General features: G+C 47.3%; 1 protein-coding gene and 1 long non-coding RNA gene across 2 annotated transcripts; one reads left to right on the forward strand and one right to left on the reverse strand.

Moving 5' to 3' along the window:
• Window positions 1-2,193: 2,193 nt before the first annotated feature.
• Window positions 2,194-49,379, reverse strand: Acss1 (acyl-CoA synthetase short chain family member 1). Its single transcript, XM_005072550.4, has 14 exons — window positions 49,040-49,379; window positions 40,359-40,455; window positions 24,709-24,908; window positions 21,707-21,882; window positions 21,219-21,371; window positions 14,906-15,053; window positions 13,686-13,823; window positions 12,600-12,692; window positions 11,434-11,546; window positions 10,997-11,123; window positions 10,149-10,276; window positions 9,964-10,027; window positions 5,367-5,485; window positions 2,194-3,851 (listed from the first exon to the last, which is right to left on the reverse strand). The coding sequence occupies exons 1-14, from the start codon at window positions 49,350-49,352 to the stop codon at window positions 3,672-3,674; spliced, it is 2,049 nt and encodes a 682-aa protein (XP_005072607.1). The 5' UTR covers window positions 49,353-49,379; the 3' UTR covers window positions 2,194-3,671.
• A 196-nt stretch (window positions 49,380-49,575) lies between these two features.
• On the forward strand, window positions 49,576-54,607 carry LOC121140557. Its single transcript, XR_005877468.1, has 2 exons — window positions 49,576-50,197; window positions 53,872-54,607. It is a non-coding gene; the product is annotated as an uncharacterized LOC121140557 (long non-coding RNA).
• The last annotated feature ends 9,326 nt before the right edge of the window (window positions 54,608-63,933 follow it).

Consider the following 63,933-nt stretch of genomic DNA (forward strand, 5'->3'; position numbering starts at 1 on the left):
TAGGGAGAGAAGGCCGTGCACCTCATCTGGGCAACTCAACAGACCTGACCCTGCCCACCCCTCTACCGTGTGGTGGCACGTGTAAGGAAAAAAAAATGACCTCCCTCCCCTAGGCGCATGCCACCTGTGGCAGGTGAGAGAGCTGGCCTCTGGCCCTCGAGGGTGGGAGAACTGGCCCATCCCCCACCCCGGCGTGCACACCAGCTGTGGTACATGGGAGAACAGGCCGGACACCCCGCTTGGGTAGGCAGGACATTAAAGCTTATCCTGTTGGCAGGGGTACAGGCGAGCCAGGCCTATGGGTGTGACACCAGGAGAGCTGCTCCTGCCCCCTCCCTGGTATGCCATGAAATAGCAAAGGTAAGGTTAATATGCCCTCCCTCCCACCCCGTGTCACCTTGCCACAGGCCAGAGAGCAGACCTCCAGGACATGAGAATGGGGGCTGGCCCTGCCCCTCACCAAGTGCATCAATCCAGAGAGCAGGCCCTGCACCTCGCCCGGGCTAAACAGTAGAGCTAGCCCTGGTGGTGTGAGTGCAGGTGAGATCAGGAGACCCTGCTCCTTGCTGTCTGCTAATCGGGTGAGTTAGCTGGGGTGCTTCTGGAAGCTCTCCTGGGTGCTGATGATGAGAGCTAGCAGACTGACCAACCCAGGCTACCACCCAGACCCAGAACCAGGACTACAAGGTAGCCCGCTCTGTGTGTGTTATGATCAATCACATCTTCAAGAGAGAAATTGCAGGAACCCACGAACCTCTTTTGCACTGTGAGTTCAGCTGCTGTGGATACAGCAGGGATGGATGCCCCCCCAGAATTTCCTGTGATTTCCTTTCGTGTAAGTGTGGCAGTCAAGGCATAAGGGGTAGCCATTTCATTGCCATCCTTTTTGACATGTATCTGTCCGTTGGTGTATGTGTGTCTGCGTTCTGTGTGTGCACCACAGTGCACACGTGGAGGTCAGAGGGCAACCTGCAGGAGTCTGTTCTCTCCTTCTACTGTATGGGTCCTAGAGCTTGAACTCAGGTCATCAGCCTTGACAACAAGCACCTTTACCTACCGAGCCATCTCTTCGGCCTCATTTATTAAACAAAGCCACACTTACTAAAGACTAACAAGGGCGGCCAGTCATGCTTAGAAATTGTTTCCTGAGTGTGGTGGCTTTCATTTTAGCTACTTTAAGTGAAACATCCTTAGAAGACACAGCTTCTTCCTGAACCTGGCTTTAATTTGTCTTTATGGGTACGCAATTGTACACATGGTCTTCTGCACTTCTGAGAGACGCTGTTCAGACCAACCAACCCCAAAGTACCCATCTTTGCCAGCTCTCTGGTCTTTTCTCTGCACCGCAGTACCAAGGACTTGGATCCTTGTCAGAAATTTCAGGGAGACAAAAAACCCAAACACAAAAAGGGAAATCCTCAAGAAACAGGCAGGTAGAGGCCTCCACTAATCACTGGGTCTTTATTCTCCTTCTGACAGGCAGTATCTTTTGTTGTCAAGCAAGCGGTAGGTAATAGTCAACTTCAAGGTGTCTTTGTGTTTTTTCTCAGTGGCCCTGACAGTGTCACATGGCCATACTTGAGCTTGTCACTTAGGAGTTGACCACTTAACAAGGTCAGGGGTGGTTTCCCCGAAGAAATGATGACTTTTCTAGAAGCAGTATGATGATAGCTTGATTTGCTAAAATGTTTGCCTTGCAAACATGAGTTCTAGCCCCATAACCTGTGGTAAATAGGCAGGCATGGATAGAATAGGCAGGTGTCCACTTGTAAGCCTAGTACTGGGGAGGTGGAAACAGGTTCTCTCAGGTTCACTGGCCAGCGAGACTAGCCACTTGGTGAGTCCTGGGCCCAGTGAAAGACCTTGTCTCAAAAAGAAAAGTAGATAGTTTTCCCTGCTCTCATGTACACCCACACACACATGTATACACATTTGCATACACAAGGGCACCTGCACACACTTGAAAACACACACGCACATATGAACACACTTACCAACACTTTTTTGTGTGATATCTTTTAAGTGAATAGACCCCTTGTAGCTTTTACCCTAGGATTATGTTTGTGGGGGTAGGGTTGGGGGCATGGACATCTGAGGTGTGTGCTTGCTTAGCATTCATGGGGCCCTAGGTTCAATCCCTAATATTAGAAATAAGCAAAATAGAACAACACCCACCAAAAAACATCCCATAAAAAGAGTGAACAAAATAGAGCTTTATTTGACTATTTCTATAGATCATTCTGAGAGCTTGTATCAACAACCTGGAAATCTAGACCATTTCCTAAAGGGCAAAGTAACTATAGTCAACCAAGTCTAACACATGGCTCTTCATTGCCGATTGTAACAAAGGACTATTATTCAATATTCCTGTGTACTACAACCACTCTACCTCCTGGAAGTATCAGCATATTTACCCCATTACCCAAGAAGTCATCACAGGTTAAATCCACAGTAGGTGTGCAGTAACTAAGATACCCCTGAAACACCAATATAGTGAAGTTCTGTGGACCAGATGGAATAGCCTTCCTCCACCCCAGGGGCCCTGCTCACAGAGCCGCCACACTCTCAAGCCTCCCATGCTTAGCCACACATAGCTACAAAATAAGATTTTCATGGCATTACAATTTGTATCACCTACCAATGTCCAAAGGACTAAAGGCACATTGAGAGAGGGATTACTTGGGAACACCAAGTGTCATCATTGGACCACAGTGGTTCTTACTGCCCCAGCTACAAAAGAAAAGGCATGCAGAATCTTCAGGAGCCCAGAACATTAATGAGACACCTGAGTTTTCACTGACTCCCACGAACAACTTCACATATTTATTTGAAGCAATGGTGATCTCCTACTAAGAGGCACCTCGGGGAAAGACACTCTTTGCAGATAACAAACCCAAATGATTTTACAAGTGAAGGGGAGAACATTCACCCTGTCTCTTGGGAGTTAGAGGTGCTGGTGTGTAGCTCAGAGGTAGAGCACTTGCCTAATGTGCAGAAGGCCCTGAGTGTGATCCCTAACACAAAAACCCTAAGAATTGCCAAGTTTGTACTATAACACAAACCAAATGAACCAAATATGAAACAGACACAGGAAGTGAACGTGGCTACTCTGATTACCAGGATCAGGACAGTCATGTGTAAGACAGAGGCACAAACATCTCTGATTTGGACCTCAAGCGCACCAAATGCTAATAAAAAGTACACTCTGTTATCTTCATGCTTCCCTGGGGAGACAGAGGGAGATTTTTCCCAATTCCTCAGAGAAAGAGAGAGAGAGAATGTTAACATTCACATTACACTTGAGTGTTCTGTTATTCTCCCCAAATAGAAAAGTACAAAAAATAAAACATCTGTATTTTGTATCTAGACACATCTGGAGAAAGTGTGATAGCTTTAGAGCTAAGTGGTGAACAGTCCTCTGGCCGCCCTGTGCTGGCTCACCGCCAGTTACAACTTCATTCTGGAAACCAGATGTAGGACAAAGGCCTCACCCTCCAGAGGCAGCTCTCTGGGCCCCAGGAGGAAAAGGGGGCTTCGGCCCCACATAAGATAGTTGAGGAGTCACAGATGGATCATGTGCTCAGATGAAACAAACCACCTTCAAGGTTCCTTCCCCTGAGGACTGCCAGGGGTCAGCCACAGCCTTGTGTGAGCATAGACGCAGGCACACCTCACTTGGCAGCAGCCTGCTGGTCTTCATGCTTCTGGAAGGCACTCAAGATTTCTGTGATGACACTGGGATCCTCCAGGGTAGTGGTGTCCCCTAGATCCTGCCCCTTGCTGGTGATGATCTTCCTTAACAGCCTCCTCATCACTTTCCCAGATCTGGTTTTGGGGAGACGCTTCACCACCTGACAAAGATGGGTGGTGTTAGGGTCTGGACAGTGCTCTCTGTCCCCAGTGTCTCCCCGCACCCGACAGAGTAAGAGTTCTCTTGTGGAGGATAACACTTCTCACTGAAGACTGACTCCACAGCAGCTGTCTGACACATGAGCCAAGTAAGGTCTTGCAACCTGACACTGAAGGACAGGATCTAACCTGTGTGGAAGCTTTGCTAACCCCTCCAGGTCTGACTGCTGGGTTTTGTTTACCTCCACTGTACTTGAGTAGGTTCCTACTCATCCCAAGCCTGGGACTTAGTTGTGTAAAAGCCACTGAGCAGAAAATTTTGTCTTACAATCTGAAGCAAATGTTAATACTTTAAGAGCTGTGTGTGTGTGTGTGTGTGTGTCTGTCTGTCTGTCTGTCTGTCTGTCTGTCTATGTGTGTGTGTGTGTGTCTGTGTCTGTCTGTCTTTCTGTCTGTGCGTGTGTGTTGATGATAGTACTAGCTAGAGACTGAACCCAGGGCTCCATGTATATAAATTTTTAGCAATGACTCTGTCTTTGGAGATAGTTCGCGTCATGAGTACAGTGGATAGGTCAGCAGTGTGAGCAATATGAAGCTGGGCTCTTCCTGCCTCAGAGGATCCCAAGCCCAGGAATCACAATGGAGAGGTTCAGTCAAGGTAGGAAAAACCTGAAGAGACTGGGGTCACCCAGGCCTTCCTGCAGGAACTTGACTCCTTGCTGGGCTGGAGGACCTGGTGCTTTCCCTGACTCTCAAATCTTTAAAATCTGTAATTGGGCTGAGTATAGCCCAGTGGTAGAGCGCATGCTCAGCACTCACAAGTCTCTGGGTTCAATACTCTCATGATTCCGATCTTAAATGCCCTCCAAATACTATGTTGAAAGTGTAATCACCACTTTGTCCTGTTACTGGGAGATAGTGGAATTTTAGGAGGTGGGATCTAATGAAAAAACCTAGGTCATTGGGAGAATAGCCTTTGAAGGACACATTAGCTCCTCCCTCCCTCTCAGCTACCATGATTTAAGCAGCTCTGTTTGCCGTATGTTTCACACCAAAACAAGCAGTGTGTGTGCAAACAAAAACACAGTCCAACCAACCAACCATGAACTGTAACTGTGAACCAAAGTAAAACCTTCCCACCATTTAAGTTAATTATTCCAGGCATTTTGTCACAGAGATGGGAAATAAACACATGCCTAGCGCCACAAAAAGAAAAGAAAAATCTATCCTCCTTACCGTTCAGTCCTGTACCTGAAGCCAGCTTTCAAATACAGTGCAAAAGCATCTAGCCTTGCCTAGGACTGTGTCCTAAACAGGTGGGTGCTGTAAACTTCAAATGCTATGGCCCTTCCCATTCTCAGGAAAACACACAGGAAAACCCAAACCACTAATGACAGTTTTGATGTTGGTGGAAAAGGAGCCTCGTGGTTGTGAAACTTCACCATTACTTGACATTTGTGGGAAGCAGGGGAGATTTAAAGAGAGCAATGCTATCCCCCAAGGGGGAGTTGACTCACCAGGATCTGGTCAGGCACGGCATACTTGGCGATCTTGGTGGCCACTGCCAACTTGAGTTCATTTACTACCATGTTTGTATCGCTGGTGTCATCTTTCAGCACAATGAAAGCAAATGCAGCTGGAAAGAGAACGAGGGTCTCTAAGTCCTGACATGGTTACAAAGTAGCAACAGGCTTCAGCTACTGCAACCCTGAAGGAGCATTCCCACTGCACTCCAAGTGAAAGCACCCCCAAGAGCAGCTCTGTCCTTGTTCCCGCATGGGTAGTCATGCATGATTGAGAGCGTGACACAGCAGCAGTGCTGATGGCTGTGTGTGACCACAGACATGTGACTCGACATTCTGCTCCCTGGGCTGTGAAAGAATGCCTGGTGTGGGCTGTCTGGAGATCAGTGCAAGATTGTCTAGCGGTGCACTGGCGAACACAAGGGTCCATGCCCAACAACACTGTGGTTCCTTAGCACAGTGGCTTTTTAACATAGAAATGAGTTCCCTGAGGCTGGGGAAATGGCTCAGCCAGTAAAGTAGGAGCCACACGGGGATAATAACCTGAGTTCAGACCCCCAGCGCCTAGATAAAAAGGCTAGTTAGGCATGTGGTGCATGCCTATAATCCTAGCCCTGGAGAGGCAGAGAGGAGGATCCTGGGGCTTGCTGGGGAGCCAGTCTAGCCAATCAGTGAGATCCAGGTTCAGTGAGAGACCATGTCTCAAAAACTCAGTGGAAAAGAGCTAAGCAAGACATTTGAGTCTGGCCTCTGGCCTTCACATGAATGCACTATACAAACATGCATGAGTGTGAACTCTCTCTCTCTCTCTCTCTCTCTCTCTCTCTCTCTCTCTCTCTCTCTCTCTCTCTCTCTCATTGCATGGCCATAATTCAATTGCTTGTTGAATGTGTTGGGGCTATTGTGTTGGACAGTATCAACCTTCAAACTCTTATCACAGAAGAAAGTTCTACTGGGCTGCAAGGTGAATGCATGTGTCAGTACAAACACAAGATAACATTTTTCACTATCCTGGAGAGTTCTAGAGAGGATGTACTGTGGCTCCTGTTGCCACACAAGGATCTACTCTTGCTGTTTGCCCTGTGTCCTGCCACCATTTCTGATGACCTGTCCTCCCTACTGCCCTACACTGCCCCTCCTCTCATGAAGAGTTCATGTACTTCTGTGCAGCTCTCCAGTCACTTGTTTGTCTGCTCTGCACCGGATCCCGTCTTCCAAATGTATCCTTCCCTGAGCTTCTTTTACATACTACATACACTATGAACTTCCTCACAGACCATGCTTACTGCTCAGTGTCTGTCTCTCCTTTCTGTTCCCTGACCACCCCGTCAGGTGGATCCATGGTGGCCGAGGCTTCACCTACTTCACATTCACTGCTGTGTCTCCAGCATCTAAACCATGCCTGGAGTAGGGTGCGTGCTTGATAAAGATGTTGGTGAATGGCTGTTTCCTGCACAGGCTATGATCTGCATGTAGTGAACCAAACTGCTACCACAAAGGCTTCCCCATCTCCACCTGAAAAACTCATATTCGGCCCTCAAAGCCCAGCTTGGTTAACTTACACTCTGTGATACTTTGTCTGACTCTGTCCACAAGTTATAGTATTCAGTCTCTGAGAATGACTGACAGCTTCTCTGTCCCCACCCTATCAAGTTGTGAGCACTTCAGAGGGAAGAACTGCATTGTTTCATCTTGGCAGTTGATGTGGCACTGGAGACAGACCTGGATTATGGATTCCAGAGGCAGGGACAAGGGGTGGTGGAAGAGCAGACCAAGAGCCAGACAGAGGTGTGCAAGGTCCAAGCGGTCATAAACCAGCAGGACCAGAGGCTGGCCAAAGCCCACAGTGTTCAGGTCCTAGTCAAACTACAGCCAGAGGCTTCCATTGCTCAGACGGAGTGGGAACAAACATGCAAGTATTTTCAAGGAGCCTGACATTAACTAAGAGCTGTGAATGGGCTATCTGTGTATTCCACATCTGTTAGAAGCCAATACAACACCTAGCATCATGCTTACTATCTGTAAATTTCCCTTGCAGTCCTGTAAGCACGCAGGGGCTGACAATACCTATGCTGAGTGCTGCTGCCAGAACAGGAAGAGACCAGAAGGCCCAGACAGTGTCAAGCATCGAACACCACACTGGGAGTGCCCCTGAAGAACCCACATACAGGCAGAGTAGCCGAGGCAGAGCACAACCCAGCATAGCCCGCCTAATCTAAAGCTATCCCTCTGCAGCGCAGCTTTTTTTGACCTTGTTCATATTTTCTGGGGCTCATCAGGGGCTAATAAATACCCAAAGGCAAGGCAGAAGGTGCCTGGGGGCCACAGGCTGCTTTTAGCGGTTCTTTGCCCTCTTGAGTTCAGGAATGAAGTACTGACAGTGTCTTGAAACCCAAATTGAACCTTCACAGCTTCTAAATGCAGCACCAATGTGATGCAGATCACTGGACCTCCGAGATATAAAGTGCTGGCACCCCAAAAGTGGTCCAGGTCCCTAATCAGATGAGGTACCTTCACAGTCACCCGCGAGGAACTGTTCTCACTGCTAACCACTCCCCAACCTGATGCTATCTAGACTTTGCCTCTGCTGGAGACTCCCAAACAGCCCTCCCACATGCCTGTGTCCCCCTAACAAGGTCACAGACGCATCAGCACATTGGTTATATGGTAATGAAGGATGCTGTTTTTAAAGCACTTAATTGGTTTTTAAATTTTTCAACAAGTCAATTCAAAGAAAGTGTCTGATGGGGCTACTAGAGATATGGCTCAGGCATTAAGAACACCAGCCACTAGCCGGGCATTGGTGGTGCACGCCTTTAATCCCAGCACTTGAGATCTCTGTGAGTTCGAGGCCAGACTGATCTGCAGAGAGAGTTTCAGGACAGCCTCCAAAACAATACAGAGAAACCCTGTCTCGAAAAATCAAGAAAAAAAAAACACCAGCCACTCCACCAGAGGCCCAAGTTCCTATTCCCAGCATCCTCATGGCAGCTAATAACCATCTGTAAATCCAGTCCCAGGAGATCCAATGTCCCACTCACCCCTAGCCCCACCCGTGCAATCCCTATTCTCTGTGGACACTGCACACACACAGTGCACAGACATTCATGCAGGCAAAACATCCATAGACATAAAATAAAAATACAGAAAAGAAACGGTCCTGTCTGAGGGACTGCGGAGCAGTGGTAGACTGCAAACTTAGCATGTTTGAGGACTTGGGTTCTAGCCAGGACATTTTTTAAAAAGTTAACTTGTTTGAGTAAATACAGCAGCACAGAAGTGTAGACAAGAGGCAGGTGATAGCTGGAGAAAGCTGTAACCTGGAATGTCCCTAAGTGGAGAGAGAACACTCAATCCCACTGGGCAGGGAAGGCAAGGTCATCTGGTGCAGAAATGACCTCACACGGACTTAGGATATGACCAGGTCACTCTGAGTGCTGTGGACCTGCCATTGCAACACTCAAGTGTTTCCAGGCACTGCCACTTGGGAATTGGTTGACTCGGGGTGGAGACAGGGGATTAAAGCAACACATCATTGGTTTAAGATCATTCTGATACCTTACCCTGCCCTCCCTTGCCACGTCAAAATGCAGTGGAGTCACAGATGAAGCTTCCCCAGCGTCTCACACACAGCCTGCTACAGCGCAGTGCACAGGTAGGGTAGCTGCAGAGCTGGCACGAGTGCTGAAACCACGCAGGCGGGTGGGCAGCAGGACATGCATAGGGCTTAGAAAGTGCCCTGGAGAGATCTATAGCTAACCATTGGGCCAACCTCCCGGAGTATAATCGGAGGGAGGGAGGAACAATAATATGAACAAAGGAGTCAAGACCATGATGGGGGAAACTACAGAATCAGCTGACCCAAGCTAGTAAGAGATCACTGACTCCACACTGTCAACTGGGGAACCAGCACAGGACTGAATTAGGACCCCTGAATATAGGAGATAATGGTATGGCTTAGGCAGTATGAGGCCAATGGCAGTGGGACCAAGATCTAATTATAATGCATAAACTGCCTTTGAGGAGTCCATTCTCTATGGAGAAACACTTTGCTCAGACTAGACATGGGGTGGGGGTGGGGGCTTGGTCTTGCTTCAAGGAGATGAGGAGACAGACTTAGTTGACATCCTAGGGGAGGCCTTACCCTCTCTGAGGAGTGGATGGGAGGTAGGATGTGGGGAAGAAGGGGAGGGCATGAGGAGGGAGAGGGAACTGGGATTGGAATTGAGAGAGAGAGAGAGAGAGAGAGAGAGAGAGAGAGAGAGAGAGAGAGAGAGAGAGAGAGAGAGAGAAGAGTGAGCAAGCCCAGTAGATACTAGGAACAGAGAACAGAGGAGACTTCCTAGGTCAGCCAGGGGCCAAATAGGTCAAGGCTTCATGTGGCCTAGTGTCCTTAAGATCAGCAAATCTAGGCATTTCATACATTTCATAGCTCAGACCCTCAATGCTTACCTTGCTCAGTTTCCTCACCAGAAAGGCAACAGTATGGCCCATAAAGGCCTTTCACTGCATCCTCAGAGACCTATTGTTCCTTCTACTGGGGTATCCTGTTGGGCATGAATCTCCAGAGTAGAGAGAAGGGGGCACTTACCTTCTCCCTTGATGTCATGAGGATACCCAATGACAGCAGTTTCTGGAACAGCAGGGTGGTCAGCCTGTGCACAACAGAGGACAAAAGGCCCTGAGGTGACTTGGGTGTGCAATCCCAGCCTGACTCTGAGGTCAACAGAGGCATCATTATAGTTCCAGGCAAAGTAAAAGGCAAGCTGAGCTTACCATTGCATCCTCAATCTCTGCGGTCCCCAGGCGGTGACCACTGATGTTGATGACATCATCCATGCGCCCTGTGATCTGGTAATAGCCACCCTCAGTCCGGTGAGCTCCATCTCCAGTGAAGTAATAACCTACACCATAGTGGGGAATTCAGTACCAAGGACTCTGAACCAGCCCCAGCACAGTCCATGGTCCAGCCCCACCCTGGAAGCTAACTCTGAAGGTGGGCTGGGTTGTTCTGTGATCTCCCTCCAGCAACTAATGCAAAACCACCTCTCTAGGCGATGCCAGGCTGTACACTGAAGAGAGGGCAAGTGGCACTGAGACTACATCCCATGACTGATGTCAAGACTGCAAACATTCAGGGAGCAGAAAACAGACATTAGCACAGTTGGGATGGCCCCATCAATATGAACATCAGCTGTAACTTTGGGACTGGGAATTGCAAGTTTCAGTGAGGCAAAGATGATGGCAGTCAACCAACTTCCAACCCAGGACCCAAAAGAAATGTAAGAAGAACAGGAATACAAACTATGAGAACACCCAGCCTTTGCAACAGCTTCCTAGGCATGTTTCTTCACTCATTTTCCCAGTATATACCAATATGTCCATCCCACACAGGAGCAGGTGTTAGTGGATAAACCCATGTCCACCCTGACCCCTACAGAGGCTTGGCATACCCACCCCACCCCACTCAAGATAAGTAAAGTTCAGGAAGCAAGGGGGCTTCAGACTCTCTTCCATAGAGCTGTCACATTACACTCAGTTGCCATGAGTTTAACCAGTCCCCTTATCTATGGAAACATGATTCCAGGAATCTATGGAGACAGTATAGAGCCCTAGCTGCTCACCTGGGTATGCTCTGAAGTAGGCATCTATGAACCTCTGGTGATCACCATAGATGGTCCTTGCCATGCCTGGCCAAGCTTGGGAAATGCACAGGGCCCCAGAGACGTCACCACCCTCCACGACATTGCCCTACAGATGAAGAGAGACATTCATGAGAGACCTGGCTAGCTCTGAGAGTCCTGACTGTTTGGCCTGAGGCACTGAACAGAACTGTCCAGAGCTTTCCCTCTGGCAAAGTCTGATGAGGGCACTGGCTTGCAGCAGTCATCAGCAGTGCTGTTTAAGATGGGGCTACAGGGAGTGTGTGAGGACTTGGCCTTTACTCCGGGGGCCAAAGCCTGCATCTCAGCAACGGGCAGAAAGCCGGGGGTGTGGAAGGCTTGCCAGATGAGTAGCAAGGCCTATGTGCAGGGGACAACCTCAGCAGGACCCCACACACCTTTTCATCCAGGAGTGCTGGGACAATGCCAAAAAAGGGCCTCATGGCCATACCCGGGAGGATCTCTGCCCCATCTTCCGAGGGCCGTGGTGCGATGCAGATGCCACCAGTTTCTGCAGGAAGGATGAAGAAACACCAATTGACCTGAGAACCAGGGATGACCAGGTTCCAGAATGTGCCCATCTAGGCTAAGACTGCAATCTCCTCTGCTGTGGGCACAAGCAGAGCTCTTAGCTCTGCAATCAGCAGTTGGGTGTGGGTGCTACCCTCTGTTTAATAGGCCCTCACTGGGTCCGGCCTGTGTTTAAAATAGGGAAGGGGGAAAGGCCACCTACTTGCACAGGAAGATGAAAGAAATGAGCAGTTGAAGCCAGGACCTAGTTGACGCACCACAATGAATGGTGAAGTCTGTGTGGCCATTTCTCTGGCACCTGCATCTATCAGCGTGTATGGCAGCATCTCATGAGGCCCGCTGTGAAAAGTTGTCTCAAGTCTTCCAACACAGACAAGAGTTGTTCTTTGAACCTGCCTCACGCTGGCTACTTGAAACACAAGACTTCCAAAAGCTGTGTTACTGTATAGTGGTGGCCTCTTCCCCTGAAAACTTCCTTTTTCTGCTAAAATTTAAATTTAGACTCTGGATCCCTCCAACAAAAGGACTTGTCTTCCTCAGAAGTTTCAGAAAGGGGTGGCTCAGTGGCAGAAAACTATTGAGCATAGGAGAGACCCTGGGCTTGACTCCCAGCGCTGCACCAAAGTTAAAAAGGAAGGAAGCAAGCCAGGAAAGGGCCCTTGCCTACAAAGGACAGTGAACTCCGAGAACTTGCCAGTCCACTGGCCTCAGGCACTTGCCCTAGTGTGTCGCCTCATTTCCTCCTTACTCCAGTGCTCACACAGAGGCTATAAGAATCAAGCTTCTTTCTAATTTCAATAAAAGTATATATATGAAGAAGCATATCACACCAAGACTCAGGAAAGCGTCACACGTCCCCTAGCAGCCAGGCTGTACCTCTGAGCCTTCTGCTCTACAGCATGCTGAAGGGACATGGGCCTTGTGAGCGTCATCAGTCACTTGAGAGCATGAACCCTGGTGCTGCGTATGCATGACCCCTCCAGTCCCCAGCTAGTCCCCAGGCCTGCTCCAACCCCCACTTAAGAACACTCACCCGTCTGCCACCAAGTGTCCACCAGCGTGCATCTGCCATCACCCACGACATTGTGGAGCCACTCCCAGGCCTCGTGGTTGATAGGCTCTCCCACTGAACACACACAAGAGCAAGAATTATTTCCAAATTAAAAACTAGCAGTCTTCAAGAAGGCCTGAAGCCAAAAGGGATAAATTATTAGGAACAGCTCTGTGACCTTCCTGAAGGTTACATCAAAAAGCCTGGAAAGGCCTGTGCTCCCATGTCCAGGGTCAACAGAGTAATATACGTTATGATGAGGTATATTCACCACGTGAGGAACCAGAGTATCACCCACAGTGCAGGCTGAATCTGGCACAGAGTTTCTGAGGAGCAAGTGGTGCATTTGCTGTAATATTTAAGAGGGTATATCCCATACAACTACTTTGGACAATTTTCAGGGGCAGAATCTGTTAAAGCTAGAGATATGTTTACCCCAATACCTGAAATTTTGACTCCTGACATTCATTCCACAGAACTGAGAGTAGAACCTGACTCCAAAAAATGGACATGTACAAGGAGAGATACATGCCAGTCTTGCTCATCACAGCCAGAAAGAGACTGCCTTTAAGGGCAGAATGGATAAATTGTGGTGTATGTATACAGTGGAATACCATACAGCCATGAAAATAAGCAGACCATTACTACCTGAGACAACACTTTGTATGTCACCATCCATATGAAGTTCAGAACATAAGAATACATTCCAAGAGAACTTCTACAGTGGTCATAGTAAGGGGTTGCTGGAGGGAGTCTTCCAAATTCTCTTCTACTTTCTAGTGGTCATCTGTGTTATGTATGAAAGTCTGTATCAACCTGGCTCTTGGCATCTGTACATTTGACTGGATCTTAAGCCTCTGAAAAGAGGTACTGTGCCCTAGCATTTTGTGGCCTGACTTCTCAGTGTCTGTCAAGAAAGCTCCAGGATTAGCACACAACCCTTGATCGTCACTGTAGAGTAACTACTGCTGACACAATGGGGTGCCCCTCTTGCTGGTCACCTATCAGGACTCTCCGGTTCAGCACTATCTAGCAGAGCCCCACGCCCATTCTAAGCACTGTGCTCACCTGACCCCAACGTGCGCAGGGAGGAGCGGTCATATTTTTTCACCCAGTCATCCCCATACTTCAGTAGCAGCCGGACAGCTGTCGGGGCACCATAGAACTGGTTGATCTTTAGCCTCTGCACTGTCTCCCAGTAGCGACCTACAAAAGGGTTGTGATCAGTCAAAGATCCCACCAAGCACGGCCTATTTTACAGAGTTACTAAGGGCTGGGTTTATTGTATGATCATAGAAAGGGAGCAATAACCATCCCTGAAGAATGGGGTCCCAGAGAACCCCCTAATTACAAGGTGGCATGCAGAAGCTTCTACATCCAACCTTGGATGACAGCTCACGTGAGGTGTTCCACGTGAGCTAGCCAGGGATCAGCTTCAGACGTCATTGCTGCAAGTTTTAAAAAAAAATGACATGGAACTTTGATCAGTGGTGATTAAGTGGACCCCAAAGAAATGACTCATCTTCCCTTAGTAACAACATAGCCACTGGTATGTGTGCAGTCATGTGCCCAGAGAACACACACTTGATACTGAAACTCCATAGCTCACACTATTCTCTGAAGCTGCATTTAAGCAATGACCCTCCATCCCTGCTATCACCCCATTATGCTCCCTTGAGTGCAGCTGGGGGGACCAAGAGGCATCAAAGAAAAAGTTCATGCCCCAACTCTGCAGTGTGCTACGGCAAGGGCCAGCAGCAGAGCCTCTGCAATTTGACTACATTAAAGCAAATATTTGGGAATATTGTGTTGTGTAAGAGAAATACCAAAGACAGCAGGATAAGGTCATATCTTCAAAGTGCAAGCCATGTATGGTCCTGAAAGCTTGGGCTATGAGGCTAAGGAGGGAGGGAAAGATGGGCAGCTGGCTCAGGCTTCAAGATGTAGATAAGTGGGGTGGTCCAGATACAAGATGGAGAATATAAAAGTGATGGCTCTCAGCGGGTAGCTTCCAATAAAGGAGCAGTAAAAGTGAAAAGGGCAGTTTTGAGATAAGAGTACTCCCTGATCAGCCCTCTCTCATTTCCTCACACAACATTAGGCTCCAGTTCACCTAGCAGGGCTCATGGCCTCGCATCTCTAGTATCCACTTGAATTCTGGTCAATGGGACACAAGAAAAGTTCTCTTGCCAGATCCCAGCTTCCAGGCTTCTGTGACCTTTTCCTCCAACTTTGAGATCCCTCCCACACTACCTAGAGCAAGCCTCATCAGAATTCTTGGTCCTCACCGGCATCAGGGTAAACTGGGGTGCTCTCAAAAAGGACCGTGGTAGCTCCATTGCAGAGGGGTCCATACACCACATAGCTGTGTCCTGTGATCCAACCGATGTCAGCCACACAGCCGAAGACATCTCCTGGCTGGTAGTCAAACACGAGCTATGGATACAGAAAAGGACCCTGAAGAATTTGCCTTCCCCAAGTCACCCTTTTCCTACCCACCACTAAGACACAGTCATTTGCACAGTAATCTGTAACTGTGACACAATCACACAGTTGCCAGGAGTAAGGTGAGTGATGGCTGCAGAGGTTTCCCACACAGCCCAGCAGAAGACAGAACCACCAACCCAGACAGCAGCAGTATGACCATTGCAAGTACCAAACAGTACATGGTACATGAGCATAGGAAAAACTTGCTGAGCTACAGAAGGAAGTTGCTCAGGTGTTTATACGTGATGCCCCGTGTCCTGAAACAGGAATGAACACAGTGGTGCCATTTCATCTCATTGTACAATTAAGGGGTGGCAACTTGAAGTGGGAATGCATATTGGCAGTAGAGTACAGGCTTGTCATGCATGAAGCTCTAAGTTCAACCTGTAACATCAAGAGAAGAAAGGAAAAAAATCTGGCATAAAAACCACTGTTTTTTATAATATTTAAAAAATTTTTAAAAATCAAACACAAGCACCCATTTAGCACCATCAGCTTCCCCTTGCTGAAGGGAGACCCAGTGACAAATGACTAGCTGCTGTAGACAAACTATAAGGAAATGAAAGGGATAAGGGGAACCCACAGGATAAAGAAAACATCCAACTATTGCGATGAGCAGGAATACATATTTCTCGGGATGTGGCTTTTGGTGTGAACCTTTAAAGGAACATGGGGCAATGATGCATCACATTACAGAGGATAGGACTGTGACTGTTGAAGGGGCTTCTGCAGGACTAATAGTCTATTTCTTCACCAAGGTGATGTTCATTTTATAGTAACTCATTGGAACATGCATTGGATTTGGTTGGATTTATGTATATTCAAAAAAAAGTTTTGCTGGCATGGTGACACACAGCTTAAGACCATCCACTCGGAAGCAGACACATTTCTGAGTTTGAGGCTACTCTGGTCTACATAGAAAGTCCCAGGCCAGCCAAGGGAAGACCCTGTCCCCCACAAGACCATTTTCAATCGTTGGTTGGGAAGTCCCCAGTTCCTGATGCCACAGACCAGGGTCAGTTTTTCCAGGAGTCAGCAGTCTGCAGGCAGCTGTGAAAGATTGTGAGCAACCAGACCCTTGCAGAGTTATGTCTACAAGCCAGCAAGGACACTCTGGAGAAAGAAGACACTTTCGCTGTTCTAGGGATCAGGTGCTCTAATCTTAAAACCCCAAAGCACTCAAGAGGGAAAAAATTATGCAAGCAATTCAGATCTAAATTATCTGTCTTGGGACTGGAGATTTCTTTCCCCAGAATTCTTTACAGAAAACCGGGGGCTGTGTGCAGTCATTCTCCAAAAGGCCAAGCAGCCAGGAAGGCCTATGACTCCACTGCATGCCCCAATGTCATTCACACCTCTATCACCCTTCACAGCAAACCATCTTCTTCCCTAGCAGCCTCAATACCATCAGCATGCACCCATGTGTATGGGAACACCCATAAACACATGATCACATGCATGTGCACAAATATGCTCATTTATATTCATCCACATACATCTATACACATGTAAACATTCTCCCAGGTGAACACATACATGCATATTAAAACATGCACCCTTGTGCGTGAGCACACACAAAGATCCCTTCAACTATGACAAGCATCATTAAGGACCCTAGCATGTACTGTCATCTGAGCACAGGGCAAGCACTATTTGAGAAGGATTAGGAGATGTCACCTTGTTGGAGGAAATGTGTCACTGGGGGATAAGCTTGGAGATTTTTAAAAGCCTAGACCAGGCCCAACTTCCCCTCCACTACTTGTGGATCCAGATGTAAATCTCTTAGCTACATCTCCAGTGTCATGAATGCCACCCTGCCACCATGCTCCTTGTCACGATGATGATAATGGACTAAACCTCTGAAACTGTAAGCCAGCCCCCATTTAAACACTTTTTTATATATACAGGAATTGCCTTGGTTGTGGTGTTTCTTCATAGCGATAGAACAGTGACACTAAGCCAGAAATTGGTACCAGCGACTGAGATATTGCTATAGCAGGCCTGATCATGCTGTTTGTTGGGAAAATATGGAAGACAGGGACTTTGGACTAGAAAAGCATTTGAATGCTTTAAACAAAGTTTAACAGGACAGTCTAATAGGAACATAGAAGACAGTGCTGAGGGTGATTTGAACTGTGGGGGCCCAGCTCAAGAAGTTTCAGAGGGGAAGAGCATTAGTAAGTTGCCTAGAGACCATCTTTGTGATATTGTGGCAAAAAATAAGGCTGATTTTTACTTTTATCCTAAAAATCCACCTAAGACTAAATTAGAGAGTGTCAGATTAATGACCTTGGTAGAGGAGATTTCAAGACAGCCTAGTTGATGATGGAAATAATGCTATCTGAAAAGGAAGTCTAAGATACTTTATTGAATCTAAAAATCAATTACTGAAAAGAAGCTCTGTTGTCCTCCCAAGTGGCCAGTGTCCAAGACAGAGAGAGATTTACTTTCCCTTCTCCTTTTATTCCTCACCTGTCCCACATACCCCCTGTCCATGCCCCCAGGGAATGTGAGCTTTCCCCTACACCTAGTATTGATTCTGTTGTGTGGTTATTAATCACTGTGTGTGTGTGTGTGTGTGTGTGTGTGTGTGTGTGTGTGTGTGTTTAGTGAAAAGTAGCAAGCTGAATAAAGAGAAATACAAAATGTACAGTTTGAGGAGAAAAAGTACCTGGAAGGGTGATGTTGGAGCTAAATCCTGTGCTCAAGGAGATAAAAAGCTTAAAGAAAAGCCTGATGCTGAATAGAATCGAGTGGTCTCAGGGCAAGACCTCACCCGGAGAAGCTTCCAACTTGTGTAAAGGAATTAAGCAGCAAAGAGAACCATCAAGAACAGAAAGTTGATACAAATGTAATTGAAAGAGGGAGTCAAGTTACAATGCCAGCGGCAGCAGAATTTGGCAACTTCAGCCACCCACATGATGCTGGCTTTAGAGTCAAGGATACAAGAAGTGGGTTGTGAACTCTCCCTCCAGCTAAGAAAAGCTGCTGAGGCCAGGGGTGTGTGTCGAGGTGTCCTTGAACCGAGGTTGAGAGAGGCCATTGCATGAAGCTGTGAAAGTGAAGCCTGGATTATGTTAGAGCTCCCAAGATGTAGGAGTTGTCAGAGATGGGATACCCGCCAAACAGAGCTGCTAATAGGAAACAGAACCAGCTCAAAAGAGAGAAGAGTATTGCAGTCAACAAAGATGTAAGGATTTGGAGCTCTGAAAGGTGCTTTGACATCAGGCATGGACATACAGAATTTGGAATTTGCCCTGTTGGATTTCAGTCTTGCTTTGGTCCAGTATTTCCTCACTATGCTCCTTTTTCTCCTTTTTGCAATGGTAATGTATATTTTATGCTGTTCTGTGATGGAAGTATGTGATCTGATTTTTATTTTGATTTTTTGTGGCATTATAATTAAGATGTGTCTCAGAGATTTTGGACTTTGAAACAGTGTTGAGACCATGATAGACTATGGGGACCTTTAAAGTTGGATTGAATATACTTCGGCATTATGATATGACCACAAGCCTATGGGGACCAGGGAGTGAAATGGGGTGGTTCGAATGAGACTGGCCCCCATAGGCTCCTAGATTTGAATGCTTAGTAACCAGGGACTAGAACTCTTTGATAGGATTAGAAGGACTAGGAGATGTGGTCTTACTGGGAAAAGTGTGCCATTGGGGGTGGACTCTAAGCCCTCACCAGATCAAGTCTATCTCTCTGCCTATGGGTTAGGACTTAGAACTCTCAGCTACTTCTCCAGCATCATGCCTACCTGTACGCCACCACAATGACTATGAACTATACTCTGAAACTGTAAGCAAGCACCCAATTAAATGTTTACCTTTATAAGAACTGCCTTGGTCATGGTGTCTCTTCACAGCAATAAAACAATGACTAAGACACCAGCCAAGATTTTACTGGGACTTAAGGCTCTCTCAGGAAACCTGGCTCAAACCCTGGCCTCATGATAGCACAGAGCAAGCCAAGGAAAGTTACTACCTGCCAGAACAATGTCTAAGCCCTGCTCACAGAGACATGGGTTGGGTTTCTAGGTCACCTGGCCATATAGTTCGCTTTGCTGTTGCCACTAGTCATAACTGAGTTTACCTTTAGGAATAGAGCATTCAGCCCACCAGTAAAACCTAGAAACTCAACCCTAGCTGGGAGGTGTCAGTTACTCTCTGAGGCAACTAGGGACCAATGTTAAATCACAGTCCCATCAACACTTTCTATGTACATTTATTGGAATAAAAACATGATCTGTCATTTCACATGTCTAAAGGGTGGCCCACTGTTGTGTAATTTCCACTTATTAATTCAAATTTCTTTATAAAAGTGTTTTTAATCCTATTTTACTTTTAAAATGAGTAGTGCTAAGAATTCTCAATTGTTTTAGAGACTCAATTTTTTATCTTTCCTTTTTAGGGTCAGTGGAAAACCAGGTTTGTTGAGACATGCCTATAATCCCAGCTCTTGGAAAGCTGCAGCAGGAAGATGACACAGGTTTGAGGTCAGTCTGGGCTACAGTAAGATTCTATCTTAAAAAACAAAGCAAAGATTGTAAGAGCCAGAGGGGACAGATGACTCCAAGGAGATAATGTCTTCCAGACACAAGACTGACGCTAATGTGAACTCAGGGAGACTGTGGTGGCATGCACGAGGCCTGCACAGGTTCCCAGCACTGGAGGAAAGGTAGACACGGGGTTTCTTAGCTAGGGTTTTATTGCTGTGAAGAGACACCAGGACCATGGCAACTCTTATAAAGGAAGCCATTTAATTGGGGCTGACTTACAGTTTAGAGATTTAGTTCATTATCAGCATGCAGGCAGACATGGTGCTGGAGAGGTAGCTGAGAGTTCTACCTCTGGATCTGCAGGCAGCAGGAAGAGAACTGGCTTGAGCTTCTAAGACCTCAAAGCCTGCCCCTAGTGACACGATTTCTCCAACAAAGCCACATCTACTCCAACAAGGCCACATTTCCTAATAGTGCCAATTCCCTATGGACCAAGTATTCAAACACATGAGTCTATAGGAGCCATTCCTATTCAAACCACCACAGGGTCTCTCACCCCTAACAAAGAAGTTACCTGCAATTGGTACTCAATGGCAAAGGGAAAATCAGTGTTTCCTACATAGTGTTACTGAGTATATCAGCCATGCTCCAGGGAAGGCCCCATGTCCAAGCATAGTTGACAAATATAATATGGACTTGATGATATTTTAGTGGATTTTTCATTTTGTTTTTGTATTTTTTTCTTTTTTTGTTTTTCGAGACAGGGTTTCTCTGTCTTATTGGTGTTATATTTGTTTGTTTCAATTGTTTTTGTGGAGGGTTTTGTGTTTCTTAGTTTTGTTTTTTGTTTTTATTTTTGTTTTGTGGGAGGTTTTGTTTTTGTTTCTTTTTTTGTTTTGTGGGAGGATTTGTTTTTGTTTCTTTTTTAAGAGAGAACATAAAGTTGGTTGGTTAGGGAGGTGGAAAAGATCTGGTAAGAGTTGGGGAGGGGGAAACATGATCGAACTATATTGTATGAAAAAATTTAAATAAAATAAACAAAAAATCCCCTCAAGCAACAAAAAGTGAAGACCAAAAAGAAATGATGAACTTCTGAGTGAAAGAAAATAAGCATTTTAATATATAATAGTGAATGTACTCATCTATATACCAAGGCAGGACTGGGTTTGGCTTGGCTTTGGTATTCTGCAGTCCTGGAGATGGAAGTCAGGCTTTGTGCATACTAAGCATGTGTTCTACCTCCCCAGCCCTGGTAAGTTCCTGCTGTTTGTATCCTTTCTGTTTACAATGCACTTGTAAGACACACATGTAAGGAGCTCAGGAAGTCAAAACCGAAGGGGTGCTATGAGGGCTCCATCACCCACACCTCCAGCAGCAGGAGTTGGAGCAGGGCAGAGGGACTGCTGGGTCACAGCAAGCTCAGATGCTCTTCTTTGTCTTTCACACATTGGTTCTACTGCACCATAACTCACTGCAGCCTACTCATAAGCATGCTACAAGCAAACATCAGTACCACAAGGCACCGTTGTAACTCTTCCTCGCCCTTCCCAGAATCTGCCAGAGACATAGAAGGGGCCATCCTTAACCCCCCACCCCATTCCTACTCCTACCTTGTGCGTCATGGCAGCATACAGTAAATAGCCTGCCTGCGTATGAACGAGTCCCTTGGGTGATCCAGTGCTCCCAGAGGTGTAGAGCATAAAGAGCATGTCTTCACTGCTCATGCTTTCAGGGGCACACACAGGGGCCTCATTGGCCATCTCCTGGAAGGGACAGAAGCATATCACTGGGTCAAGGCATTTAGTCACTCCCTCCATTTTCCTAGCTGAAGTCAGGACTCTCAAAGTTTACATTCCTTGTCAATTTCAAATACAAAGTAAAAATGATGGATTGAGGCTGGTGGTGTAGCTTGGTGTTTGAGCTCCCACTCAGCATACACAAAATGCTGGGTTCCACTCCCACTTCGGGGTAGGGGAAGAGGAGGTGGGTGCTGGGGCACCTCTAGAAAACCCAGACTAAGAGCCTAACAATTCCCAGACCCAGGTAATCTAATAATAATCTCACCTCACACTGTACCACATGAGGTAAATAAACCCACCTGCTCAAGGGGGATGTCCAGATGCCCCATGTGAACCTTGGCATCTGTCCTGTGGGCCACCAGGACATGCTGGACCGTTGGGCAGTTCTTCACAGCTACATCTACTATTTTCTTCAGCTCCACCACGCGCCCTCCCCGGAGTCCTTGGTTGAAGGTGATAACAACCTTGCACTTGGCTAAGGAACACAACACAGACTGTCTGATCAGTATAGACCCTCACAGCCCAATCTGACTGTCTGATCAGTATAGACCCTCACAGCCCAATCTGACTGTCTGATCAGTATAGACCCTCACAGCCCAATCAGACTGTCTGATCAGCATAGACCCTCACAGCCCAATCTGACTGTCTGATCAGCATAGACCCTCACAGCCCAATCTGACTGTCTGATCAGTATAGACCCTCACAGCCCAATCTGACTGTCTGATCAGTATAGACCCTCACAGCCCAATCTGACTGTCTGATCAGCATAGACCCTCACAGCCCAATCTGACTGTCTGATCAGTATAGACCCTCACAGCCCAATCTGACTGTCTGATCAGTATAGACCCTCACAGCCCAATCTGACTGTCTGATCAGCATAGACCCTCACAGCCCAATCAGACTGTCTGATCAGCATAGACCCTCACAGCCCAATCTGACTGTCTGATCAGTATAGACCCTCACAGCCCAATCTGACTGTCTGATCAGCATAGACCCTCACAGCCCAATCTGACTGTCTGATCAGCATAGACCCTCACAGCCCAATCTGACTGTCTGATCAGTATAGACCCTCACAGCCCAATCTGACTGTCTGATCAGCATAGACCCTCACAGCCCAATCAGACTGTCTGATCAGCATAGACCCTCACAGCCCAATCTGACTGTCTGATCAGTATAGACCCTCACAGCCCAATCTGACTGTCTGATCAGCATAGACCCTCACAGCCCAATCTGACTGTCTGATCAGTATAGACCCTCACAGCCCAATCTGACTGTCTGATCAGCATAGACCCTCACAGCCCAATCTGACTGTCTGATCAGCATAGACCCTCACAGCCCAATCAGACTGTCTGATCAGCATAGACCCTCACAGCCCAATCTGACTGTCTGATCAGTATAGACCCTCACAGCCCAATCTGACTGTCTGATCAGTATAGACCCTCACAGCCCAATCTGACTTGTAGCTGGATATTCCGGGCCTAACAGTGTGACAGAGGGAGTCCAGTCAAGCAAATGAACCCACAGAAAAAAAATGTTGTGGAAGCTCCGTGGATCACATAGAAATTCCCATCTTTCCCCAGCTCTGAGGATGATTGGGAAAGAACCAGAAACAAATTATCTTGAGACTAAACTATTCCTCCACAAGCCAACATATAGACAGTTTCCCAGCCAGGCTTCTACCCTCTTACCTGCCCCAGGAGCTTTCCCCAAGTGAGGGATGCTCACAGTGCCTAGTGTAACCACTGTGGCAGAGAAACACCAAGAGATTAAGACCGAGTCCCAAGGCTTCCACGTAGCCAGCCCCACCAGTGACTTCTGTAGGACAAGGCCCTTTGCTGTCCAGAGAATAGAACCACCTCCTCTAGGTGGGTGCCAGGATTTGTAGCCCAGTCTTGCCTTCAGGAGAGCACTCCCCTGTCACATCCTTCTCTTCAAAGACCCGTCCAGGCTTCATTCAGAACTCTCCCTGGAAATCCACACTTCTACAGCCAAGCTAAGTGAGGCCCAGCACAGAGTGTGAGAGACAATATGGTTCTGAGGGACTACCCTTCACACTGTCTTAAGGGGATAACCCAACAGAATCCTGTATGTGCATCAATTTTCAGTCTGCCCTGTGTAAGAGTCTAAATACTCTTCAGTGGCATGGCCTGCAGGGGTTCCCCACACTCTTGGGTGTTATAGATTGGATTTCAAGAGTCTCTCACAGGCTCCAAGCTCATGGTGATATTTTGAGAGGTTCTAGAAACTTCAGGAGTAGAACCCAGATACAGTAAGTGGGTTACCTGGGGCATGAAGTTGAAAATTGTATCCTAGACACACACACACACACACACACACACACACACACACACAGAGAGAGTCTCTTCTCTGCTTTCTGTCTGCTATGAGGTGAGCAGTCTTTGCTTGATGTACCTACAACCATAATACTCTCCCTACCTGTGGGCACAGAATCAATGGAGTCAAGCAAAATGGACTGAACTCTCTGAAAACCTAACCCAAAATAAGCTCTTCTTCACTTAAGGTAGATTTGTTTTCCTTTAAATTATGTATTTGATTGCAACGATACAAAAATAATTAATACCCCAGGGCCTTAAATCTCTGAACCAAGCACCTATCCAAGGTGCTAGGAAGTTACCCACACAGCTGTCTTCACCCAATGGCTCTCAGGAGACAGGGTGTGGATCAGCAATGCATATGGTTACCCTGCTGCTGATCCTGGGTCCTACACTACTGTCCATGTTCTCCTGTAAGGAAAGCTGTGGAGTCCAGTCTGAACTCCTCTTGCCTGACCTACAGCCTACCATCAAAGGCGCTTCACAGGGTCACCTCCTAGATGACTGGAGGCATAGGCTCTCCTCAATGGACAACCCTGAAGAACAGTTGTAGGAAGGGCCCTCCTGACCAGCCAAGTGCTGCACTCCCATAATGTCATTCAGAGGTCCTCAGGCTCTGGAAACTTCCCCAGTACCCAGCCACCAAATAACCACATGCTATATACAGCTAGGGCTACCTATGATTCCTCATCTTAATTTCATGTGTTTTATCATGAAATCCATTTTAAAACTACCAAAGTTAATAAACATTCAATAAGCTTATAGAATATAAAATAAAATGGAAATTTTCATTGTGTTTGATGGATAAAATGTTGCCAATCCCAGCCCAAGGAACTGAGGCTAGTAAATTTCAAGTTCAAGGCCACTGAGAAGACTGTCTCACTACCGTGGGTGGGGGTGTGTTGGTTCATCATACACAAACAAGGCCTGGGGACTCCTGAGCTCCTCCAGTGCCCACCCATGCTCACCATCATTGATCCTCCCAGCCAAGGACTCTGCACTAAAGCCAGCAAACACCACTGTGTGGATAGCTCCGATCCTGGCACAGGCCAGCATTGCCGCCACAGCCAGTGGGGACACAGGCATGTATATGGCCACACGGTCCCCTCGGTGCACTCCATGCCTCTTCAGTGTGTTGGCCAGGCGGCACGTGGTCTCCAGAAGCTCCCTACAGCATAGAGAAGAAAAGGCCATTATGGAGAAGAGCCACAGTACAACACAATGCAGAGTGAGTCAAGTCACAGACTACTGGCGCTGTCAATGCGGGAAAAGAGCAGGAAATTTGCAGCATGGCAACAGAGAAATGTGTTCGACATTTGTACATGGTCAACCACGTTGCTAAGGCTGCCCTCACAGCCATTTTAGTTTCTAAGAGGTCATGTTCCCAAGACTTCTGAGAATGTTGGCTTCCAGGAAATAAAAATAAATAAATAAAGGCAGAGGCAGGTTGTTAGTGTTCAGGCATCTGTACTGGCCTGTCCTTGGGGTTCTGACAGGATACTCCCTCAGCTGTAGCCACAAGAGTGCCTTCTGTGCACATTCACTATGTTCCCTTTCTAAAAGGGCCCTGCCCACCTCCCATCCTCTCTCCCTCTTTCTCTCCCTCTCTCTGTCTGTCTGTTCCTCTCTACTGCTGCTCCTGTCCCCAGAGGCCAGCCCCCCTCCTCCTCTTTTCCCCTTTTATGATCCCTTTCCCTAATAAAAAAAAACTCTGCTTGAACCCTGTTGCATGGTGTCTTTTTCTCACACACTGCTTTTCTTACACTATAACACAAGTTTTTAAAGAAAGTCTTCTGGCAAGAGAAAAGGAGGCTCCCAATTTTCTATATCAACAGAAGTCAAAGCACCAAGAAACTCTCTTCCAGTCAAGTGCTTAGACCTTGGACAGGTGCCAAACTGACGAAGCCATGGTGACTGGGAAGAGAAAGCAACAGAAAGATGACTACCCTGCCTGTATCTATGCCAAGCACTGACTGGGCACAAATGACAAATTAACAACACACACACACACACACACACACACACACACACACCTATATCCACATGATATAAGAATCTTTCACCAGGTCACAGCATTTAGCCAGCTAATCAAAAGATAACAAGTTGGGTTGACTCAGAGTTAATTAGTGATTCTTTTCATAATCATAGCCCTTGACTAGTCATAGCCCATGATTCTGAACTCCAAGAAAATCAGGAGTAGCCAGATGGAGATGGTGCACACCTTTAATCCCAGCAACTGGGAGGCAGAACCAGGAGGATCTCTGAATTTGAGGCCAGCTTGGTCTACAGAGTTCATGCTAGGACAGCCAGGACTACAGCAAAATCCCTTGTCTCGAGAAACCAAGGGAGGGAAGGAAGGAAGGAAGGAAGGAAGGAAGGAAGGAAGGAAGGAAGGAAGGAAGGAAGGAAGGAAAACCAGGAGTAAAAAACAAAAAATAAACCAAATCAAAATGAAAACAAAAACATAAAACCAAACCAAAATAATGGCTTGGCAGTGGTGGCACATGCCTTTAGTCCCAGCACTAGGGAGGCAGAAGCAGGCAGATCTTTGTGAGTTCAAGGCCAGCCTGGTCTCAGAGTGAGTTCCAGGACAGCCAAGGCTATACAGAGAAACCCTGTCACCAAAAGCCAAAAAAGAGAAAGAAAGAAACAGGAAGGAAGGAAGGAAGGAAGGAAGGAAGGAAGGAAGGAAGGAAGGAAGGGAAGCTGCCCCACTACGGGGGCAGAAGAAAAGAAAAGCAGAGCAGGGAACAGAAATAAGCTTATGACTGTTGTAACACCTTTTTTTCATCAGATTTGTACAAGGAAAATGGATATCCAATCATTTTCCCTCTTTTTCTGTACATTGTTTTATATTGATTAATTATTTACAATAAAAAGAACTGACTCAGAAAGCTAGAGTAAGCAGGAAAACAAAGGCCCCTTTTTTCTGGGTTGAGGGAAGCTACCAGGGGCCACATGCCTGCCCTCTGAATTGCACCAAGATGCTCCAAATAGAGCAGAGGCAGGCTGCAAGTAGATCCAGGGGAACCCTGCTTCAAACCCCCCCAAAAGTCCCTGGGAGCCACAGTTCCCTATCCATGGGGCTTCAAGAAGCGCTGAGCTGAACAAGAGGCCTGTGAGAAGCCTCTGCATAGTAAAAATGCAGCCCCATCTCAGGCAGGGTTCAAGGAGCCCTTTGTTTCTTCTGAAGCTGTCCTGCAAAGGCACCCAAATGAGCCTGATGTCTACCCTGCTATTGGCCCAGCTGCTGGCCACTCCTGCCGAGCTCAGTCCAGGGCCCCTTGAGGGCTTCCATCTTTTCTCCTCGAAGCTTTAAAGAGGACAAAGGCGGCATTCAGTGGTACTCTGCCTACCCTTCCCCTAAGTTAACAATGAAAGAATACTTCAAGGCCAAAGGCATGGAATCTAGGCACCCCTACTCCTCTGAGACGCTTGCTCAATGCTAAAAAAGCAGCTGTGATCAGTAATGCATGAGGAAACTAGGGCCCTTCCTGTCAGCTCTGTTTTCACAGCTCTAGCGTTTATGCCTTAGCAGTGATGAGGGAGATGGAGTCTAGAGTGTCATGCCCACTGACCAATAGTGTTGAAACTCAGCCGTTACCCTGCAGCACTGAGGACTGAGGACTGTGGACTATCCTTATAGCAAAACCTTCCTATAGCAGACACAACCCTACCACAAGTTCGGCAATCAATCTGACACTTGCCTAAAATCACACAATGTAACTTCACCCTCCACCCCCAGCCTGAGAGTCTGGGGTGAGCTCTAAACAGGAAACAGTTAGAAAAAGAGTTCAGAGGGAAGAGAAGAGGAAGTTGTATTTACTTTTCTTTCAATCAAAGTTGGGTGTTGTTGCTGTCATTGCTTTGAGATAGGATCTCATAGCCCAGGCTAACTGGAAATGCTTTATATAGCCTAGGCTGGCCTGGAACTCTCTGCCTCCTGTTGCAACAAGTCCAGCTCAAAGCTGTTGTTATTTATGTTTTGTTTTTGTGTTTTTGCTTTTTTTCATGTCTGATATTGAAAGCTTCTTTCCCTCCCAGTCATTTCCTGATGTTAGCCCAAGGAAGAAAGATATTGGTTGGTGTGTATTGTGTTTAGGAAACAACAAATTGAGAATGGATGGTTTGTCCATTTCCCACACTGACTCTGGCTCTCCAGGTTCATGAAGCACACACTAACTCATCCTCTTTGGTATGTGTCTGTCCAGTTAGAGTGCAAGGACTGCTTAGACATAGCTTTGAATCTTATTCATTGCCTTCCGCTCAGATTTATAAAGAGGTCATGAAAGAAACTCAGTAAACATTCATTAAGTGAATATATAAATGAGTACAGCAAGTGAACATTAAATGAGAGCTATACAGGAGCAGGAGAATGAGCTACACTCCCTGCAGCCCCCTGGCATAACCTGTCTACCTGCCAATCCTTGGAGGACCACCTCCATGACCTAAGCAAACACAGAAGGACCCTGCTACAATCTCTAGAATATCGTATTCCCTTCGGAGCATTTGAGAGGAGAAAGGGTTAGTTTTAGTGATGCAGAATGGGACAAGACTGACCTTTCTCTCCCAACAAGACACAGCAGTTCCTGCATCCCATCCTGAGGAACCATCTCAGGGGAACAGTTACCCTGATTTCGTGGTGATGAAATTCACTCACTCTGATCTCATGGTGATGAAATTCATTCATTCTGCTGCTTACAACCCTCAGCAAATGGACGTCACTAAAATGCACTGGATGGGTTTATAAACCAAGTATGCCATCCTGTGCCATTATGACCTTGACCAGACAGAGCTTTGATGAAAATATTAAGCATGGAAAACTCCCAAAGCCGCTGCTATTTGCCATTGAAAGTCCAAGACACAAGCAGGGGATCCCATGAGACTATAGCTGGGTGCCTGGGAGTGATACCAGGACATCTAGTCAACCAGGGCCACTCCAGCTATGTTTTCTGAATTCTCTCAGAAAACAAATGTACTTTGCTTGCAGTGTGCTACACTCTGGTGAAGGTACTGACCTCAGCCTTTATCTCTCGGAAGAGTATCTCCCTGGACACTCAGTAGTGTCTGAGCAAAGATGAGGAGGTGTTGTGGAACAATGTCCTCTGAACATAGTGCCATTGCCCTGTTCCAAGCATGGCTACTGCCCTCTGGGGTCCTGGCACTCACTGGGGCCTGGGGTTTAGAGAAGCCTAGGGGAAGGCTCACCCATCCTATACCATCTGTCCAACCGCCAGCCACCAGCCATGTGCCACCCCTTCCTCCTCCAGCCACACTTGCTTCCTACTGTGAGCACAGGGAGCCTTCTCCTAGGCCAGCCTTCAGGCCCATCACCTCTGAACGCCTCAACATAAAGTGGCTGGTTCCCTTACCCAAATTCTCATTGCCTTCCTATGTTATGACAGCAGTAATTAACAACTGTAGTGTGCCCTGTACCCAAGATGGTTCTGAATCCTTCAGATGGAAGAACTTTTGTAATAGCTTTCTGTCACTGAAACAAAATACCTGAGATAATTCCCTTAATAAAAGAAAAGGTTTGACCTTTGGTTGATTACGTAAGATGGTGTATGAATAAACTGAGGCGCATTCAAAACAAAAACAAAAAAAAAAGAAAAGGTTTGTTTGGGGCTTGTGGTTTCATACTAATTTATTAGTTCATGGTTATTTCTTCTGCTTTGAACCTGTAGCAGAGGCTCAGTACATTCATGGTGAGAATGAAATCTTCTCACCTCAGGGTGACAGGGAGAGAGGGGAAAGGGGGCTGGAGAACACACCAAAGTTCCAACATCTCCTTTACAGGCACACCCACAATGACCTAAAGACGTCCCAGTAGACTGTACATCTTAAAGGTTCTACCACCTTTTAGTGTCACAGGCTGCACATGGTACTGTCAACAGATGTCTCTTGGTGATGGGAGGTGGAGAGGTTGAGCAGGAGAGTCAAGACTTCAACAGCCAAACAATCTATGAGCTCTGTTTCTTCATAAGAGTGTTGTGAAGGTGTGCTGCTCTGATCGCTGTAATAAAAAACTGGACAGCCAATAGCTAGGAAGGAGAGACTAGGCAAGACTCTGAGTAAAGAGAAAGAAACTAGGAGGAATCTAAGTGCATGATTTCACCAGCAGACTTGGAGCAAGCTGGATGTGCTGTACTAAGCTACATACTAGAATATAGATTAAAAATATATGGGTTAATTAGGTTATAAGAGCTAGTTGGAAAAAGCCTAAGTCAAGGCCAAGCTTTCATAATCATAAGTCTCTCGGTCATTGTTTTCAGGCTGGCTGTCCAAAGATAGTTTGAAAAGAAAGCCCTGCTACATAAGAGGAAACTGAGGTGCATGAAAGCTAAGTCACATTTTTCTCAAAGCTATTCAACTGAATTAACCAGGGAGGGATGTAAACCCAAGCCTGACATACCCAGTTCTTCTATAAACTACGGTATCACAATAACTTCCTTTCTTTCTAATATAAAGCTTCCCCCAAATCATAATTTCCCCCATCGGCCATGTTAATGTTATTACATTGCTTTTAAATGTTTGTTTTAAAGAGGACTGGGCTGAGAGGGTAGCTCAGTGACAGCGAGTGGTCAGGCATGTGTGAGGTCCTGGGTTCCAGCCCCAGTACAGGAGATGGGGAAGGAAGGGAGTCAGAGGCCAGCTTGTTCAAAAGGGAAGTAAGGGACTGAAGAGATAGGTCAGCAGCTAAAAGAACACGCTGCTCCTGCAGAGAGCCCAAGTTCAGGTCCCACTACCCATACCAGACAGCCCAAAACAACCTGTAACTCCAGCTCCATGGGGGTCCAAAGCCTCTTGAGTCTCTGGGCACCTTCACTTACGTGCACATACATACACAGAGATACACACGATGTGCATAATTTAAAATTAACCATTTTAAAACCAGGGAAATCAGCAAAAGAACACCTTAAAGTCCACTAACTTGGAGGTTAAATGAAGCCTTTCTTTGTATCAACAGAATGAAGAAGAGATGTTAGGGAAGGAATATAACACCACATTCAACACCTCCTGCCCCTCGTGTTACCCCAGCCATGTCCAGGTCAAATCCACATTCCTGACCAAAACCAGCAGTCTGTCAGCCAAAAATATACCCTGCAGGATAGAAGTAACTAGTCAGACCTGAGAAAAACTCTGTTCTCATTAACGCCTGATTTCCCTTTGGCCCATCTCTTGTCTCTGGAAAAGAAGTTCTCTCTCTTCCAGGCACAAAGCGCAGCTCACATCCCAGAGCAGACAAATGCCAAAGCAGCAAGCACTCTGGAGATTCCCACAGACTCCAGGCCCAACGAGCTGGTAAAATCCCAGCGTGGAAGCCAGCAAAAAGAGCTGGGCCTGGCAGAACACTTCGCCCTGGCCTACAGACATATTTACTGCTCCAAAGCCACACAGGGAGTCCTCTTCCTGGTGAGTTGTGAAAATGAATGTAACTATTAACTTTCTAAAAACACTCACTTTCCCTGTGATAATAAATAAATAAGCCATAGGACATTTCTCAGGTCCTATTCCGGGTTTGCTCAAATCCCATGCCACCTGGTGGACTTCCGGCACTCACTCTGCACAGGTCCATGTGACAAAACAGAGAAGCTGAGTTCCCACAGACAGTTCTAGACTTTACACAAGTGGGAGTCATTCTCTTTTGAGGCTTTCCTGTGAGTGCACAGGACACTGCAGCTTGACACTTAGAGAATGATTCATTCCAGCAAACACGGTCACCAGAATGCCACCCCAGGAGCCACAGGCTGGGTGTTTTCCCTGCCTCTGTGAGCAGCTTGGTGAAGCATTTTACTATGAGAAGGAGAGCTCCCATGACCCTGTCATCCTGGCAAGTGTTCAAAAACCAGCTTTCTTGAGAAAACAGTCCTGCAGCATGTGCCAGCACTGACAGTTGAGTTGAGTCTTGCCTCTAGCTGATTTCAACCCTCCAATAGGACCCCCTAAACAAGGCATTGAAAGCTGCGCATGGAATCAATGGCATGGGAACTCAAGCAAACTTGCCTGGCTGCAGCAGGCAGCCCCTTAGAACAGCCTGCGCCCTCCGACCTCCCTGAAAATGTCTTTAAGAGTAAACTAACTTTTTCCCCTTCCTAAAGAACTGTCAATCATATTGTAGTTTCTATTTCTATCTGGGAGTTGGGGAGAAGCGACAACTGCATGCCTCCTTTTATTCCAGCCATGCCTACTCCTGCTCCTGGCCACACGCCTTCTCACCCTGGCTTTCACATAACAATGAGTTCTGAGAGGTTGGACCCACTGCACTTTGGGACATAGCTTCAAGGGCAGAGAGCACACTAACATGGTTCCCGTGGGCAGTCCTGTCACTTTGACCAAGTAGTTCATCCCTGATGAGAGACACTAGCCCATGAATGCTGGAAGCTTCACCAGGTCTGGTACCCTTTGTGTGATCTCAAGGCTTCCTTGCAATTCCACAAAAGCATCTCCACTTGCACCAGTGGGGAAGGCTCCAGCAACCTCACACAAAACAATGAAATCATTCACTTCACCAACTAAAGACCCAGATCTCTTCTCCAGGCTTCTCAGAGGAAGCTCAGCTGGCTTAGTTAATGTGAAATGTTGTCTCCTTACCAAGTCATGGCAGTGCCAGGCAGATCCCTGTACTAAGAGAACCAACTTACAAGGTCCACTTCTGCTGACTCTATGAGCTCTATTCTTCCTGACTTGCACTCAGTTGGGCCGTTACCCTCCCCCACCTCCCGTTTCTTCTTCAGCCAGCTCTCTGTGGCTTTACAATGTCTCCCAGCCCTCTGGCACCACTAACCCTGCTCATACCCAACTGCCCCCAGCGCCTGCTTCTCCTCCAGGACTCAGTTATCTGAAAGACAGCCAGAGTGAGCAGATGCTAACCGAGGGGTGTGGCTGGTATGTTAATTACTTTCTCATTGCGTAGTCAAATATCTGACAAGAGACAATTCAAGGATGGAAGAGGTGATTTTGTCTCACAGCTCAAGAGATTGCAATCCTAGCAGGGAAGGCAAAAGGCAGGAGCGAGAGGAAACTAGAGGTCCACTACATCTGCAGTCAGGAAACAGATAAATGTGGTGTTCAGCTCTGTTCTCCTTATACTCAGTCTGGGCCCCCAGCCTGTGGAATGTGTCTCCTACAGTTAGGGTGGGTCTTCCCACTATGATTAACCTACTCCACAAACTCCCTTACAGAGAAGCCCAGAGGTTTGTCTGTTTGGGTATTCTGGACCCTGTCAAGTTGACAGTCCATAGTGAGCATCACAGGCAGGATGTCACTGGCTGCAGAGCTGCCTTGTGAAAGGAAACCGGACATCAGAAGACTTTTCTATGCCTTGCAGAGGCCAAGCTGAGCACAAAACTAATAATGTTTTTTTCCAGCTGGATGAAATTCCCAGCTCCAAAAGCTTTCTGGGAGTAACCTTGAATAGTAACCTGAGGTCATCCACAGCGGGGTGGGAGGGTAGGTGAGTGGGGGGGTTGGGGGCAGGAGGTGGGGGCAGGGGACTTGGGGGGCGGGGGGCACAACCAACTGGAAGAAGGCCACAAGGCTAGAGACTGGACACAAAAGAGATGACAAGAGAGGACAGAGGGCCAGGTGGCAGAACCTTCACAGTCTGCCCCCACCTTCCCATGTCTGCACCCTAAGGCATAGCAAGCTGTGTCCTCCACATAAGAAGAGGGCAAGAAGAAATGTCCCTCTCCAGAGACAGAAGATGCAGTGTGGGAAGGGGAACAGTTTCACATCTCTAGATAAGCAAGAGGTCTGTCTGATCCACTAGTCTGCTGTCCTAAAGGGGACCCTCCTGGCAAGGCCTCAGCTTGCTCACAGCAAAAATGCCTATGGAAGCTCCAGAAACACGAAGAAAACACAAAACGGGAACAAGGAAGCTCTCCACCACAGGCGTCTCAAGCAGGGGCAGAGGCCATGCCCCTCCCTTTGAAAACTGAGTCCCTCTTCTCTCCCCAGAGAGAAGACGCTTGCCCATCTCCTGCAAGCTGGCCACCCCCACCTACTCTTGCATAGCAGAAGGGAGCTTGCAAAGCAGAGACCCAGCTGCAAGGGAAGTGTTTGCTTCTGTGCGCTCTTCAAACTGAACCTTGGTCAGGCTCGCCCCCAGAGAAACCTCAAAAAGACTCCATCAGAGAGGTTTCCTGAGACATAAATAAACCTTTGCAGTCCAAAGATCCTTTCCCTCTAAGGCATGAACTTCTGAGACCCTTAGTGTGCCCAAAAGAATGACAAACAAAATACAGCAGAAGATTCAAACCATCTTCCAGTTTAAATATAAGAAGCCAAAGTCTTTAAAAAAAAAACGGTTCAAGACTGGAGAGTTGGCTCACGGGTTAGGATTGCATATTGCTCTTGCAGAGGAACAGGGTTCCATTCCCATTACCCACAGAGCAGCTCACAACTAATTGTAACTCCACTTTCAGGGTATCCAATGCCCTCGTGACTTCCATGGACTCCTGCACACATGGTGTAGATACACACACACACACACACTCACACACACACACACGCGCACACACACACACGCACAATAAACCATCACATGTGGCACACTCAGCACTCAACTCCATCAGAGAGAAGCATGATTCCACTTTGCAGATAAGAAAACTGAGTCAGAGAGATGATGTGTCTTGGGCACACACAGCTAGGGAAAAAGCAGAGGATGGAGCCAACCCTCTGAAGACCCTGGCGCAAGATTACCTGTACGGACCCCTCCAAAGTTTGTCTTCCTCTGCCTCAAATCAAGCCTTCCCAGAACCTCCACAACTGATGTCTGATTCCTATCACTTCAACCCAAAGAGACCAGCTCCTTCTGGTCACATTGGAAGACACTCTGGTTCAAGACATAAATAGGTTCTTGGGGAGGTGGCTCCAGCTGAAGGTCCCCCTCTCTCCATCCTGACTTGGGTATGTGCTATACATATGCCAGCACTGTCACCTGGATAAGGGGAGCCCCCCCACAGTACAGACCACATTCTGCACTTCCCTGTGGCTCTCTACAGTAATGTCCAATGCCCAGCCCAGCATACCAGGAGGACACCCTCCCCTAGATGCTCACTAAGGCCTTGGAGGCAGGCAGACAGCATCCTCATGGCCCCACTGCAACTGTAGACCTTGCCTCAAGAGGACCAGATTATCTATGCTTTGCCTGGTGACTTCCATCAACAATTGTCCACAAGGGTGAGGGGGACTCAGCCTATTGCTTCCCTATGGTCGCACAGCCTACTTGCCGGGAGGTGGGCACAGGACATACAAGCTGAACTCCAACCTCAGGTGCCCTCTGGCAGAGTGTGCCAGGGAACCGGCTCCATCCATCTCACTACTCACAGCTCTGAGTTTATGACCACATACAAAAGGCCATGTGAAGTGGGTTATTATCAGCCAGGGTGCAGAATACATGGTCCTGAAGGGCATAGGTGTGTCTACCCACGGGCAAAGGCTAGTAAGTCACACAGGGTGTGTCTTCCCACCGGACGGTGACACAGCCCACACAAAGCATAAGGCAGATCTGTACCCATGCTGTGGGGGTTTAAAAGGTGTGCGAGTGGAAGTGTGCACATGTGTGTGTGTTTGCCTCCACACATGGCACGCTGTGATGAGTCTTGTGAGTTCCCAGGACGGTGGTGTCACTTGGGGCTGATTGCTGGGTAAAGGAGAGTCCTCAGAAACACACTTGTTGAGAGAACTCATTAGACCCAGTGGTGAGAGGCCCTGGGCACCTGGGGAAGGTGACACATCACTGTCCATCCCTGACAAGCTAACTGCCAGGCCAGATGCTGACACGGCTCATTCTGACCGCCTTCATCCCAGGATCCACCAAGCTGCAGGATCATCTGCTGACCTTGCCCTTAGCACTTGATGCGGGTTCATGGCACTGGACTTGCTGATGCAGGGCCAAGCCGTGGCTCCCCACCCTCAGCAGGCATTTGCCCAGAAGCAAACTCCAGCTCCCTGAGTCTGCATCCTTATCTGTAGGGCTGGATTAAAACTATATCAGAAAAAAATCAACGGTATTTGGGGAGCCAGACAGAAGAACTAGTAATCTACGAGGAGCAAGAACAGTAACTTAAAAGACAGGTTTGGGCCGGGCAATTGGGGGCTCACACATTTAATCCCAGCACTCAGGAGGCAGAGGCAGGAAGATCTCTGTGAATTTGAGGCCAGCCTGTTCTACAGAGCGAGTGCCAGGCCAGGCTCCAAAGCTACAGAGAAACCCTGTCTCAAAAAAAAAATACAGGTTTGGGCTATACAGTATTTGCATTGATCAAAATTTAGCAGATGGGTTCATTGCTGGTAAATTTCTTATCAAAAGAGAAAAGTAAGCTCCTACTTTCTATCCTCTGGCTGATCGCATGCATGTTGGAGAGCTTGGGAGAAGAGCACTCGACAGGTCTGTGTGACTGAGACATCTCCCCAGGGACTTCTGTGTTTGAACGCTTGTTTCCCAGCAACTAGTACTGTTTAGAAACATTAGAAGGTGGAGCCTTGCTGGAGTCAGTGGGTCACTCGGGAGCAGGTCCTAAGGGTTATGGTCTGGCCCTACTTCCTGAGCTCTCTCTGCTTCCTGACTTCCATACAATGTGACTGTCTCATGTTCCACCACAGAACAGCCCACTGCTATTTCTCCATCAGCATGACAGACTGTATGCCCTCAAACTGGGAGCCAAAGGTAAGCCCCTCCTCCCCTCATTTGTTTCTTGTAATATGGTTGGTGGTGATGATGGAAAAGGTAGACAGTACTGATATCCACAGCTTGCTTTGAAATGCCCCAGAGGACAGGATGGACACACAGACAAGGGGTAGACACCACACCACAAAACAACTGCAAAATGTAGGTGGTAAGTAGATGGCTGCACTGTTTCAAGTTCTTCATAACAAGATGTTGAAAATAATGAAAATTAGTACTGTTCTTCTTTCCTAATCAAATCATAGTCTGTAAAGTAATTCTGGTGTGGTGTTTTTGAACACTACTCACTGGTCAGCTGATCATAGCCATCGCTAGCTATCATTGGGCTTTTTGCAGTTCGATGCATATGCTCTGCTCAGCCTCCTTGGGCCAACCCTGCAAAGTCATTTTCTCTGCACCAAGCACCCCATTTTACAGAGAGGAGAGTGGTGCCCTGGGAGACCACACAGCTTTGCCAGACCATCAGCCAGGAGGATGTTTTGAATCAAAGCAGGGCCAGAGGTAAAGACATGACAAAGGCCAGTGCTGCCAATCAGGGAGATTCTACAGGTCACCTGAGACTCCCAGGGCCTGCGTATATGCAGCTGTCCAAGCCACTTTAAGCCTCCTGGAACCAGAAAAAACATATCACCGTCACCATCACCTGTAACAACTACAACCCCCCAGGATTCTCTCTTGTTTTCTTTGCAGTGTCGGATATTAAATTCAGGGCCCACTGCTCTGTCACTTAGCTGCAGAGGCAACTCTTGTGTCTTCTTTGTGTGTGTGTGTGTGTGTGTGTGTGTGTGTGTGTGTGTGTGTGTGTGTGTTGAGACAGAGGCCAGGCTGGCCTCACATTTGTCATCTTCCAGCTTTCTATCCCATGTTTTGGGATTACAAGAGTGCACCACCATCCCTAGCCACACTGAGTTTCTTTAAATTGCCAGGGGTATAGTTTGGCTCAGTGCCAGGGCACTTGCCTGACATGACCAATGTCCTGAATTTGATCCCTAGCAGAAGAACACCAAAAAAAATGAGTCTAAGAGTCTGGAGCTTGACCTTTGAGTCTGCAGGGCTTGTGACTATCCTGAGGCAGCTTTTAGTGCCTCCCACAGGGTAGCTGGAAGGAAATCACATTATTCCAGAGGGAATATGGTAAGTATATGTGTGTCTGTCTGTCTGTCTGTCTACTGACATGACAACCAGTAGCAAGTCAAACACCTAAAATGGCCAGGGAAAGGGCTAACTAGAGGCCTTCACACACTTGCTGCAATTACAGTGTGTAAAACATTTTTCCCTAGCAGCAGACATAGTCATCTAGTTCTAAGCCATCAGAAACCAATCAAAGCACCTTGAACAAACTCTGCATGTTCATAGAGGGGCTGCCTAGTAAACACTTCACTTGTACTCAGAAATTCTGGCTGACTGGGAGCTGCTTCATTCCCATCAGCCTCAAGTATCTCTTGACTTTAATGAGCTGGCTGCAATCCTGACCATTCCATGTGGTTTACCTTTAACTTTCAACCACAAATTTCAGCAGCTCACAGACTGCCAAATACTGCTGCATCCGGCCACAGGGCATTCCTAGTGACCTGCCTATCAACAACAGTTCTGAGTATACCTGGGATAGGGAGAGGAGGACACACCAGTCCTTCAGGCAGCATCAGGGCAGGACCCCCGCTGTCTAGTTAGCACTTCCGGCCTGCCACACATGACCGTGTCCAAGCAACTGCCTCAGCCTCTTTTTATGTGGAAATATGTGGACATGCACATGGAGGTGAACCCCAAATCCTTAAGAAGCAGCTGAACCAGCCAATCCACACAAGCCAATCCCCAAGGTCCCCTGTACAGAAGCCATCCAGGAATCTCCTCATCCAAGCTGATGGATTCCAGGCTCCTGGAAGTAAGATTCTGTTGGTCTGTGGGCCACGTGGAGGCTGAAGCCAGGTACCAGAGAAAAGAAACCAGTGCAGGCCCTGAGCTCAGGCCGGCAAGGGAGAGAATGTCAAAGTATGTAACAGCCCTTTTGCTATGAAGGCTACAATATGCCTGAGGTCTGATGGGATGGGTAGATGAAGGGATGGGTGGGCCAGTGACACAACCAGGGGCTACAGAAGATTGAAACCATAGCCTTGAGGCTGGATAGTTGGCTCAGTGGCTAAGAACAGGTACTGTTTTTGCAGAAAAGTCCAGTTCCTGATATCCAGGTCAAGCGGCCCACAACCACCTCTACCTCTGGCTCCAGGAGAATCCAATGTCCTCACCTGGACTTGTGGGAACCTGCAGTCTCATGCACATACCCACACACATATTTACATAATTTAAAAGTAAACAAAATACCTATTTTTAAGTCACCTTGCTTTCTACAAAAGGCAACCCAAGCACTGTATGCCAGGATTGAATCTGGTCTAGAATAAAACTAGAGTTCCAGAAGTAAGTGGGAAATGAGTGTCCAGTTGCCCCTAAGTTACCTGAACATCCACAAGTAACCGGTGTGCTCAGAACCCTGGCCCAAAACAGTTTCTGTGAACACTTCTTCTATGCCCCTTTCATAGCCAGGTCCCAACTACCAGACCACCTCCCTGCCCCCAGGACACGGTATTCTCCATCATCAATTGAATCTCAGCTTAAATAACCTCAGAGAGACCTTCCCTCAGTATTCAGCCTAAATATTCTACCATGCTTTGGTTGTTATTGCAACATACTCTAACCAGTAGTAACTGACATAAAGGCATGAAACAAGTACTTGCTGGATGACTGACTGGCTTTGGAAAGCCTGACGCTTACCTGGAGGAGAATAATCATACTCAGAAGACCTGATGAGGAGAAGATACAGAACACATGGTGACCCAGAGTCATCATTGTAAAGATAATTTGTGTCTTTAACCAAAAGGATAGTTTTTCAATGCTAGGGATAGAATCTGAGGTCCCATATCTACTGGGAAAGCATGCTCTCATTGAGTTACATGGATCCTCAGCTAAGGAGACATCAATGACGAGGCAATATCCTCCCTGCTGTACCACAGCATCTGTGAGCAAGACAACCCAGAGACAGCAGCTTCGGATAGCCAGTTATCCAAGGACCCATCTAAGCCTCCATCAGTCGTCTGTGCCCATCCATCTAAACCGCCATCCGTCTGTGGCCATACTTCCCTGAATGTCTCCTACTTCATCTAAAACATTGATACCGGTGCTCCTCAGTACTAGTTTCCACTTATGAAACCAAATAACATTATCAGTCTTTAAAAAGAATTTCTAAAGCTTGTGTTAATTATCACCCACCCACCACCCCCATCATAAGGTGTATAGAAAGGTCAGTAGCTGGCATTGATGACTGAGTAGTTCTTTGCTTCTGGTTTAGACCATTACAAAATAACAACGGAAGGCAAAAGGGTGGAGGAGATCCTGGAGTTAAATGGGTCAACTCAAGATCTGCTACTATGTGACCTTGGGCAGGCCACTTAATCTCTGTGCGGTTCACATGAGTGATAAGGGATGCTGGTAGTGAGTGCTCCAAGGGTGCTGTCCACATCTGGTAGCTCATAGCTCCCCTGGATGAGTTTGCCTTGTCTCATCTGGGTAACTTCAGCCCAGGGTACTGTTGGACAGATGTTCTGTGTGCTCTGATACCTGCCACAGACTGCCTTGTCCACATCTCCTTTGCCTGGGATTCCAGAGCATCCCCCAAAGCTGAAACATCTCCTGATGTTCAGACAATTCCATGTCCTGAGCCAGACACAGCAGCAGAATTGGGCTAATGCCTCCCCAGTCCTTAACATCACGACAGAATCTTCAGACACCCAGTATAACCAAGCAAACACAGAGCCAGAGTCCTTCCAGACTTTGTGTTAATGGTTGCAGCAGGGATCATGCACTTTCCCAAAACCAAACTGTAGAAAGGTTCAGGTTCCCCCTTGGGTGTTGAGAGTCCCAAGTGACACACAGTACCTGTAAGTGATCCTCACTTCAGTCCCAGGTTCATCTCTCTCCCAAATCAAAGCTACGGCCTCAGGGGACTTCTGCACATGCTGATCCAGGCAGTTGACTATGTAAAGAAAAGTTAACAGGTGTTATTCTGGATGCTTTGGAGGAGGGTGAAGTGGGATTTGATCTGCTGTGGTTTGCTATTCCTACAGAGCAGGATCTCCTCCTGCAGAAAGGGTGTTTGCCACAACTGCAAAAAACATACACAATCACTATACAAACAGGATCTGTTCTGTGAGGTGACCTTCCCCACAGACTCTGAGGTCATCACAGCATTCCAACAGTCACCACACTGGCTGCATGTGGCATCACCACCCAAGACTCTCTGTGTAATAGGCACTGAACTGGACATGCCTTTCAAGAAAGTCCTGGAGCTCCCCTCCCACTCTGTTACCCAAGCTCAGCTCACATGACTCACTGGAAAAAACAACACAAGGTCAGTGGGCTGGTTTACGAAAACCTGAGGATTAGTGGGCTCAGTTCTGCTAACACCCTGTTCACTGATTATTTGATTTTAAAGGTGAGCTTAACCCCGGGACTGGTTCATGTGGTGACCCCATCTTCCCAACCATGTTCCCACCAGGGTCCTCCAATCTTCTGAGGTGGACTGTGGCAGATGTCACATAACTTTTTCCAACAGAACACTGGAGCTGAAGTTACAGGGACAAGACAAACATGCTCACAGAAGCTAAGAGCAATTCGGGACAGCAACAGTAACAGCTGGAGCCTGGCTGTAGACAGTGCTCTTGAGGGCCCACAGCCAGCATTTCTCATCACCAATGTGAACTGTATGAGACTGAACAGCCCGCCCAAGGTCACAAAGTAACAGATCTGGATTTGACTCAGGCTAGCTCCAGCGTCCCTCACACCGCCCTCCACTGTGTCCCTGTAAAGGTTCAAACAGGCCACCAAGAAACTGTTCTGTGCAGTAAATGGAAAAAAGCTGAGCCCAACCTGTGGCAAAGCGGAGGGGAGATATGAAAAGGTGTGATTCCACAGACAGATGAAACTAAGAGCTGTGGAGAACAGTGGAGCAGCAGGCAGGTGAGAATAGATGGCTCCTACCATGAGTGGAAAAACAAGGCTCTTAGGGAGGAAAAAGCTTCACAGATGTCAGCTGAATGTGCTCCCAGGGCTGTCTAGCTTAGCAGTGTGGTTCTCTCCCTCTCTCCCTCTCCCTCTCTTTCTCCCTCCCTCCTCCTCTCCCTCCCTCTCTCCCTCTCCCTCTCTCTCTCTTCCTCCCTCCCTCTTTCTCTCCCTCCCTCCCTCCTTCCCTCTCTCTCTCTCTCTCTCTCTCTCTCTCTCTCTCTCTCTCTCTCTCTCTCTCTCTCTCTCCTGTGTGTGTGTGTGTGTGTGTGTGTGTGTGTGTGAGTGAGTGACTGTAGGTGTGTGTATGTCTGCCTCTGTGTGTACACAGATGCCCAAATACCAAGAGTTTTCATCCTAAGGTCATAGTTTTATGGCTTCTAAGCAGTCAGCAAAGAGGTCACCCTTCGATACAGGGCCATGTCCCCAGCTGCCTGGCCATGGAGGTGACTCTGAGCTGGTCTTGACAAGTTGGGAAGGGTCACCTGAGAATCAATGCTACAGAAAGTCCTGAAGGAAAATCAGGACAGGACTGGTTAAGAGCAGGAAGTCTGGGCTGCTCTGGACACCTAGAAGCTAGTGATAAATTGAAGTCCTTCACCCACCTAGCTGCGCTGAGAAGCCACAGATGTGTGAGTACAGGGCATCCTTCTTCCTCAGAGGGTGACTGACTCTGAACTAAGACCCTCAGCATTGCAAAGCTCAACAAGGTGTCCCTCCCGTTCAATGCCAGGAAGGAAAGCAGGCTGAGACGAGACGAAGGAGGCCCGGAACAGGTTGTATACTTGGGTGTTCCCATGTATCTCTCCTGGGGCTGACAGATGGCACAAATCTAGGCAGCTCAGAATAGATTCCCAAATCCAGTGTTTCCCAGAGGCCTCCCACACAGACAAGATGCTAGATCACTGATTACCAAGGCCACCAAAGACGTTCCTCTCCCTGCTGGACAAGCTGAGTCCTAAGAGCTCCCTTGGCTCCAGGGTCTTTGCACTGGTTTTCCCTGCCTGACACTGTCACTCCCTCCTGTAATGCTACCGATCTTGGCCTATATTTCTCTCACTGCACATGCCCCTGCCTATGAACCCCATGCTTCTCACCCTTGAGTGGTATCAAACGCCCCAAAGAGAAGCATACCAACCTTTAGCAGAGCCTGGGCATTTTAAGCAAACAGTCCTGCTACAGCCTGTCTTGGAACCACACACTGGCGGATAGACGCCGGTGTGTTTACATGTACACCACTATGTATGCAGCTTTCAGATTCCATGGGGATCCTGTTTCTCTTTCTTCCTCTTTGGGTGTGGGGGTGGGGTAAATAAATATCCTTACTAGCCCTGTGCAACACCTGGCCATGCCTTACCAGCTGGCAGACTGGAGCTGCCTGAAAAATCCTTATGTCTGGCCCTTGGCCAGCCACCCACTAACTGAGGACAATGTCCTTGTCATCTACATCAAGTCTCAGCTTTTTAGTCAACAGAGTGGTATAGCAACCCCTGACTCTGGCTGAGCCTAAGAATTAGCTGCCCCCTAATGTGTCATAAGAGTGGGTCTGAAGATGTCATAGTGTTCCCAAGGAGCATGCCAATAGAATAATCCCATTCATTCCTTAGAGCCACCACCGCACGAGGCCTAACAGAAGCATGGCTCTAAAATGCCACGGTCATGATGGCACTTAGCATATACTTATGACTCCTTCTGCTACCTCAGTCACAGGGAAGAACAGAAAGGAGGGATGGGGCAGAGGATAGGAGAGAAGCAGAGAGAAAAATGGGGGAGAGGAAAGGAAGGAGGAGAGAAGAGAAGGGAGGAAAGAGGGAAAGGGAAAGGGGAGCTTAGGAAAAGGAGGGGGCTAGAAGAATGAAGGAAGGCATGGGGGATACTCTCCTGTGTATACAAAATCTCTACATTTAAAAAAAAAGTAGCAATCCAAAAAACTGGGCAGTAGGACAAGAAAATTCCACCTTCAAGCATTTACAGTAAGAACCGAGCCAGGGCCCAGCACAACTGAAGGCGGAGCTCAAACCCCACCTCCTACTTTGAGCCTTCCAAGTCCCCAGCACACAGTGAGCCTCTGTCCTCCCACTTCTCAGTGGCCCATACCATGTAGCACTTCCTTATTCTGCTTATGATGCTCCTTCCCCCACCATCTGGGTCACAAGGGCCATAAGGTTCCTTTCTCATGGGGACTGGTTGAGGGCCACAGTTCTTCCCCAACCCCGTGGAAATCTTGAGTACATCACGCCAGTACAGACTAACCTGTTTACTGTGTTAAATAAAAATTAAAGGAGACCATTGTTTGGGTGCAAGCTCTAGCACAAACCAGACTAAAAATCAAAATGAAGTTGTTCAAGCTGAAGTTCACATCACCAAGCTGAAACATGACTGCTTATCAGGCCTGTGGAGAAATCAAGATGGGAGACACAAAAACTGGAGCCAAACTTTTCAGTGTGCCTGGTGGTGAAGTCCCCCCCCACCTATATGCTTGTGCAAAAGTGGAAACTTTTCAGTGTGCCTGGTGGTGAAGTCCCCCCCACCTATATGCTTGTGCAAAAGTGGAAACTTTTCAGTGTGTCTGATGATGAAGTCCCCCCCCACCTATATGCTTGTGCAAAAGTGGAAACTTTTCAGTGTGTCTGGTGGTGAAGTCCCCCCCACCTATATGCTTGTGCAAAAGTGGAAACTTTTCAGTGTGTCTGGTGGTGAAGTCCCCCCCCACCTATATGCTTGTGCAAAGGTGCAGAGACTACAGAGGCTGGGGAGCTGTTCGCTATTTTCATATTGTCCTATGCCCCTGTCCCTGTCTTTTAAGGGAACTGGCTGAAAGAGCTGACCCATTTCCTGATCTCTATTGTGCTTTTCTCAGCCCTTCTCTGTCTATGAAAGCAAGCTCTCAATATTTGATATATATTATGAGACTAAGTGTTGTCCAACTAAGAATGTTAAACCACATCAATGTAATTCCACCTTGCAACCATGGATTTGCAATCTGTTTGTTTCAGTTCAGGTGTTCTGACCACGGTTATTTCCCACTGTTTCTGAGGTGGGGCCTTGGTGTCTCCATTTATAACAGGACGCTAACCGTTCCATGTTTGCATTATTAAGAATGGGATATGGCCCTTGAGATAAGGACGCCTGTTCAGCCATGGGCTCCATCTCAGTCACTGTAGCACATGGCCCAGCCCAGATCCTTACACAGTCTATGAGCAATTAGTGCTTGTGAATGAATGAGAGATTTTTAGTTTTATTAACAACACAATAAGTTACAGGAGAGTTATTATCTCCTTTAGAAAGATGACACACAATAATGTAGGAATTTTCAAACTCCCACCCCTAATCCTACAGGACTAGGAATGGAATACAGGTTTTCCTACATGCTAAGCAAGTGCTCAACTACTAAGCCACACCCCTAATCCAAAAGCTCTGATTGGTTGTTTAAATATATTCCCCTCATACCCAACTCAAATTTAAGTGAACTCAGAACACAAAGCTTCAATCGTCATAAAAAGAAACTGGGGTTAGCAGCCATACTGAGGACTGACAGTGGCTTTCTTTAAATAGCGAATTTCCCTGGCACATTTGGAGAACTTTCATTCCGAAAGTTGTATTTGCCAACTTTCCAGAAGCAACTGCTATTTAAAGCAGGTCATGCTTCTGACAAGTGAGAAGAATTCAGATCCTTCCAGAAACTCCACCTCATGAGATTGGAACTACATTTTCATTTGGAGTTTCTTTAAAAATGTAGACAAGCTTTGTCTACCATCGCATCATCTCAGGATCAGCCTAATCTCTGAGTCACTGCCATCTAGGAAAGAGCATCAGCAAAATGACTTCTATTTGTTCAGTGTTCTTAAAGCATCAAGAGGGCTGCGGGTAGCACTCCGTGGCACAGCACCGGCCTAGCCTGTCTGAGACCCTGTGCTCCATTCCCAGCATAGAAGAAGGAGGAGGGGGAGGAGGAGGAGGAGGAAGAGGAGAAAAAGCACCCAGGAAGTCTAAGTATTCAATGGTTAGTTAAAAAGAGCTCATATAAGCCAGGCATGGTGGTAATATACCTTTATTTCAGTGCTTAGGAGGCAGAGAAACAGGTGGATCTCTGTGAATTCCAGGCCACTTTGGTCTACACATGAGACCGTGTCTCCAAAAAACTCATAGATATGCTCTTGCTAGAGTAAGAATGAACACATTGAAATACATCAGACTCAAGGTCTGGGATTTAGAAAATAGGACTAAGATATGTGTGGTGAAAGCAACATATACCCCATGACCCCCTGGTTTTAGATTTGCAGTTTCCTGGCATCCTGGGTGTATATATACACAGAGAAAAAGTAATTGTGGAGCCCTACAGAGAATGGAGCCAAATGACCAAGGCCAGAAAGGATTCCTTTTTACAGTGTGGAAGTATTTTTCATAAGGCATTAGAGGCAAGTCAAAGAAGGAAGGGCCAAGGAGCTTCCATCATCACAGCTCAGTGTCAGAGCTTGGAGTGGACACACTGCGTGGTTCCTTGAGAAGACCAGGCACCCCCTGCACATTCTCCAATGTCTTACTTGCCACCCAGCCCAGGCTCTGGGGCTCAAACATACAGGGTCCATTTCAGGTGGGCACAGTACTCAGCAGCATTCCTGGGGGATAAACGCAAGGCCACTGTTTCTGCCACATGCCTCATTAACCTTTAACAGCAGTGGGTGATTAGGGCTGCAGTGTCCTAATGACAGTGTCAAGAGCTTTACAAGCCTCGTCTCACCTAATCTGAACAAGAGCCCCAGCTGTGTGTGCTGAGAACCGCATCTGATAGGGAGCAAATGCAAACAAGAGCCCTCCCCGCCTCAAGCAGGCTGCTCAGAAGAAGCCTTAATCTCTGCACGATTCTCTTGACCCTCTGGACACAAAACTTTCCATGAACCTAGCCAGTACACAGGGAAAATCCTCATGTGGTTTGGGGAACAAGTTTCAAGTAAGCCCAGTCTGAAATTTCACTTATGGAAACCGTATGAAATCCATTCTCCGGAACTGTGATGAAATAACAGAGGATGACTACCTTTACAAAGGAAAACAATTATTTATATCATAGTCCAAAGGCCTGCATCTGGTGACTCCCTCCATCTCCCCCTCCCGCCAGGAGTCCTAAGATGATGCAGAGACATCAGTTATCTCTTCTGGCCTCTCCCTTTTATAAAACACCACAATCTGAACCTTATGCCTCTTCCCTGAAAACCTCTCCTAATCCTAGTTACCTCCCTAATAATACCCGACAAAGGAACTTTACTGGGGAGTTCAGGGATGAACCATATTCTAAGTGCAGCACCAGTTCAGGCCCCAAAACTGGGAAGTGAGAAACTGGCAGATGGCTCTGGCTTGAGACAGCAGGGTGGGCCCTGTCCAGAGTCCTGACCTAGGACCTCAGAGGGTAATAAAATGGTCTTGTATCCTGCAGCACTGCTAATTGAAAGTTTGTAACAGTGGTAACTACAAGAGCATTCCAGGACACACTCCTATCTTTAGTTCACGCATAAGGGAACATGGGAAGCGCAGCACAGCAAGAACTGGGACCTCAGTGTAGCTCAAAAGGCACAGCCGAAACCACCAAACTATCATGTACCAAGCACCTGCAGCTGGAAGATGCCCAGCCACCAGGTTTCTAAACCTAAGGGTCTAGAGTGGGCCCCAGAATTTGCATATCTAAAAGCTCCCCGAGAAGGTTGCTGGTCCAAGACCACGCTTTGAGAAGCATTAGTCTGGAGATCCTTGAAAGGACAATAGTGTCACTCACACTGTTTGAAACAAGCTGGCATTGCCACACAAGACAAACAGTTCAACCACTTCACAACTTTCTAGGTGGCTCCCAGGACAGCTGCAGTCTGGTGCCTTTTCACACTATGACCTCTGGGGTTTGCAGACACTGGGAAAGGACAGAGATGCTGCAGATAGATAGATAGATAGATAGATAGATAGATAGATAGATAGATAGACAGACAGACATTCGGAGAAGTTGCTTTTCCTACAGGTCAGTTTGCTGACGTTCAGCCTCTGGCTCACACAGCTCTAAAGGTGGAAGAACAGAGGCCAAAGAATTCCTTGAAGACCACACCCAAGCCTCACCATAAGGTCGATACCATTCCTTATCAGCTATAAGCTTGGGTGTCCCCGTGGCTTTGGCCTCTTAAGCCCAGGACCGTTTCCAAAGAAGCCACACACTTTCTGACCTCTTCCTTCAGCAAACTGCTTCACTCACTTCAAAGGCACATTCCATCAATTCTACAACCCCAGGAACTTCAAGATTTTGCTGACTCCAATCTAGAGGCAACACTTATCTAATAAGAGACTCATTTAGATTAAACTTGCCAAGTAATATACAAAATGGGGGGAAAATGACTGGTCCAAAGTTTCTTTGAGGTGTGCTTGAGTAAAAAAAACAGACACCACCTATAGTTTCTGAGTATAGTAATTCAAAATTGATAATGGCTTATTGATTACCAATAAGTCTGGACAAGGTTCTGTATCTCCCAGCACTGCCTGCTTAGCAGGTAAGTATTACTTCCCTAACTACAAATGGGGAAGTTCAGATGCACCCAAGTTAATGCAAGTGGATGCGGCAAATAAAAGATTGAACCCCTAACTTGTGGTCTTTGAACAAAGCATCACCTTGCCAGGGTGACCTTCAGTTCTTTTCTTATGCATCTCTGACCCACCCAACCCCCACTCCCACCTCACTGGAAGGCAGAAGTTCCTGAACCCCAGCGGCTCAGTCTGTCAGTCCAGCCCCTCCTGGACTTCTCAGTGCTTCCAACCTTAGCAGCACGGAATTCAGGCTCATTGGAAAACAGACAGCTAGCGATTTATGTGTCTCTTTTGGAGAACGAGGAGGAGGCAACATAGCCCAAGCTGGCCTTGAGCTCAGCTCAGCTCCTCCTAACTCAGCCTCCAAAGTGCTGGGGTTGCCTGCCTTTGTCACTGTAGACGTTTGTCTTTGGGGTGCAGTTCTGAGACCCAGAACTTCCTGCCCACACGCCCCTGAGGGAGGAGATAACCAGTTCCCTCCCAGCCGCTGGCGCGTTCTTCCTGCACCCACCAGGGCTCTGTTTACACTGCAGGGCTTGTCCACTGTAGCTGCTAAGGCTAGCACCGTAGCGGATGGTAACAACCTACACACTGCGCTTATCCCGCTGGCCTGAGGGCCCCTGGGCAGAGAAGTCTGGGTTCTTGGAGATCTAGGCCTATCTGGGGTCATCATCTGTGTGCCCACCGTTCTAGGGATCCCTGAGATTAAAGTCTGAAGAAAGTTCCCCCAGAATCTGCGCTAGGATAGGCCATTCTGACCTCAAACGGGCTACCCTTAGTTTTCAGCTTGAGCCAGCGCTGCACGTTTGGGCGCGTAGTTGGTGCTCCGCTAGCTGCAGTCTCTGGACCGGGTGGGATGCAGGTCACGGCGACGTGGCACAAGAATTAGAGTGAGTGGTGAAGTATACTGGGGAAAGGGGTCAAGGCCTGGGCACAGCTGCCACTGACAGGGGGTCCCCCCCGAGTCTCGGCGGGACGGGGCTGGTCCCCAGCAACCCACTCACCAGACACATTCAACTGGCCTCCCAGGAACCAGCCGATCTTGCCCGTCCTAAAGTCGCAGTCCCAGACAGTGTGGTAGGGGGTGTCCCAAACTAGTGTGTCACGGGCCAGCGGCCCCCAGAAGGCGGCTGGCTCCTGGGCCGCTTGAGCGCTCAACGCAGGGTATGAGCCTGGCTGCGCTGCGAGGGAAACGCTGCCTAGGAACCGAGTGGCGGTCGATCGCGACACGCTCAGCAACCACCCCGATTGTCCGGAGCGCCGGTGCAGACCACGCAGCAGTCGCCCCACACCGCTGCCCAGGCTGCGCGCCGCCATCTCGCTCGACGCCCCAAGCCGGTGCGGGAGCCTGGGCGCCCCTAAGAGTCTCCACCGCCCCGCCCCGGCTCCGCCCCCGCGGCCACCACCCACTACTCCCTGCTTCAGTGAAGCAGCTTCCTTGAGCCTTGAGCCTGCCCCGGCCCCACCTCTTCTCCCTGCCTGGAGAGGGGTGCGCGCAGTGTGTCGGTGGGGGGTGGGGATGGGGGTGGGGGCGGAGTTGTTGTGCGTCTAGTGTCAGGACAGCCCGCGCTTTTGGCTTCAAGTTCCTGGGTTTCTGCAATCGCTTTTTGCAAACCAGACAACTTTCCCTGCTCGCGACAGCAGCCGCAAGTATGTGGGCTGCCCAGGCTCTCGACCAGGGTCGCGGGCAGCGCTCCGAGATAGGAAGGATTGGATTGGGAAAGCGACTAAGGTATCGTGAGAGCGAAGAGCACAGATGGTGGGGATGAACCGTCAATCGGTTCAGCATTCCAGAGACTGAAGTCAAATCTTTCCTCCACCTTACCACTCACACATAACTGACACCCGGTGGACTAAAAGGCTAATGAACAAGCCTGGGGGCCTTCAAACTGAGAAGACGGTTCTATGAAGGCCAGAATCTGGTGAAAGTTATGCATGTTACCCAGCTGCCGACCCCTGTCCTGGCAAGTACGGCTTCTTGCCCTGGGAACCTTCGTTGATTTGAGGTGGTGGAAGCTACGGTAAAGAATAAAATCAATGTCCACAGCACATCTGGCCTGGTTGACACTATGCATCATCAGCTCAGACATGGAGATGCAGGTTTTGTTATTGAAGAATCAAGAATAGGAAGAAATGTGTCTCTACCAACTACTTAAGAAGTGGTATCTGTCAAGAAATGTATCCATTTCTTTTAGAATTTCCAATTTTGTGGAGTACAGGTCTTTGAAGTATGAACTAACGATTTTCTGGATTTCCTCAGTGTCTGTTGTTATGGCCTTCTTTTCGTTTCTGATTTTGTTAGTGTGGATATTCTCTCGCTCTGCCTTTTAGTTAGTTTGGATAAGGGTTGTCTATCTTGTTGATTTTCTCAAAGAACCAACTAAGAAGTGAATACATAATAAAAATAAACACTAGGGGTGGGGGATTTTCAAGAACTGGTTTGTTGAGTTCTTCGGGCTGGCAAAGAGTCCTTCCTGTTTGGCTGTGAGAGCTGCAGATAGGTCATTCCCTCGGAGGGGATACTGTGGGTGAGCTGCTGAGGAGGGAGGGCCAGAAGGCAGTGCCAAAAGCTAATTCAGGCACATGCCCTGTCTACCCTCAGCCAAGCACTTGTCATTATTTTAAAAGTTAGGTAAGTTAGGCACAATGGAGTACCCCTGGGGTCCCAGCTATTCAGGAAGCTGAGGCAGAAATCTCTCCCTGGAGACCGTGAGTTTGTAGCCTGGACAGCATTGCAAGACTCCGCCTTCAGAAACAAAACAAAACCAAAACTTGGCTAGTGCCAAAAACAAAACGCAGTAGAACAAAAGGTTATATAGTGCTGGAAAAATAGGGAAGCAGTCCAAACTAATGAAAGAGACTTACAAAGTAGCACATGACTGACTAGTGGAAGAGGAAGGTAGCATCCAGCACCCCAACTACACCACCAAATCACCTTTTTAATTGGACATATGAAATTATAAGAGAAAGATCAGACTCGGTCAGGTGGTCTGAGAGGCGCCCAACACTTCCTCTTCTAGTGTGTATTTGGAGTTTTCCTGTTCCATCAAGACAAGGAGGCTGAGTGGATCTGCCCAACATGAGTTCTATCCTGCATACATCTAACCCTCTAAAAAGATGAGGACCCAGGTTTCCTCCCCTTACTTCTGGGTTGACCTCCTAACTTTACTCCAAAGGACCTGGCAGAAGTGATGCTTTGACAGTCTTTGGCTAGATCCTGAGTTCTCTTCAGCCTGGGGTACTGTTTTTTTGTTTGTTTGTTTGCTTGTTTGTTTCCCAGCTGCCATGCTGTGAGGCAGTTGGTCCTGTCTTCAGAGGCAATGAACTCACAGCGAGGATGGATTTGCACTAGCCTATGGCCAGGACCAGCTCTGGACAGAGGTGCATCCACCTTGGCTGCTCTATACCAGGTCTGAGGGCCTCACCCTCAGCACAAAAGATCTTCCTGGTGGTTGCAAGGCTGGAAGGAGTCTCAAACAGCCTTAACTTTCTTACTCACTCATAGCTAACTGACACAAGAACCACTCCTAAAATGTGAAGCCCTCCTTTTTACCAGTTTCTACAGCTCATCCCTACACTGGCTGCATTTTCCCTCCTTGCCTTCAAAGTGCTGGAGTATCTGTTCTCAACTGTCCACTTTTCCCTCCAGGTGCCCTGGAGGCAAGAGTTAGCTCTCATCCTCTGATTTTCAAGCTGGAGCCTGTAGTCAGAGCCTTTCCTCCGATTTCAACCCATATTCAAATGTTAGGCTTTGGTTTTGGTGTTTTGAGGCAGGGCCAGCCTCAGACTTGAATGACCTTGAACTTCTAATCCTCCTCTCTACCTGCACTTCTTGAATATCACAGGTATATGTCCCCATACTTTGTTTCTGGGGTGTTGGGAACCAAACCTAGGGCTTCAAGCATATTCGGCAATTGATCTACCAACTGGGTGCATCCCCAGTCCCTGTTAAAATGTCTAAGCAATTTCTTGAACATATCACATCCTGAAGACTCTTTCTCAAACCCTCACCTTCCAGATCAGAGAAGGAGAATATATCTTCTCATTGTTAAAGCGACTTATATCCTTGTCACCCTAGACTACTCTCTCTTACATGGCAGTAACAACTTATCAGCAAGGCCTCCAGGGATCACCTTCAGAATAATATCCCTCACCCTTCCTCACCCCCACCACCAGTCTGAACCATACTCAATGATTTTTTTTTCACTATCATTCAATGGATTTCTAATTGTGTTCACTCCTTCCCTCTCTGGCCTAATCAGCCAATGCAGTTTCTTTAAAACAAAGTTTAAGGGCTAGAGGTATCTGCAGCTGTGGCTCAGTGGTAGAGCTACTTACTGCCTAGCGTGTGCAAGGCCCTGGGTTCCATCCCCAGCATGGAGGGAGGGGAAGAAAGCAAAGAAAAAGTAGGACAGAAAAAGAAAGCAAAGGTCAGATGAGGTCTTTCTGCATTCAGAACAAGCCAGGTCTCTCTACTTCATTCCTTCCCCAACTCACAACATCATGGTCCTCTTCCAGGAAGTCTGAGACATGCAGAATGCTAGGCCCCATCACAGGCTTCATGATTTACATCCTTCATGGTATCACATTCCCAGAAGATATACATGCATAGCCCAGTATGGAAAATGTCCTGTTAGCCAGGTACAGTGGTTTATGCTTGTAGTTCCAACTACTTGGGAATCTGAGGCAGGAGGATCTCTTGCCAGATGGACAATATAGCAAGACCTTGTCTCCAAGAGGAAAAGAGAAGAGGAAGAGGAAAGGGAAGGGGTCCACCTGATCCAGGCTTGCCTCCTCCAGGATGTTTTCTATAGTGGTATCTTATTTATGATTTACTAAAGCTTGACTGAGGATTCAGAAAAGCAAAATCAGCCACAAGCCTTAGAAGTCAGTCATACACCTTTAATCCCCGTAGCCAGAATTTAATTCTAGGATTCAGGATTAAGAGCTAGATGGATCTCTGTGAGTCCAAGGCCACCCAGATCTACACAAGAGTGAATCAGTCTAAAAGAGAATTATAGCTCACACCTTTAATCCCAACATTCGGGAAGTATGTAAGACAGAAGCAAGGCCTCAGAGAGGCATTCATTCTCCAGCCACACTGCAGAAAGGTTATAGTCGGAGGCTTGGTGAGAGCCTGTGGAGACAGTCCATTCAGAGGTAAGAAGTTAGTGCCCAGCTGCTTTGCTTTTCTGTCCTTCAGCCTGAAGCTTGAACCCCAATAGCAGTCTCTGGGTCCTTCTATTTATTCATGCTACCGCTTTCTCTACCCTCATTTTCTCAGGCTGCAGCCACACTGGGCTCCTGTCCCCCCCCCCCCCAGCAGCAGACACACTCCTGCCTCAGGCCTTTCCCACACACTATTTGTCCCGCCAGGGTCACTTTGTCCTAGAAATCCATGTAGACTACCTCCCTCCCCCTCCTTCAGACTCTTCAAACTCCCTTTATCTACAGGTCTTTTCTGTCACATTAATGGATTCATCACCCCAGCACTCACGCCTACACCCCTCTGACTTCACTGTTCTCTATAGCACATGTATATAAGTTTTTTATGTTTCTCTCTCTCTTTTTGGAAGCAAGAGATCTACGGGGCAGGGGGAGGGGCGATTTCTGTGTTTGGGACTGTGTCTCCAGCACCTAGAATCTTCCTGGCACATATTACATAGTCAATAGATATTTGTTGAACAATGAATGAGACAATACAGACAGCTTTACTGTCATTAGTCGCCATGGGTCCCAGGGATAGTGTACCCTCTATTATCTTTGCTTACTAAGAAATGTATTATGACAACTGATAAAAGTATGACCTCTCTCTGTCTTTCTTGTTTTTCACCAGGGATTAAACCCAAGGTCTTCTGTAAAGTTACCATGCACTGTGACACTGAGCTACAATCTGGTCTCTGACTCTATTTCCAAATAAAGAACCACCACACAGTTCCTGTTTCCTCTTTGGATTGGATATGCACATGAAGCAGAATCAGCCAGATGGGGGTAAAACTGCACTTTCTACTGCCCAGCTAAGAGGCCACATGGGGCCCTTCCTCCAGAAGACAGCCTAAGGCCAAGGCTGTCCCTCTGGAACCAGAAGAAGGGTTAGCCTTACCCAGCCCTGTGTTCTCAAGTTTCTTTCCTGCAGCTCTCAGTTCTAAGTACATGGGTCATCTGCTAGTGTTGGCCACACTTTTTCCCTTCTGGAGTCTGGCTTTGAAGTCAGCAGAATCCAGGGCTGGAAGCTACAGGGTGGAGGTCACAGACCGCAGGAAGGGAGCCTGGTGCTTGTCGCGCTTCTCAGCAGCAGTGCTTCCAGGAGGTTTTTCCTGAACCTTCAAAGCCTGAAGTTAGATGCACCTGTTCTCCTTCTGCCTGGCAGTAGCAAGTGCCCAAGGCCAGGAAGTAGGTGGGGGTGTCACTGGTAACTCTAGGCCTCCAGAGCTCACTGGGTAATGTCCAGGGGTGTGTTCATCTGTCATTCCTTTGCCTTTGCTTCCCTGGCTCCCATTCCACCTTATAAAAGAGAGGCAGAGAATTCCAACACACTTGGGTATTAAAGAGCAAAGTCACAACAATTTAAAGATCTAGACCAGCTTTATTCCAATTCTTGATCTCTCTTTCCATGAAATGCGCCAGGTTTTCCGATGGGCCAGGCAGAGAAAGTAGGTTGTTTAGACAGAGCAGAGCTGGAGAAAACAGAGACAAAATTCAAAGGGCAGATTGTCATTTCAAAATCACTTTTCTTGTAAAGTAGGGACAGGAATAGAGAACAATAGGTAAATGATGGTGGCTCACCCCTAGCCCCTTCAGCTTCCTGTTCTGTGCATGGAAGAATGTGGATAAAAACTTCTCCACCAGCCCCACTAAGAATAGCCTGGGGCGGGACACATGGTTGTTTGCTTCTCTGTTTCCTCTGAAGATCAGATTAGCAACCTAGTTTCATCTTTGTGACATGAACTTTAGCATGAGTAACTCCATTAAACTATTTGTGTGTAGGGTTGTGGGTGTGCATGGTTAGGTGAGAGTAATGCTTGTATGTGCAAGTCTGCATGTGGATGCCCAGAGGATAACTTCTCCCATCATCTTCAGGGGCATCATCCCTCTCCTGTGAGACAGGGTCCTTCATTGGCCTGGGGCTTATGGATTAGGCTAGACTGACTGGCCAGCAAGCAAGGAATTCTCCTGTCTCTATCTCCCCCTCCCTGACAGAACAAGCACACACCACCATGCTTGGCATTTTTATGTGGATTCTAGGAACCAGGCACATGTCTTTGTGCCTGCAAAGCAAATACTTTATAGACAAAGCCATACTTCCAGCTCTTTGGGATTTTACCTTATCTACTGTGCCAGTCCAAAAGAATGCCTCCTATGAGGTTTGCATAAGAAACAGGTCCAGGGCGAAGGATAAAGCTCAGTGGTAAAACACATGCCTGGATTCTTTGTGACCCTCCTCTATTATTAAGGCCTAGCATGGAGTCACCAAATGTCAAGTCAGTGGTTTCCAAAGAATCTCTAAGGTTCCCACCTCCTCTTTCCTGCATGCCTTCCATCTTGTTCATCCCCATGCCCCATCCCACACTAGTTTCAGTTGACACTCATAGGATGTCTACGGGGACCTCCTGCACACAGCACCCAGCTGAGGGGCATCCACCAGGCAAAGGCCCTGCACTAGATGAAGTCATAATGCACCTTCAGAGCACAGGGACACAGTGCAAAACTGAAGCAAGGACTCCATGACAGAGCATGGAGCAGTGTCAAGGGAAGGAGTTAGTCAGAAGCCAGAATTCTAGGAGCTTTTGGTTTCTCACAGACTCAGTGATGACACCAAGGTCTCAGGTCACACTATATAAATGTTCCGGCCCTATGGCAGTGGAGACCTGATGGTCCCTACTAAACTACAGCAGGCCCAGAGTCTCACTGTGCAGCAAACACTGTGGATGTGTAAAAGCTGTCTACACTCTACAGAGTTAGCCCAGCAACACACAGATACACACAGGACAAGAGAGTTGACCATCAAGAGCAGGAGGTGAAAAGCAGAACCAACTTCAGGGAAAGTGATGGAGTGATTGCTGCCTCTCTGGGGCCCTGAATCCCATCTTCATGCACTTCTGTTCCATGTGCGCTGGGAGGACTGCATGAGGGAGGCACTTCATGGTGGATCAGCCCCAGTGCCAGCCACATGCTCACCAAAGCTGGACAACACCAAAACATGCTGACTCTGTCAGTGCTGGGGTGGAACCCAGGTCATTACATATGCTAGCACATGCTCTTCCAATGAGCTACACCTGTGCGTGGGAACTCATTAGCTTACTATCATCTCACATCAATCTTTTTTGTTTTGGTTTGGTTTTTGTTGTCTGAGACAGGGTTTCTCTGTATAACAGCCTGACTGTCCTGGAACTCCCTTTGTAGACCAGGCTGGCCTCGAACTCACAGAGATCCTCCTGCCTCTGCCTCCTGAGGTCCCGCATCAATCTTAGAAAGTCATTCTCCTTTCTGAGGACTTAAATGTCTCCCCAAATCCTGTGCCCCTGTGCCTATTCCCACTCAAGACCTTCACAGTTTTGTTCTGGGGATATGCTTACCCAGCAGCCTGGACCCAGCCATTTTCCCTGAGTCTTAATACTCACTGAGCCCCACCCCCATTGTCTGCCCCCAAGTGTACAGTTCAACTGTCAAGTAGACTCTTCTTGAAGATTGTTTTTGCAGCAAGTGTCACAGTTCCTAGGCTCATCTGTGACAAGAGACCACAAAGGGGAAGGAAGTGACCCACAGAATGGAATTTTGACAGATCTGAGCTATCAGGTCAATGTCTTGCCTCCAAGTAGTAAAGGAAGCTGGAACTGCCATCGCCACATCTGGCTACAGCCTCAGGACTTTTGGACATCCCCTCCTTTTAGCCAAAACCCAAGTAGGAAGGTTTACAGTATGGGTATGACTTGAAGGCAGACCACAGGCCTGGACGAGCCAGGAAATGCCTGCTGTTTTTCTGGGCAATCCCAGTAAGTGATTAAGCACCGCCCAACGCTGAGGACCTCAGCTGGGAATCTCTAGAGGACGTGTGTTTGCTGATCAGGAGCTAAACAAGTTAACAACATTCCCAGTCACCATGGAAATGTAAAAGCAACCAACACTGCCACCAGGTGGTAGAATTCTACCCTTGCCTTCAAAGCTAGTTCTGCTTTAATCTCCCCCTAGACGAGTCAAGCAGAACATAAGGCATTCCTTAAAGGAGGCCGCCATCCAAAGGGGTCCAGGAGAACTGCCTTCATATGAGATGCTCTGAGAAGAGCCTCTTGAAATAATTGATGAACACAGGATGACTGGCAGAAGCAGTGTGATAGTTCTGACCCCAAGGATTCTGACTCCGGATAGCAGATAAGGGATTTCTTCTAGAAGTTCAGGATACATAGTTAATATGGTCGACTGGGTATATGAGGTTTATTTAGTAAAGAAGCAGATTTCATTTTATAAATGAATATTGGATTTACTTTAAAATATGATAAATTGGGACACATGGACTCTGGGGGTTGAAAAGAAACTGGGCGGGGTGGGGGGAGTGGAATCCTCCAGCAATGGCAGATAAGTATGGTGGAAAGAAAGAAAAAAGTGTAGCTCAAGATGCATGCAGAAGCTGCAAGAGGCTTGAAAAGGACAGATGTGAACAGCAGCAGAGGGCTTCAGGTTTTTAGCTGAAAGTCTGGGAGAAAAAGCATGCCAGAGTCCAAACACCAGCAAAATCCTGGGCAACCAGAGCATAAAGGTGGCAGAGGTCAGAGCTAGCTTCCTAGAACCCTTTTACAGTTTGGGGAGTTCTGATCTACCATTGCTAGTTATGTGAGATCAGTCACATTTAATATAGAATGTATGAATTCTAATCTAGCAGAGGGCGAAATGGAAGAGGCTGAAGGATGGAAAGGGGAAGAAATGTGTGAAACGAAGAATGGCTGGGAAAGCAAAGCATACATACAATACGCATGCATGTGCACACATACAAGTTAATGGAAACAAATGTTTAAATGTCAACAATTATAATTTATATAAAAGGACTAGGTTCTCTTTTCAAGGTGAGGGTATTTAGAATTTAAAAAACGTAAAACATCCTAACTGTATACTTCATAACTAACCCAAGGCCTATTAAGAAATGTTAGTGGGGCTGGGTGGTTGGTGGCACACACCTTTAACCCCAGCACTCAGGAGGCAGAGGCAGACGGATCTCTGAGTTCTAGGCCAGCCAGGTCTAGAGAGCGAGTTCCAGGACAGGAAACCCTGGTCTACACAGAGAAACCCTGTCTTGAAACACCAAATAAAAAAGAAAAGAAATGTTAGTGGAAGAACGATGTGGTTTAAATGAGAATGGCCTCCAGAGACTCATATATGTGAATGCTTGATCAAAAGTTAGTGGACTGCTTTGGAACGATTGGGAGGTGTGGCCTTGTTGGAAGAAGTGTGTCACTAGGGGTCGGCTTTGAGGTTTCAAAGGCCCACCCCCTCCACCCCTACTCTCGGCCTCCTGCCTGTGTTCAGGATGTAAGTTATCAATTACTGCTCCAAAACACCATGTCTGCCTGCCCGCCACCACACTCCCCGCCACCACACTCCCCACCGTCATGATCTCGGACTAACCCTCTGAAGCTGTCAGCAAGCCCCAGTTAAATGTTTTTCTTTTAGGCATTGGCTTGGTCATGGTGCATCTTCACAACAAAAGAACAGTAACTAAGACGGATGGAAAGAAAACATATACTAAAGAAATGTAAGTTAAATATCTGCACGGTAGGAGGAAATACAAGAGGAGAGAGAAAGGAAATCAAGGCACAATGAATGCTTCCTGGGAAGGCCATGAACTTCAGTGTTGTTTTTAATGTCTTTTACTCTTTGGCTGTTTTGGCCTTTTTAGGGGGCCTTTCACCCAGCTCTCAAATAACTCACTCATGGAGGCTTATTCTTAGTTATGTGTGTCCAGCCTTAGCTTGACTTGTTTCTAGCCAGCTTTTCTTACCTTAAACTATCCCGTCTACCTTTTCCCTCTGGGCTTTTGTCTTTCTTACTTCTGTATATCTTTCTGTTTTACTCCGTGGCTGGCTGGGTGGCTGGGTGGCTGGGTGGCTGGGTGGCCCCTGACACCCTCCTCTCCTTGTTCCCTCACAGCTCTCCTCCTCTTCCATGGTTCTCCTTCTACTTATCCTCTCTGCCTGCCAGCCCTGCCTACCCTTGCTCCTGCCTTGCTATTGGCTGCTCAGCTCTTTGTGAGACCATCAGGTGTTTTAGACAGTAACACAGCTTCACAGTTAACAAATGTTTATACAAAAGCCACGCACTTTAAAATAATATTTCCCAACACAACAACTTGCACCTTATTCTAGAACAATGATCAGAAGATGACAGAAACTCAAGAAGAGACCTGCAAATTGACTCTAACAATATTTCAGTGTATGTGTACATAATCCCAAAACTTGTCCTTGAAACTCAAACAATGACAATATCATCTAGATTTCCAGATTGACTATCTTAATAGATTCAAGCTTTACTTACAAAACTGAATTGCATAGAATTGGCCAACACACAAGGAGGAGTTTGGGCCTGATAGTCCCTCCAGGTTCCACCATCCCTCTGCCGTGAGTAGGTTATAAACCACTTTCCTTTTACCCAACCCTCTTCCCACTCCCACCCTGTCTTTGTCTGAAACTGCTTTGGGACAAGTGACTTGACTCAGGTGGTGACCCAGGAAAGAGAATGGAAACTTAGAACTGTGGTACGGGAATAAGGAAGCACCAAGCAAAGCCCCATTCCGTGCGGCACGACTTCAGACTTCTCCAGAGCACTCGTCACAGGAATTCACCCTGCTCTGCTGTTCACTACTTTGCTCATACGCTGTTTTTGTCTAAGTTGTTCTGTTAGCAGTGAAGACTCAAATATTGGGGTGAAAATAGGTAGTTCAAAGAGGCAGCAGAGGGGTGACCAGCTGACCTTCTCTCTACACTTTCCAGATGGAAGAGACCATGAAATCTCTGAGTTCCTTCCCTTCTCCTACCTGTGCATCTTCTCTATCCATATTCCTGGCTTCTTTATGGCTAATTCCTGTCAGTTAGTTGCTGGCTCCACCCCCTGATTCAAGGTGACAAAAGGCTTAGAGGTGTTCCACTCAGAAGCCACGTGAAGGAGTCTTCATTATGTTCACTGATAAAATGAATGAGGATACACACACACACACACACACACACACATGCATGCATGCACAGGAATAGGCAGAAGCTCATTCATGTCCAAAAACACACACATACATGCACAAGCACATGCTCATGAACGTGCACACACACAGTACCCCTCTGAAAACCTGGACTTAACTGGCAATTATTACTGAATCTTTGGGCCTACAGGAACTTCCCATCAATGACATTAAAAGATTTCCCAAAATGCCTCACCCAGCATCTTGGTCCCTTTGTTCACAATTAAATGACACTTTAGCTATTATACAAAACTGGCCATGTTTGGCAGGAGAGATGACTCAGGGGATAAAGGTGCCTGCCACTAAGCTTGATGACCTGGGTTCAATCCCCAAGACACATGGAGGAAGGAGAGAACCAACTCTGAAAAGTCATCCTCTGACCTCTACATCATGTGTTCCATGGCGTGCAAGCACACACACACACACACACTAAATATATGTGAAAACAATCAAAACTGGCACTGCATTGGAGAGGGAAACAAAATGGCGTTGGCATGCCTGGTGAAAGGATACATAACTTTGTTTACACTGTACTAACAATAGATGAACTGGACAACACAGTTAACTATAGATAATAACCAACATCATGCTCTTGAAATAACCACTATTAGTTACTTTTCTATAAAAGCACTATTTAAAAAACTACTTCGGGAAAGCAGGGTTTATTTTGACTCGTGGTTTGAGTTTATAGTCTATCGTGGCGGAGGAGGCATGACATCAGGAGTGTGAGGCAGCAGGGCACATTTTTACTACAGCTGGGAAGCAGAAAGGTTAGTGCTAGTGAACGCCTCACTTTCTCTTTTTCATTCAGTCTGGGCCTCATTCCACATTTAGTGTGGGCCTTCCCACATCAATTCAAACAATTTCGAAATTCCTTCACAGACATGCCCAGAGGTTTGTCTACTGGATGATTCAAGGTCTTGTCACACTGACAATATTAGCCATCATAAGGTCTAAAATGGATTTTAAGTCATTATTATGAAATATGATAAGCATTGGAAGCAGAGGTTACATCACTTTACTCCATTTAGACAATCCACATTGCACATATTTTGAAAAATCATGCCAAACCAAGTATGGAGAATTTTTATGTATTAAAACTGTGGTGGTTTGAATAGGAATGGCCCCATAGACTCGCGTCTTTGAATGCTTGGCCTATAGGGGGTAGCGTTATTAGGAGGTGTAGCCTTGTTGGAGAAAGTGTGCCACTGTAGAGGCAGGCTTTGAGGTCTCATATGCTCAAGCCATGCCGAGCGTGGTACTCAGTCTCCTTCTGCTGCCTGCGATAAAGATGCATGACTCTCAGCTCCTTCTCCAGCACCATGTCTGCCTGCTTCCCAGGTTTCCCACCATGTCCACCATGGACTAACCCTCTGAAACTGTAACACACCCCCAAATTGTGATGGTCACGATATCTCTTCTCCTCAACAGAACTCTAACAGCATTTGTTGTTCTTGCAGGAGGGCAGGCTCCCAGAACCGACATAGCAAGAGATCTGCTGCCCTCTTCTGGTCCTCTGGGGCACCACGCGCATTTGGCATCCAGATAGATACACAAAAACATTCACATAAAATGAAAAAGTAAGCTTAACTAATTAAATTTTAGAAATAAGAGAAAAGAGGTAGAATAGAGGGTCTTTGTAGGCAGGGAGTGAAAGAGAAATTCTGGAATGTCAATATAAGACTGAACAAAATCCGCAAAGGGTGGAGGGTGGATGATGGGACACGAATGGGAACGAAGACACTCCAAAGCCTGGGTGGAGATCAGGGATCAGAAAGAAGGCATGGCTGGTGGCGCTGAGGGTGGCTCGGAGAACTGGGTAGAAAAGGTAAGACATTTTCTCTAATGGGAAGTGTGACTTTAGAACGGACAGTCACCGAGAATGCGTGTGAACTGGGCCTGCCAGCAGGTGGTGACAGTGTGCCGTTTGTGATCATTGGGGCCTAAGACTTTTGCCCCTAGATGGACCTGTAAAATGGGGGCCCAGGAAAATCCATGGAAATCTGAGGATATCTGTTTCTCCAGTTGTCTTCTCATGCCTGAGTAGCCTAGGGTATGGCCACTGAGAGACGCTGCTTTCCAGACCAGCTTTCTCCCTACCTATTTGTCAGAAGTGTGGTTCTAGTCTGTCAACAAAACAACAGGTGGGCACTTAAGTAAGAAAACTGAAGGTCCTGGCTCCCCAGTCCCAATCTGGAGAACCTTCAGCATCTCAGGAACCCACAGAGGGAAGTCAAAGGTGACATGAGAGCAGGGCAGAGCCACAGAGTTCTCCAATGAGCTAACTTTGGCAGCATTCAGGGGCTTTCCCAAAGGTGACCCTGTAGGTCAGCTTGTCACTGTGGCAAAAACCCAGCTCATCAACATATGAGAAAGGTTTGATTTGACCCAGGATTTCAGAGTTCTCATTGCATAGTTGCTTAGCCTCCACACGTTGAGCATGAGAACAATAGAGAAGCTTGACCTACTCATAGTGACTGGGAGAAAAGGGAGGGGCAAGTTCCTAATATCTGCTCAAGGGCATAATTCCAGCGACCTAAGTCCCTTCCGCTCAGCCTCTCACAGGCTCTGCCACTTCCCAACATGCCACTGGCTGGCAACAGTGCCTTTCATACATGGCCTTTGGGGGACATTTAAAACCCAACTTAACTGACCACCCATCATAACAGGACACGAACATGCCTGTGCACTCTTATAGAATCAACCTGTATAGCATCAGGGAGCTGAAGTGTAGGTTAGAGAATAGGGAGACTATTTCACAATCGCTACTGGGGGGTGGCAGTCCAGATAAGCCATTGGGATAATTATATATTATCAATTGACGGAAAAACGAAATTGGGCCTCTACCCTACAGCTTAAAGGAAAGCACTTCCAGGTAGATCACAAATGTAAGGGTGAGAGACAAAACTGTGAAGCCTCTTGACGCTTTGGTTTCCATGAGACTTTGCTTACCCCAGGACCATGACTTACTCCAGTCCCTTTATTTTGCTTAGGAATTAGCGGGAGTTTTAGCTCAATTTGACAAGTGCCCCTCCACACCTGCTCTTTTTATTCATGGTCGGCCTTCTTTCTCTGTACCATTTTGTTCCAAATGTATAGATCCATTCAACCATAAAACAAAAAACATTTTAAAGCTCATCTGTAAGTACACATGCACTCGTTTTCCTTTATCATTTTCAAAATAGCACAACCTATAGCTATCTCCATGGCATGTTACATGTTATAAGTCACCTAGGAAGGACTGAGCCATGTGGAAGGATCTCAGTTCTATGAAGACGCCATGTTGCATCCGTTACTTTTCTGTTGCTAAAAGAAGCCAGCCTTGAACTCCTGATCCTCCTCCCTCAGCCTCCTGGCTGTCAGAAATATAGGTATGCACCACTACACCTGGTTTTAAATGATGTTTTTAGGAAGCAGATATTTAATTTACTGAGCACTTTTCTTCTGTGGGTATCTGTGTGCATATGTGGTGTGAGTTCATGTGTATGTGTTCACATGTGTATGTGTTCACATGTGTGTGAATGCATCTGTGGGGGAGGTTCCTGTGCCAATGTGTGTGTATGTGCTTGTAAAAACTCAAAATTAATGTCAGGTTGAAGGGCCCAGACCCTCACCCAGCCCCCTGCTTTGTCAGCCATGACAGGCTGCAGAAAACGCCCAGAAAGATGTAGGCCCCTGACT

Source organism: Mesocricetus auratus, unplaced genomic scaffold, assembly GCF_017639785.1.
Source record: "Mesocricetus auratus isolate SY011 unplaced genomic scaffold, BCM_Maur_2.0 Super-Scaffold_100004, whole genome shotgun sequence".
NCBI classification, from domain to species: domain Eukaryota; kingdom Metazoa; phylum Chordata; class Mammalia; order Rodentia; family Cricetidae; genus Mesocricetus; species Mesocricetus auratus.

Coding starts and splice junctions, on each gene's coding strand:
- Acss1 (XM_005072550.4), bottom strand. CDS start 49,352: ATGGCGGCGCGCAGCCTGGGCAGCGGTGTGGGGCGACTGCTGCGTGGT. Junction 15,054..21,218: donor ATGCTGCCATGACGCACAAG/GTAGGAGTAGGA, acceptor CTGTATCCATAG/CTCGTGTTTGACTACCAGCC. Junction 11,124..11,433: donor CAGCACTCCTGGATGAAAAG/GTGTGTGGGGTC, acceptor CTTCATCTGTAG/GGCAATGTCGTGGAGGGTGG.